Source organism: Leptodactylus fuscus, chromosome 2 (genome assembly GCF_031893055.1).
Source record: "Leptodactylus fuscus isolate aLepFus1 chromosome 2, aLepFus1.hap2, whole genome shotgun sequence".
Lineage (NCBI taxonomy): Eukaryota > Metazoa > Chordata > Amphibia > Anura > Leptodactylidae > Leptodactylus > Leptodactylus fuscus.
The window spans coordinates 277,120,506-277,192,594 of NC_134266.1; the positions used below are offsets into that span (position 1 = coordinate 277,120,506).

The 72,089-nt window shown below is 47.5% G+C and overlaps 2 protein-coding genes across 5 annotated transcripts in view; both read right to left on the reverse strand.

Moving 5' to 3' along the window:
* Positions 1-21,287: 21,287 nt before the first annotated feature.
* ATG16L2 (autophagy related 16 like 2) lies at positions 21,288-48,643 on the reverse strand. The gene is made up of 18 exons (XM_075266325.1): positions 48,484-48,643; positions 41,564-41,660; positions 40,961-41,051; positions 38,649-38,722; positions 37,509-37,751; positions 36,922-36,987; positions 35,805-35,903; positions 33,432-33,494; positions 33,010-33,112; positions 32,408-32,513; positions 31,973-32,043; positions 31,169-31,237; positions 30,789-30,909; positions 28,388-28,493; positions 28,037-28,186; positions 27,910-27,957; positions 22,518-22,619; positions 21,288-21,644 (listed from the first exon to the last, which is right to left on the reverse strand). Exons 1-18 carry the CDS (start codon positions 48,608-48,610, stop codon positions 21,551-21,553), a joined length of 1,830 nt encoding a protein of 609 aa, XP_075122426.1. The 5' UTR covers positions 48,611-48,643; the 3' UTR covers positions 21,288-21,550.
* Positions 48,644-67,819: 19,176 nt separating this feature from the next.
* PDE2A (phosphodiesterase 2A) overlaps positions 67,820-72,089 on the reverse strand; it is a 429,321-nt gene continuing 425,051 nt past the window's right edge. For all 4 annotated transcript variants that reach the window (XM_075266333.1, XM_075266335.1, XM_075266334.1 and 1 more), the window contains 2 exons: positions 71,147-71,253; positions 67,820-70,404 (listed from right to left, as the gene is read on the reverse strand). In XM_075266333.1, coding sequence (XP_075122434.1) covers positions 70,173-70,404; positions 71,147-71,253 — 339 coding nt within the window. In that variant the 3' untranslated portion in view covers positions 67,820-70,172. The remainder of the gene's footprint in view (positions 70,405-71,146; positions 71,254-72,089) is intronic.

Below are 72,089 nucleotides of genomic sequence, written 5' to 3' on the forward strand. Positions count from 1 at the left end.
ATAGTAACCAGCTCAGATACAGCAGGCTCAGATATAGTAACCAGCTCAGATACAGCAGGCTCAGATATAGTAACCAGCTCAGATACAGCAGGCTCAGATATAGTAACCAGCTCAGATACAACAGGCTCAGATATAGTAACCAGCTCAGATACAGCAGGCTCAGATATAGTAACCAGCTCAGATACAGCAGACTCTGATATAGTAACCAGCTCAGATACAGCAGGCTCAGATATAGTAACCAGCTCAGATACAGCAGGCTCAGATATAGTAACCAGCTCAGATACAGCAGGCTCAGATATAGTAACCAGCTCAGATACAGCAGGCTCAGATATAGTAACCAGCTCAGATACAGCAGGCTCTAATATAGTAACCAGCTCAGATACAGCAGGCTCTGATATAGTAACCAGCTCAGATACAGCAGGCTCAGATATAGTAACCAGCTCAGATACAGCAGGCTCAGATATAGTAACCAGCTCAGATACATTACACTCAGATATAGTAACCAGCTCAGATACAGCAGGCTCTGATATAGTAACCAGCTCAGATACAGCAGGCTCAGATATAGTAACCAGCTCAGATACAGCAGGCTCAGATATAGTAACCAGCTCAGATAGAGCAGGCTCAGATATAGTAACCAGCTCAGATACAGCAGGCTCAGATATAGTAACCAGCTCAGATACAGCAGGCTCAGATATAGTAACCAGCTCAGATACAGCAGGCTCTGATATAGTAACCAGCTCAGATACAGCAGGCTCAGATATAGTAACCAGCTCAGATACAGCAGGCTCAGATATAGTAACCAGCTCAGATACAGCAGGCTCAGATATAGTAACCAGCTCAGATACAGCAGGCTCAGATATAGTAACCAGCTCAGATACAGCAGACTCTGATATAGTAACCAGCTCAGATACAGCAGGCTCAGATATAGTAACCAGCTCAGATACAGCAGGCTCAGATATAGTAACCAGCTCAGATACAGCAGGCTCAGATATAGTAACCAGCTCAGATACAGCAGGCTCAGATATAGTAACCAGCTCAGATACAGCAGGCTCTAATATAGTAACCAGCTCAGATACAGCAGGCTCTGATATAGTAACCAGCTCAGATACAGCAGGCTCAGATATAGTAACCAGCTCAGATACAGCAGGCTCAGATATAGTAACCAGCTCAGATACATTACACTCAGATATAGTAACCAGCTCAGATACAGCAGGCTCTGATATAGTAACCAGCTCAGATACAGCAGGCTCAGATATAGTAACCAGCTCAGATACAGCAGGCTCAGATATAGTAACCAGCTCAGATAGAGCAGGCTCAGATATAGTAACCAGCTCAGATACAGCAGGCTCAGATATAGTAACCAGCTCAGATACAGCAGGCTCAGATATAGTAACCAGCTCAGATACAGCAGGCTCTGATATAGTAACCAGCTCAGATACAGCAGGCTCAGATATAGTAACCAGCTCAGATACAGCAGGCTCAGATATAGTAACCAGCTCAGATACAGCAGGCTCAGATATAGTAACCAGCTCAGATACAGCAGACTCTGATATAGTAACCAGCTCAGATACAGCAGGCTCAGATATAGTAACCAGCTCAGATACAGCAGGCTCTAATATAGTAACCAGCTCAGATACAGCAGGCTCAGATATAGTAACCAGCTCAGATACAGCAGGCTCAGATATAGTAACCAGCTCAGATACAGCAGGCTCTGATATAGTAACCAGCTCAGATACAGCAGGCTCAGATATAGTAACCAGCTCAGATACAGCAGGCTCAGATATAGTAACCAGCTCAGATTCAGCAGGCTCAGATATAGTAACCAGCTCAGATACAGCAGACTCTGATATAGTAACCAGCTCAGATACAGCAGGCTCAGATATAGTAACCAGCTCAGATACAGCAGGCTCTGATATAGTAACCAGCTCAGATACATTACACTCAGATATAGTAACCAGCTCAGATACAGCAGGCTCAGATATAGTAACCAGCTCAGATACAGCAGGCTCAGATATAGTAACCAGCTCAGATACAGCAGGCTCTGATATAGTAACCAGCTCAGATACAGCAGGCTCAGATATAGTAACCAGCTCAGATACAGCAGGCTCAGATATAGTAACCAGCTCAGATACAGCAGGCTCAGATATAGTAACCAGCTCAGATACAGCAGGCTCTGATATAGTAACCAGCTCAGATACAGCAGGCTCAGATATAGTAACCAGCTCAGATACAGCAGGCTCAGATATAGTAACCAGCTCAGATACAGCAGGCTCTGATATAGTAACCAGCTCAGATACAGCAGGCTCAGATATAGTAACCAGCTCAGATACAGCAGACTCTGATATAGTAACCAGCTCAGATACAGCAGGCTCAGATATAGTAACCAGCTCAGATACAGCAGGCTCAGATATAGTAACCAGCTCAGATACAGCAGGCTCAGATATAGTAACCAGCTCAGATACATTACACTCAGATATAGTAACCAGCTCAGATACAGCAGGCTCTGATATAGTAACCAGCTCAGATACAGCAGGCTCAGATATAGTAACCAGCTCAGATACAGCAGGCTCAGATATAGTAACCAGCTCAGATACAGCAGGCTCAGATATAGTAACCAGCTCAGATACATTACACTCAGATATAGTAACCAGCTCAGATACAGCAGGCTCTGATATAGTAACCAGCTCAGATACAGCAGGCTCAGATATAGTAACCAGCTCAGATACAGCAGGCTCTGATATAGTAACCAGCTCAGATACAGCAGACTCTGATATAGTAACCAGCTCAGATACAGCAGGCTCAGATATAGTAACCAGCTCAGATACAGCAGGCTCAGATATAGTAACCAGCTCAGATACATTACACTCAGATATAGTAACCAGCTCAGATACAGCAGGCTCTGATATAGTAACCAGCTCAGATACAGCAGACTCTGATATAGTAACCAGCTCAGATACAGCAGGCTCAGATATAGTAACCAGCTCAGATACAGCAGACTCTGATATAGTAACCAGCTCAGATACAGCAGGCTCAGATATAGTAACCAGCTCAGATACAGCAGGCTCTGATATAGTAACCAGCTCAGATACAGCAGGCTCTGATATAGTAACCAGCTCAGATACAGCAGGCTCTGATATAGTAACCAGCTCAGATACAGCAGGCTCAGATATAGTAACCAGCTCAGATACAGCAGGCTCAGATATAGTAACCAGCTCAGATACAGCAGGCTCTGATATAGTAACCAGCTCAGATACAGCAGGCTCAGATATAGTAACCAGCTCAGATACAGCAGACTCTGATATAGTAACCAGCTCAGATACAGCAGGCTCAGATATAGTAACCAGCTCAGATACAGCAGGCTCTGATATAGTAACCAGCTCAGATACAGCAGGCTCTGATATAGTAACCAGCTCAGATACAGCAGGCTCTGATATAGTAACCAGCTCAGATACAACAGGCTCAGATATAGTAACCAGCTCAGATACAGCAGGCTCAGATATAGTAACCAGCTCAGATACAGCAGGCTCAGATATAGTAACCAGCTCAGATACAGCAGGCTCTGATATAGTAACCAGCTCAAATACAGCAGACTCTGATATAGTAACCAGCTCAGATACAGCAGGCTCAGATATAGTAACCAGCTCAGATACAGCAGGCTCAGATATAGTAACCAGCTCAGATACAGCAGGCTCAGATATAGTAACCAGCTCAGATACAGCAGACTCTGATATAGTAACCAGCTCAGATACAGCAGGCTCAGATATAGTAACCAGCTCAGATACAGCAGGCTCAGATATAGTAACCAGCTCAGATACAGCAGGCTCAGATATAGTAACCAGCTCAGATACAGCAGGCTCAGATATAGTAACCAGCTCAGATACAGCAGGCTCAGATATAGTAACCAGCTCATATACAGCAGGCTCAGATATAGTAACCAGCTCAGATACAGCAGACTCTGATATAGTAACCAGCTCAGATACAGCAGGCTCAGATATAGTAACCAGCTCAGATACAGCAGGCTCAGATATAGTAACCAGCTCAGATACAGCAGGCTCTGATATAGTAACCAGTTCAGATACAGCAGGCTCAGATATAGTAACCAGTTCAGATACAGCAGACTCTGATATAGTAACAGCTCAGATACAGCAGACTCTGATATAGTAACCAGCTCAGATACAGCAGGCTCAGATATAGTAACCAGCTCAGATACATTACACTCAGATATAGTAACCAGCTCAGATACAGCAGGCTCAGATATAGTAACCAGCTCAGATACAGCAGGCTCAGATATAGTAACCAGCTCAGATACAGCAGGCTCAGATATAGTAACCAGCTCAGATACATTACACTCAGATATAGTAACCAGCTCAGATACAGCAGACTCTGATATAGTAACCAGCTCAGATACAGCAGGCTCAGATATAGTAACCAGCTCAGATACAGCAGGCTCAGATATAGTAACCAGCTCAGATACAGCAGACTCTGATATAGTAACCAGCTCAGATACAGCAGGCTCAGATATAGTAACCAGCTCAGATACAGCAGACTCTGATATAGTAACCAGCTCAGATACAGCAGGCTCAGATATAGTAACCAGCTCAGATACAGCAGGTTCTGATATAGTAACCAGCTCAGATACAGCAGGCTCAGATATAGTAACCAGCTCAGATACAGCAGGCTCAGATATAGTAACCAGCTCAGATACAGCAGACTCTGATATAGTAACCAGCTCAGATACAGCAGGCTCAGATATAGTAACCAGCTCAGATACAGCAGGCTCAGATATAGTAACCAGCTCAGATACAGCAGGCTCTGATATAGTAACCAGCTCAGATACAGCAGGCTCAGATATAGTAACCAGCTCAGATACAGCAGGCTCAGATATAGTAACCAGCTCAGATACAGCAGGCTCAGATATAGTAACCAGCTCAGATACAGCAGGCTCAGATATAGTAACCAGCTCAGATACAGCAGACTCTGATATAGTAACCAGCTCAGATACAGCAGGCTCAGATATAGTAACCAGCTCAGATACAGCAGGCTCAGATATAGTAACCAGCTCAGATACAGCAGGCTGATATAGTAACCAGCTCAGATACAGCAGGCTCAGATATAGTAACCAGCTCAGATACAGCAGACTCTGATATAGTAACCAGCTCAGATACAGCAGGCTCAGATATAGTAACCAGCTCAGATACATTACACTCAGATATAGTAACCAGCTCAGATACAGCAGGCTCAGATATAGTAACCAGCTCAGATACAGCAGGCTCAGATATAGTAACCAGCTCAGATACAGCAGGCTCTGATATAGTAACCAGCTCAGATACAGCAGACTCTGATATAGTAACCAGCTCAGATACAGCAGGCTCTGATATAGTAACCAGCTCAGATACAGCAGGCTCAGATATAGTAACCAGCTCAGATACAGCAGGCTCAGATATAGTAACCAGCTCAGATACAGCAGGCTCAGATATAGTAACCAGCTCAGATACAGCAGACTCTGATATAGTAATCAGCTCAGATACAGCAGACTCTGATATAGTAACCAGCTCAGATACAGCAGGCTCAGATATAGTAACCAGCTCAGATACATTACACTCAGATATAGTAACCAGCTCAGATACAGCAGGCTCTGATATAGTAACCAGCTCAGATACAGCAGGCTCAGATATAGTAACCAGCTCAGATACAGCAGGCTCAGATATAGTAACCAGCTCAGATACAGCAGACTCTGATATAGTAACCAGCTCAGATACAGCAGGCTCAGATATAGTAACCAGCTCAGATACAGCAGGCTCTGATATAGTAACCAGCTCAGATACAGCAGGCTCAGATATAGTAACCAGCTCAGATACAGCAGGCTCAGATATAGTAACCAGCTCAGATACAGCAGGCTCAGATATAGTAACCAGCTCAGATACAGCAGGCTCAGATATAGTAACCAGCTCAGATACAGCAGACTCTGATATAGTAACCAGCTCAGATACAGCAGGCTCAGATATAGTAACCAGCTCAGATACAGCAGGCTCAGATATAGTAACCAGCTCAGATACATTACACTCAGATATAGTAACCAGCTCAGATACAGCAGGCTGATATAGTAACCAGCTCAGATACAGCAGGCTCAGATATAGTAACCAGCTCAGATACAGCAGACTCTGATATAGTAACCAGCTCAGATACAGCAGGCTCAGATATAGTAACCAGCTCAGATACATTACACTCAGATATAGTAACCAGCTCAGATACAGCAGGCTCAGATATAGTAACCAGCTCAGATACAGCAGGCTCAGATATAGTAACCAGCTCAGATACAGCAGGCTCTGATATAGTAACCAGCTCAGATACAGCAGACTCTGATATAGTAACCAGCTCAGATACAGCAGGCTCTGATATAGTAACCAGCTCAGATACAGCAGGCTCAGATATAGTAACCAGCTCAGATACAGCAGGCTCAGATATAGTAACCAGCTCAGATACAGCAGGCTCAGATATAGTAACCAGCTCAGATACAGCAGACTCTGATATAGTAATCAGCTCAGATACAGCAGACTCTGATATAGTAACCAGCTCAGATACAGCAGGCTCAGATATAGTAACCAGCTCAGATACAGCAGGCTCAGATATAGTAACCAGCTCAGATACATTACACTCAGATATAGTAACCAGCTCAGATACAGCAGGCTCTGATATAGTAACCAGCTCAGATACAGCAGGCTCAGATATAGTAACCAGCTCAGATACAGCAGGCTCAGATATAGTAACCAGCTCAGATACAGCAGACTCTGATATAGTAACCAGCTCAGATACAGCAGGCTCAGATATAGTAACCAGCTCAGATACAGCAGGCTCTGATATAGTAACCAGCTCAGATACATTACACTCAGATATAGTAACCAGCTCAGATACGACAGGTTCAGATATTACTCTGAAGGATTCTTTAGGATGTTTTTGGAGATTTCCATAAACCCTGCACATGGGGTGACCTGTAGCCCCCATAAGACTACTCGGGGTCCCTCTCAGGTGTGCTGCACTTGTTACCTTGCGACAAGGTCATATCACCCTGAGAATCACAGCAATCACTCGGCCAATCCAAGCACAGGAGGATTATTCTCACATTCTGATTGGCCTAGTCGCTGACTATCCTCTTCCAGACAATTCCTTTGCTATTTTGTAGTGAGATTGTTTACTATCCTGAGTCCCCCCCCCTCTCGGCCTCCAGTCAGGGCTGATCTCTGTCCCAAATCCAGAACTCCATCACATTCCCAGAATTCCTGGGCTCAGTAACCCTGGAGGTGCTGGAGGAATTCCTTCTCTGCCATCTGCTCCTTCCTGGTAATAAGATAGGTGTGAGGACAGACATCATCCACTGAGCCGTAATACCTGCTCACACCACAGGGGGAGCTGCTGTTTGTAGTGGCTGTGGATATAGGGGGCAGGTCCCAAACCCCATGGGACCCCCCATGTTCTGAACTGCACTGAATGGCTGTGTTATGCGGGCACTGTATTGCGGTATTATTTGTGCACTGAATGGCTGTATTGTGTGGGCACTGTATGGCGGTATTATTTGTGCACTGAATGGTTGTATTGTGTGGGCACTGTATGGCGGTATTATTTGTGCACTGAATGGTTGTATTGTGTGGGCACTGTATGGCGGTATTATTTGTGCACTGAATGGTTGTATTGTGTGGGCACTGTATGGCGGTATTATTTGTGCACTGAATGGTTGTATTGTGTGGGCACTGTATGGCGGTATTATTTGTGCACTGAATGGCTGTATTTTGCAGGCACTGTATGGCGGTATAATTTAGGTGGTATGGCAGTATTCTGTGGAGAATATTTGATAACGTTATAGGATATTATAATATTACCTGTTTAGTATATGAGTTTTATTTAAGATAAATGTGGCAGCAATTTATTGACACTAAATTGCGGTATTGTGTGGTGAATATATTGCGGTGCTATAGGATACAATAGGGTATTATTATTACACTTTATGGCAGGATTATCTAGTCAATATATGCCAGCATTGTATCAAGACTCAATGGCAATTTTGTGTAGTGAATATACAGCAGTGTTATAGAATACTATAGGGTAGTATTATTTTTACACTACATGGCAGTATTATTGATTCAGTGTATGACGGTATTATATTGACAGTGATTGGCAGTATTGTGCAGTGAATATTTAGTATGCTGTAGGGGGTATATTTATACACCATATAGCCATTTTATGTAGACAATGTGTGGTATTGTGTAGTGAATATATGACACTGTTATACAATACGAAATGTATTATTTGTACACTATACGGTGTGGTACTATGTAGTGAGTGTATTGTGATATTATATTGACACTGAATGGCAGTATTGAGTGGGGAATATACAGCGTTGTTATAGAATACCTAATGGTATTATTTGTACACTATATGGCAGTCATATTTATTCATGTATTTATGTAGTGAAATATAGCAGTATTATAGGATACAACAAGGTATTACTATTTGTATATGATATAGGGCTATTATTTAATCAATGTAGGACAGTATTATATTGACACTGCCATATATTCACTACACAATAGGATACTATATGATATTAGTATTTGTACACTATATGGCAGCATTATTTAATCTATGCATGACGGTATTATATTGACACTATATAATACTGTACTCGTGTACTATAGGATATCATTATTTATACACTACATGGCAGCATTATTTATACTCTAAATGACTGTGTTTCTATGTGTCATAGATAACATGTCCAATAGCAAACAAAGACACGTCACATGTACGCAGCTCACCGTAAACATACCGCACGAGGCGCGGTATAACGATACGTACAGAATGTTCCGGAGGGTTTATCGGCCACTTCTACATGATCTGTCACTCCAGGCCTTTAAAGGACATCGCTGAACAACAACCAATTAATTTGCTGAAAGCTTCCCCGTATTACCGCCATGCGTCTCCTCCTCTTATAGTATTGCTGACAATCTCCCGAGACCCCATTAACCTCAGGCCTTCTGAGACATTTCAGTGACGGCCTATTGGACTTGTCACAACCTCTCCCCACGGAGGACAATGTCTGGAGTAATTTGGGGTCGGGGGAGATGAGGCCTCGCTGACCTTTAACCCTGCCCTAGCAGGGGGCAAATGGGGAACCGCAGTGCAAGCGATACAATGTATCAAGGTCTGTTCACATGATGTTATGTAACAAGTGAGATCAAGAGAAAAGTGTCTCACACTATATCACGTCATATCATATATCTGCGCCAATCCCGGGGTCACCGCACTACAGACATAACCTTACTCAGACCAGATCTTATACTCCATTCACATCCAAAGCTGCATACAATCTTCTCACCCAGCTCTGTTGCCAACAGTCTACTATTCCTACTCCAATCACATCCAGAGCTTCAGGCACAATTTTCCCAATAAAACCAAAATGTTTTCTACATAAATCATATAATTCTGCCATCACGTTGTATACACCAGTCACATCCAGAGCTGCAGACAAAATACTACCTGCTACCACGTAGAATTTTCCTACACTGGATGCGGCACGGCATCTCCCATCATGCACTACAGGCATTAAACTGCCGGGGGCAGAAGACATAGGAAACAGTAGACTTGTAAGTGCAGCTCTGGATGTGACTGCAGCATTAGTCAGGAAGGGAAAGAATTGTGAGTGCTGCTCTGGATGTGACTGGTGTATAACACATAAGGTAACAGTGGAATTATGAGGACAGCTCTGGATGTGACTGGAGAAATAGACACGAAGGAAAAGTGTAATTGTGAGTGCTGCTCTGGATGTGACTGGTGTATAACACATAAAGTAACATTGGAATTATGAGGACAGCTCTGGGTGTGACTGGAGTATAAGACATGGGGTAACAATGGAATTGTGGGTGCAGCTCTGGATGTGACTGGAGTATACCATATAAGGTAACAGTGGACTTGTGAGTGCAGCTTTGGATGTGACTAGAGTATAAGACATGGGGCAACAATGGAATTGTTGGTGCAGCTCCGGATGTGACTGGGATATAAGACATGAGGTAATAGTGGACTTGTGAGTGCAGCTCTGGATGTGACTGGAGTATAAGACATGAGGTAATAGTGGGCTTGTGACTGCAGCTCTGGATGTGACTGGAGTATAAGACATGAGATAATAGTGGGCTTGTGAGTGCAGCTCTGGATGTGACTGGAGTATAAGACATGAGATAATAGTGGGCTTGTGACTGCAGCTCTGGATGTGACTGGAGTATAAGACATGAGATAATAGTGGGCTTGTGACTGCAGCTCTGGATGTGACTGGAGTATAAGACATGAGATAATAGTGGACTTGTGAGTGCAGCTCTGGATGTGACTGGAGTATAAGACATGAGATAATAGTGGGCTTGTGACTGCAGCTCTGGATGTGACTGGAGTATAAGACATGAGGTAATAGTGGGCTTGTGACTGCAGCTCTGGATGTGACTGGAGTATAAGACATGAGGTAATAGTGGACTTGTGACTGCAGCTCTGGATGTGACTGGAGTATAAGACATGAGGTAATAGTGGACTTGTGAGTGCAGCTCTGGATGTGACTGGAGTATAAGACATGAGGTAATAGTGGGCTTGTGACTGCAGCTCTGGATGTGACTGGAGTATAAGACATGAGATAATAGTGGGCTTGTGACTGCAGCTCTGGATGTGACTGGAGTATAAGACATGAGGTAATAGTGGACTTGTGACTGCAGCTCTGGATGTGACTGGAGTATAAGACATGAGGTAATAGTGGACTTGTGAGTGCAGCTCTGGATGTGACTGGAGTATAAGACATGAGGTAATAGTGGGCTTGTGACTGCAGCTCTGGATGTGACTGGAGTATAAGACATGAGATAATAGTGGGCTTGTGACTGCAGCTCTGGATGTGACTGGAGTATAAGACATGAGGTAACAATGGACTTGTGACTGCAGCTCTGGATGTGACTGGAGTATAAGACATGAGATAATAGTGGGCTTGTGACTGCAGCTCTGGATGTGACTGGAGTATAAGACATGAGGTAATAGTGGGCTTGTGACTGCAGCTCTGGATGTGACTGGAGTATAAGACATGAGGTAATAGTGGACTGGTGAGTGCAGCTCTGGATGTGACTGGAGTATAAGACATGAGATAATAGTGGGCTTGTGACTGCAGCTCTGGGTGTGAGTAGAGTACAAGGTGTGCTGTAACCTGTCATGGAGCCGTACACGTTGCGGTTATGTCGTTGATACAAGGTGTGTTGCTTTGTGAGTTTCTTTCCCAGGTTCCAGCGCTTGTTTGTCAGGATCGCAGCGTTTTCTTTGCCGGACGTTGGACGTGCGCGCAGATGTTTACGTTGGCTCGCGGACAGTCTTGCAGACTCCACCTTAGTAATGACAATAACACAGATAATCCTCTCTACACACAACATGCCGGAGAGGGCGGGACCTGAGGGGCCCCTGGGGGCCAAGCACAGCTCCACTGAGGGCTATCAATACCAAGACCCAGGAGAGAATCATACGTCTGACAGCTGAGGGTTTGTTACAATGTATCAGTCTAGATCACCTCTGCATAGGTTATATCCTAATTCACACTGTGCAGATGTCATGTGGCTAATCCGCAGACTGCTTGTGAATGCCCAGACTCAAGTACTGACCCATAGAGAGAGCGCCACCTGCAGGAGGAGTGCAGATGTGAGAGCGCTGGGTGAATGGGCCGATACAATGTATCACTCGGGATTGCCGTTCATTCCTGAGGATTTTCCTTTAAAGCACAACCTTCCGCTATTGATTAAACGGCGCATTTGACGCCCCAGCAGAATCCTTGCGGCCACCAAGTGAGCCTTTGATGTGCTGCCAAGAGCCTGGGAAGCATTTTTCTCCTCCGGAGGGACAGGACTGTGCCAGGCAGGCTGCGAGCGAGCGAGCGCGCTGACATCTGCTCCACACAATGCTCATATAAGGCAAAGACGCCTGTCGGAGGCCAATTAATCCAGGATCATCTCCAAAGGTCACAGATTAGTGGGCAGGAGGTTCCTCCACCACCGCAGCCGGGTCTTCCACCTCACTGGGTCTGCTGGGATCTTCAGGTTCCACTAAGGGTCATGTATGAGGGATGGAGTCACAAACTTCAAATACATTTTTGGAATTTTTTGCCATTTTAGAAAGAGTTCTGATGATGGGTGACTTCAGTCTGAAGAACTTGGAAGATATGAGGACCGGCCTGGCAGGAGATGTGGTCAAGGATTCATGTAGAGCGCGGAATCTCCAGGTTCATCTATGAGGGTTGTGGCCATTGTGGTCAAGTAACTTCACCCAAAATGGTTTGCTTTTCTGTCTCAAGAAAATCGAAGACATGAGGATCTGCTTGATAAGAAACATCTTCTTGTTGGTTCCATCAGATGTCCAAGTGGAAGTTGTTCAATGCTGGGGTTGAGTAACCAAACCATGAACCTTACCTAGTGAGACTGTTCTTAAGGTGCAAGGTGACTTCTGTTTGAAGAACTTAGAAGACACGTAGACACGTGGTAGAAGATGTGATCCTGCTGGTTCCATCACGTCTTGGAGGAGCTTGTTTAGTGCAGGTGAATCGTGGAGCTTCAATGGAAACTTAGGTATGAGGCGTTGAATAACCAAACGCAAGACATGTGACTACCTCCCACCTCCTAGGGTCCAAAGATTGGATCAGAAGAGAAACCTTACACCACAACAGACACCACATTGCAAAGGGTTAAACATTTTTGGAAAATTTTTGAAACCATCTTAGATCGTGGCAATGGCCCTCAGAAGATTTAGATTTGGCGATGGTCCCGTTGAGATCTGGTTATTGACAATGGGCTTCACCGTTTAGTGCGCGGATCAGAGTACAGATCATGTCAGGAAGACGTTGTCACCACTTAGAAGGTCCTGAATGACTAAAAGAGTCCCGGGAGACGTCTTCAGCATTGATCCCTTCTTAACCAGACAGGCTTAAACTCCAATGGTGATGTATGATTTTCTTCCACACACTGCTGAAATAGTTTATCGCTTCTGACCCCCTGCCTGATCCTTAAAGGGGTTGCAAAAGACTTCAAAAACGTGGCCGTTCTTGCGCAATGTAAAGGTGGTGAAATAATCTAAAGACGTGGCATAATAGTTGTCATGGCAATATTAGCTACAATGCGTTACAATGTAACAGACATCAATGTCTACGCAGAGCTCCGATCCTCCACAATGAGCAACTGTGGGGCAAAGGTCATGGAAAATTGAGATTTCTGGATCAAAGGACATGGATCTGGATTAGAAGAAGACCATTGCCCGTGATCAGCGAGGCCTGTCTCTTCAGAATAAGACTTGATCCTTTCACACGTCTCCTCGGCTGATGGGAAACATTCCCGCCGCACCGGATAATTATCTTACAAAACATTGTGTAATATTGAAGTATAAGAAACGAGGAAATCATTCACATCTTCAGCTCCTCCCGAGAAGGAAATTGAGTTGAGACCAAAGAATGAATGAATGAAGACATTTCAAGGTTTCTGAGGCTCCTAGGCTTATCTGTGGCTGAGAAAGCTGGGTGACAACCAAAGTATTGTGGGGAAGTGGCTTGGAACAATTTATGACAACCAGACCAGAGGATTGTTGGAAGTATTTGAAGTCCACATGGATGGAGACATCAAACCAAGAGCCAAAAAGCTTGGCTGCTCAGCGCAGTCTATACCAAACATAAAGAAGACGGTCACACGTGGGAGATTATAGCCAAGAACAAGGCAAGGACTAAGGAGAACGGTCAAAAAAAATCCTGAGCCTAAAGTCAAACACAGGAGATTATAGTCAAGAACCTGCCAAGGTGCAAAGTCAGGGAGGAGATCATAGTCAAGAACCAGCCAAGGTGCAAAGTCAGGGAGGAGATGATAGTCAAGAACCCACCAAGGTGCAAAGTCAGGGAGGAGATGATAATCAAGAACCTGCCAAGGTGCAAAGTCAGGGAGGAGATGATAGTCAAGAACCTGCCAAGGTGCAAAGTCAGGGAGGAGATCATAGTCAAGAACCCACCAAGGTGCAAAGTCAGAGAGGAGATCATAGTCAAGAACCCACCAAGGTGAAAGTCAGGGAGGAGATCATAGTCAAGAACCCACCAAGGTGCAAAGTCAGAGAGGAGATCATAGTCAAGAACCCACCAAGGTGAAAGTCAGGGAGGAGATCATAGTCAAGAACCCACCAAGGTGAAAGTCAGAGAGGAGATCATAGTCAAGAACCCACCAAGGTGAAAGTCAGGGAGGAGATCATAGTCAAGAACCCGCCAAGGTGCAAAGTCAGAGAGGAGATCATAGTCAAGAACCAGAGGAGATTATAGTCAAGAAGCTGCCAAGGTGAAAGTCAGAGAGGAGATGATAGTCAAGAACCAGCCAAGGTGCAAAGTCAGAGAGGAGATCATAGTCAAGAACCCGCCAAGGTGCAAAGTCAGAGAGGAGATTATAGTCAAGAAGCTGCCAAGGTGCAAAGTCAGAGAGGAGATCATAGTCAAGAAGCTGCCAAGGTGCAAAGTCAGGGAAGAGATCATAGTCAAGAACCCGCCAAGGTGCAAAGTCAGGGAGGAGATCATAGTCAACAACGCGCCAAGGTGCAAAGTCAAAGAAGAGATAATTTAGTCAAGAATAGGGTTGAGCGATCGGGATCGGAAAAGATCAGATTCCGATCAGTGATTGAGTATATTTCATGATCGCGATCAGAATTCCGATCCCGATCTTTTCCGGCGGGATCGAGGTCAGAGGTTATCTCAAAATCGTCTCAACCCTATTCATGTATATATCATAAATTGGGTTGAGCGATCGGGATCGGCTGGAAAGTGATCGGAAATCGGATTTTAAAATCGATCCTGAAATCTCAAGATTGGCTCAACCCTGGTCAAGAACCTGCCAAGGTGCAAAGTCAGAGAGGAGATCAAGAACCAGCCAAGGTCTAGCATCTCGAGTGAAAGACTGTGGTCATTAGTTGGTACTCGGGAACATTTTGACATCAAGGGTCTACGGTGGGAGGTTGTGGTCAAGAAAAAGTCAATTGTATCAAAGCGAATAATGAACTGTTAGTCCAGCTTTTTGCTTTGCCCCTTCGATAATCTTGGAGATGTCATTGGGTTGAGGACCCCATAGATGTTCTCACGTAGACGAGAAGAAAGTTGAACTTAACTAAAGATGGTGGACATAGCAATAACTGGATGCGATGTGTAGTCCACGCTGGATATTTCATAAGACTTTTCCGTCTCTCCATTACAGTTGGATGAACTTTATTACAATTTCATCTTTATGGACTCATTTTTAATGTAGTAAACACAGAGACGATTCTTGCGGGTTCTTTCTGTCTTATCGATCCCATAGGAGTGAGCAGTAAGACATCAGACGGTTTCCCAGAAGACTCGGTAATTGGAATGAAGATTTCCTTTTCGACAATCCGTCTCTCATTAGTGGAGCGAGGAGGACTCAGAAATTCTCACTTCGCTCGTCCACAAGAAATGAGACAGAAATTACTTTCCATGTAAATAGCTGGTTGGCTATGAATATTAATGAGGCTCGAACCGCTCTAAGAGGAGGCCAGAGGTGGTGGGAGAGGAAGAAGGAGAAGATAATGGGTCAACGGTCTGATCCGTGTGCTGTATGATGGTAGAATGTGGGCGCTAGTCATATCGGGTGAATAGGGTGCGTGGGGCAAGACAGCCATGCCGTTTCTGGCCATGACAGTGGTCACCGAGATGGCGGTGTGGGCTGGGATATTGACGTGGTGGAAAAACCAATCACCAGACTACCAAATTTCAGGCACTTTTTCGCCACACACTGTTGCGCAACCTCTTGAGAACCCCCAAGTAGAAAACCTGGTTGACGGTCTGACCTGTTGGAACGAATTCCGAGTGCACAATCCCTTTTGCATCGAAAAAACAAATGACCATTGTCTTCACATTGGACTTCACTTGACGAGCCTTTTTGGCGCGGGGCGAGGATGGCGTCTTCCAGTGGCTTGATTGTTTGGTTTCCGGATCGTAAGCAGAGCACCAAGACTCATCTCCCGTAATAATGTTAGAAAAAAATTCTGGGTCGGTTTCGGCATGTTCTTTCATGGCATGGCATGTTTCGATGCGACGCTCTTTCTGTTGATCAGTCAAGAGCCGCAGCACAAACTTTGCAGCGACCCGTGACCTGCCCAAATCCCAAGTCCGTTCGGGAAGTTGACGGACGTCCAGAACGCGGTTGATCATCAATTGACATTTCACCACCAGTGATGGACATGTCTGATCATTATATTCACCAGTGATGGACATGTCCGATCATTATATTCACCAGTAATGGACATGTCCGATCATTATATTCACCACCAGTGATGGACATGTCTGATCATTATATTCACCAGTGATGGACATGTCCGATCATTATATTCACCAGTAATGGACATGTCTGATCATTATATTCACCACCAGTGATGGACATGTCTGATCATTATATTCACCAGTAATGGACATGTCCGATCCGGCTGCTGCTGTTGGACGGTGACTGATCCCGAACTGCAAAAAACAGAAATCTGTGATTATTAAGTATTAGATTTGCCTGGAATAACCTCCATTTTCCAGAAGGCATTTAACAATGTGCGCAGGGCTGGTGAGGGGGCGGATATCAGAGAGAGAAGACATATCAGCTCCAGATTTATAATTTATGAGATAAAGCGCATTTCTACCGCCATTAATCTGCAACATTGTATAACAGAACGTGAAGAGATTCCTTATGTAAGATGGAAAAACAGAAAAAAGATCAAGAAATCTGGGGCTAAGGATGTATGACACATAAGATAGATAGATAGATAGGAGGTAGATAGATAGATAGATAGATAGATAGATAGATAGATAGATAGATAGATAGATAGATAGGAGATAGATAGGAGATAGATAGATAGATAGAAGATAGATAGATAGATAGATAGATAGATAGATAGATAGATAGATAGATAGATAGGAGATACATAGATAGGAGATAGATAGATAGATAGATAGATAGATAGATAGGAGATAGATAGATAGATAGGAGATAGATAGATAGATAGATAGATAGATAGATAGATAGATAGGAGATAGATAGATAGGAGATAGATAGATAGATAGATAGATAGATAGATAGATAGATAGATAGATAGGAGATAGATAGATAAATAGATAGGAGATAGATAGGAGATACATAGATAGGAGATAGATAGATAGATAGATAGATAGATAGATAGATAGATAGATGATAGATAGATAGATAGATAGATAGATAGATAGATAGGAGATAGATAGATAGATAGATAGATAGATAGATAGATAGATAGATAGGAGATAGATAGATAGATAGATAGATAGGAGATAGATAGATAGATAGGAGATAGATAGATAGATAGATAGATAGATAGATAGATAGATAGATAGATAGATAGATAGGAGATAGATAGTAGATAGATAGATAGGAGATAGATAGATAGATAGATAGATAGATAGATAGATAGATAGGAGATAGATAGATAGATAGATAGATAGATAGGAGATAGATAGATAGATAGATAGATAGATAGATAGATAGGAGATAGATAGTAGATAGATAGATAGATAGATAGGAGATAGATAGATAGATAGATAGATAGATAGATAGATAGATAGATAGATAGATAGATAGATAGGAGATAGATAGTAGATAGATAGATAGGAGATAGATAGATAGATAGATAGATAGATAGATAGATAGATAGATAGGAGATAGATAGATAGATAGATAGATAGATAGATAGATAGATAGATAGATAGGAGATAGATAGATAGATAGATAGATAGATAGATAAATAGATAGGAGATAGATAGTAGATAGATAGATAGGAGATAGATAGATAGATAGATAGATAGATAGATAGATAGATAGATAGATAGATAGATAGATAGATAGATAGATAGATAGGAGATAGATAGGAGATAGATAGATAGATAGATAGATAGATAGGAGATAGATAGATAGATAGATAGATAGATAGATAGATAGATAGATAGATACAGTCCTATGAAAAAGTTTGTGCCCCCCTATTAATCTTAATCATTTTTAGTTCTAAATATTTTGGTGTTTGCAGCAGCCATTTCAGTTTGATATATCTAATAACTGATGGACATAGTAATATTTCAGGATTGAAATGAGGTTTATTGTACTAACAGAAAATGTGCAATATGCATTAAACCAAAATTTGACCGGTGCAAAAGTATGGGCACCTCAACAGAAAAGTGACATTAATATTTAGTAGATCCTCCTTTTGCAAAGATAACAGCCTCTAGTCGCTTCCTGTAGCTTTTAATCAGTTCCTGGATCCTGGATAAAGGTATTTTGGACAAACAATTCAAGTTCAGTTAAGTTTGATGGTCGCCGAGCATGGACAGCCCGCTTCCAATCATCCCACAGATGTTCAATGATATTCAGGTCTGGGGACTGGGATGGCCATTCCAGAACATTGTAATTGTTCCTCTGCATGAATGCCTGAGGATTTGGAGCGGTGTTTTGGATCATTGTCTTGCTGAAATATCCATCCTCGGCGTAACTTCAACTTCGTCACTGATTCTTGAACATTATTCTCAAGAATCTGCTGATACTGAGTGGAATCCATGCGACCCTCAACTTTAACAAGATTCCCGGTGCCGGCATTGGCCACACAGCCCCAAAGCATGATGGAACCTCCACCAAATTTTACAGTGGGTAGCATGTGTTTTTCTTGGAATGCTGTTTCTTTTTGGACGCCATGCATAACGCCTTTTTTTTATAACCAAACAACTCAATTTTTGTTTCCAAAATGAAGCTGCCTTGTCCAAATGTGCTTTTTCATACCTCAGGCAACTCTATTTGTGGCGTACGTGCAGAAACGGCTTCTTTCTCATCACTCTCCCATACAGCTTCTATTTGTGCAAAGTGCGCTGTATAGTTACCGATGCACAGTGACACCATCTGCAGCAAGATGATGCTGCAGCTCTTTGGAGGTGGTCTGTGGATTGTCCTTGACTGTTCTCACCATTCTTCTTCTCTGCCTTTCTGATATTTTTCTTGGCCTGCCACTTCTGGGCTTAACAAGAACTGTCCCTGTGGTCTTCCATTTCCTTACTATGTTCCTCACAGTGGAAACTGACAGGTTAAATCTCTGAGACAACTTTTTGTATCCTTCCCCTGAACACCTATGTTGAACAATCTTTGTTTTCAGATCATTTGAGAGTTGTTTTGAGTAGCCCATGATGCCACTCTTCAGAGGAGATTCAAATAGGAGATCAACTTGCAATTGGCCACCTTAAATACCTTTTCTTATGATTGGATACATCTGGCTATGAAGTTCAAAGCTCACTGAGGTTACAAAACCAATTTTGTGCTTCAGTAAGTCAGTAAAAAGTAGTTAGGGGAATTCAAATCAATAAAATGATAAGGGTGCCCATACTTTTGCACCGGTCAAATTTTGGTTTAATGCATATTGCGCATTTTCTGTTAGTACAATAAACCTCATTTCAATCCTGAAATATTACTGTGTCCATCAGTTATTAGATATATCAAACTGAAATGGCTGTTGCAAACACCAAAATATTTAGAACTAAAAATGATTAAGATTAATAGGGGGGCACAAACTTTTTCATAGGACTGTAGATAGATAGATAGAAGATAGATGGATGGATAGATAGATAGATAGATAGATAGATAGATAGATAGATAGATAGATAGGAGATAGATAGATAGGAGATAGATAGATAGATAGATAGGAGATAGATAGATAGATAGGTAGATAGACAGATAGGAGATAGATAGATAGATAGATAGATAGATAGATAGATAGATAGATAGATAGATAGATAGATAGATAGGAGATAGATAGGAGATAGACAGATAGATAGATAGATAGATAGATAGATAGATAGATAGATAGATAGATAGATCCGGGTTGCGGCTTCTTCTCAGCTCCTCAGGCCGCCTTTTCTAACATTAGTTCGGTGCCATACAGCCGCTCAGCCATTACACTGTGTAGCCTGCACATTAGGGGCCCCTGGAGGGTTGAGGGCCCGTCTCTTGCTCCTCCAGCTAATTGCCTCTGCCTGTAATGGTCCTGAGCCCGGGGCAATAAATCTCCTGCACTTATCTCCTCCTGCTATGGAGTGTCATGTAGCGGGCCTGGTATATTGTGTGATGGCCATCAGGAGACCCCGGCCGGCCCCTGCCCCATGCCCAGCACTCAGCCCCGGCCGCCTGACACTGGAAACTATAGATTAATGGAACAATCTGATGTCAGAGCCTGAGCGGGGAGTGGAGAACACAGACCCACCAGCCCCCCTCCCCCGCACACACTGATGCAGAAAGCTGGGGGGCAATTTGTAGGACCCCCACCAATCCTGAGCATGAAGGGGCCACATCTCTGCTGCCCCGTGTCCTGCAGTCTGCCTGGATGGTGGATGCAGCTCTGGATGTGACTAGAGTAGATGATACAATGTAATTGAATATGATAAGCGGCGCCTAAAGGGTGCAGAGCAGGGACAGTCTCATGGGCCGGCTGAGATAAGCGGCCAACAGGGCACAAGTGTAACCCTTTCCATCCCATGCACTGGAAACACAGGCCAAAGACCCTGGACGACTGTCACTGCACAGCTCAGCATGGCGGCCACCCAGCTTTCCGGGAAGTCAGAATCCAGGTGTCCCCCATTCTATTCTTGGGAGTCCGGGCCATTGGTATAAGGCAAGAGCCCCCCCTACAGGTGTACAAAGGATAAGGAGCCCCAATGATGTCTGTTGTTTACTGCGGAGTTAAATGGAATATAAAATAAAAGCTGCTCCATCTGCGGCGGTGGCGCTCCGGGCGTGATAAGCGGCTTTCCTCTTATATAACACAACACATTACTATGATGAGGAAGGGGCCGCGCGGAGGATAACCGGGATCTGGAGGGACACAAACCCATCTGCGGAATGAAGCTTGTGTTATAATTATTGTGTCCTATACTCCAGTCACAGCCAGAGCTGCAGCCACAGTCCGAGGCAGCGCCATCAGCAGGACGTCTACATCTCCCACAATGCACTACAACTCACTACACACCCCGATACAGCCAAGAATGGACAGGAAAACGGAAGAACTGGGAATGCAGCTTTGGATGTGACTAGAGGAATCTCTGCAGCTTGTACGGAACAATCAATCAATCAGCCGACATTCAATGATACAAAGAAGAACTTTATAGAAATATTAAAGTGCAGATAACGCGCTCCCCTTCCCCGCACGGCGGAGACCGGACCGGGTGGAGGAAGGGCTAGCGCTGTATATACAGGGGCAACAGAGTCAAGATGGCGGGTGTCATAGCTCCACCCACTGGACACTTCTATGGACATAACGGAAGGCTGCAGTCCCATGGAACCATTCAGCTCTGCTACATATGGCGGCCGGACGTGGCGAATCCCCCTTTACAGTAACTGTGGATCCGTTTGGGCCGGGTCGAGGTTTAAAGGGTCACGTCCCGCGTTACGACTCCGCCCACTACACGTCCGCCATGATTCCCTTGTCAGTATTCGCTCCACACTACGGCCTTCTTCGCTCGGTCCACACTGACCACGTAATCTCCGGACATTGACCAGGCCACGGCGTTCACGGAGGCACTGCAGGGGGGGAAAAACAGAGAACCTGTGATAGTAGCCGATGCTGAAATCCTCTGTGCTGCTGGGGGACAATGCGTCTGACATTCACAGTCACCATGTACGGTCTCATTATACACAGAGTATGAGCACAAAGGGTTAAGACCCTGAAGATCTCCAGGGTATAATATCAGCCATTTCATATATTTGCAGCTGACTGCCCCCGGGGCTCCTATATTATGGTCACTTGGGCTTTTCTATGCTATTGTACAGTCACTCCTGGCAGAAGTAGATACCAGTAGTAGTAATGATGGATAGGGGAGGGGCAGACTAGTGTAGATGGCCATGGCCTAAGAGACAAAGGCAAAATGTGCTGCAGCCATAATGTGGTTATCAGGTAGGATACATGTATACAGCCATAGAACAGACGGCCCAGGAAGATCCCGCTATCTGTATGGAGTGAGCTCCCTCTAGTGGTGGATTTAGGAATCTATACACAGGGGCTCCCCCTAGTGGAGGGTGCAGGTAGACATATATATATATATATATATATATATATATATATATATATATATATACACACACACACATAGATGGACACATAGATTCCAGTAATCCTATGCATCAATTTTCCATTAGTTTCCCTGCAGCGCACTCTGGTGGTGACAAGAGGTTCTGCAGCAGACTAACCCCCCCCAGTCCTCATCTATTGTCCTTATGATCTGCTGTTCTCTGTTATCAGCCACTTCAGGGCTATATAACATATAGAAGCCCCCACATTTCCCAGAATGCACTGCCCTATAAGCCCTGCAGTATATACTGGGAGATTCTGAATGCAGCTCTTGATGTGATTGGAGGATAAAACACGGTAAAGGGATCATGGCTGCCGCTGCTCACCTGTGCTCTCCGGCCAGGCTGCGCTCTAGAAGCCCCGTCCGCGTGTTCCAGATGAAGATCGTCCCGTCAGATGAGCCGGCCATACTGTAACTGGTATCTGGGCTGTGGCCACAAAGGGGTTAAAAGTCAGTGCACTCCAATGTAGACTCTAGAGCAGTGATGGCGAACCTTTTAGAGACCGAGTGCCCAAACTGCAACCCAAAACCCACAAAATTTTCGCGGAGTGCCAACACGACAATATAGACTTAATACTATGCGGATCCACAATTGCGGACAGTTACTGACCAAAAATTACAGTCATGTGGGGCTTTACAGAGCTTTCAATAATACAAACAACGTTGTACTGAAATGTAAAGGTCTCGGCATTTGGGACTTTGAACAATTAATTTTCACTATTTACATCGCACAGGATCTGTTTTATAGTTACCGTGTAATATTCTTACATCCTGGACTAATATCACGTCTGCTATAAAACAGATACTGTGTGATATAAATAGTGAGGGGACCCCAGACAGTATTATATGCTCTGCAGTGGGCCCACCACACAATATTATATTCTCCACAGTACCACAGTAGCCCCCCAGTGTTATATGCTCCGCAGTAGGTGTCCCCCCCCCCCCAGGATTATATGCTCCACAGTGGCATCCACACACAGTATTGTGTGCTTATAAATAGCCCCCCCACCAGTATTATATGCTCTTTAGTACACCCCCCAGTATTATAAGCCCCCCCAGTATTATAAGCCCCCCCAGTATTATACACTCCCCCCAGTATTATAAGCCCCCTCAGTATTATACACTCCCCCCAGTATTATACACCCCACCCAGTATTATACACTCCCCCCAGTATTATACACTCCCCCCAGTATTATATGCTCTTTAGTACACCCCCCAGTATTATAAGCCACCCCAGTATTATAAGCCCCCCCAGTATTATACACTCCCCCCAGTATTATAAGCCCCCCCAGTATTATACACTCCCCCCAGTATTATAAGCCCCCTCAGTATTATACACTCCCCCCAGTATTATACACTCCCCCCAGTATTATAAGCCCCCCCAGTATTATACACTCCCCCCAGTATTATAAGCCCCCCCAGTATTATAAGCCACCCCAGTATTATAAGCCCCCCCAGTATTATACACTCCCCCCAGTATTATAAGCCCCCCCAGTATTATACACTCCCCCCAGTATTATAAGCCCCCTCAGTATTATACACTCCCCCCAGTATTATACACTCCCCCCAGTATTATACACCCCACCCAGTATTATAAGCCCCCCCAGTATTATACACTCCACCCAGTATTATAAGCCCCCCCAGTATTATACACTCCCCCCAGTATTATAAGCCCCCTCAGTATTATACACTCCCCCCAGTATTATAAGCCCCCCCAGTATTATACACTCCCCCCAGTATTATACACTCCCCCCAGTATTATAAGCCCCCCCAGTATTATACACTCCCCCCAGTATTATACACTCCCCCCAGTATTATACACTCCCCCCAGTATTATACACCCCACCCAGTATTATACACTCCCCCCAGTATTATAAGCCCCCCCAGTATTATACACTCCCCCCAGTATTATACACTCCCCCCAGTATTATACACCCCACCCAGTATTATAAGCCCCCCCAGTATTATACACTCCCCCCAGTATTATAAGCCCCCTCAGTATTATACACCCCACCCAGTATTATACACTCCCCCCAGTATTATACACTCCCCCCAGTATTATAAGCCCCCCCAGTATTATACACTCCCCCCAGTATTATACACTCTCCTCAGTATTATACACTCCCCCCAGTATTATACACCCCACCCAGTATTATACACTCCCCCCAGTATTATACACTCCCCCCAGTATTATACACCCCCCCAGTATTATACACTCCCCCCAGTATTATACACTCCCCCCAGTATTATACACTCCTCCCAGTATTATACACCCCCCCAGTATTATACACTACCCCCAGTATTATAAGCCCCCCCAGTATTATACACTCCCCCCAGTATTATAAGCCCCCCCAGTATTATACACTCCCCCCAGTATTATAAGCCCCCCCAGTATTATACACTCCCCCCAGTATTATAAGCCCCCTCAGTATTATACACTCCCCCCAGTATTATAAGCCCCCCCAGTATTATACACTCCACCCAGTATTATAAGCCCCCCCAGTATTATACACTCCCCCCAGTATTATACACTCCCCCCAGGATTATAAGCCCCCCCAGTATTATACACTCCCCCCAGTATTATACACTCCCCCCAGTATTATAAGCCCCCTCAGTATTATACACTCCCCCCAGTATTATAAGCCCCCCCAGTATTATACACTCCCCCCAGTATTATACACTCCCCCCAGTATTATAAGCCCCCTCAGTATTATACGCCCCCCCAGTATTATACACTCCCCCCAGTATTATACACTCCCCCCAGTATTATACACCCCACCCAGTATTATAAGCCCCCTCAGTATTATACACTCCCCCCAGTATTATACACTCCCCCCAGTATTATAAGCCCCCCAGTATTATACACTCCCCCCAGTATTATACACTCCCCCCAGTATTATACGCCCCCCCAGTATTATACACTCCCCCCAGTATTATACACTCCTCCCAGTATTATAAGCCCCCTCAGTATTATACACTCCCCCCAGTATTATAAGCCCCCCCAGTATTATACACTCCCCCCAGTATTATAAGCCCCCCCAGTATTATACACTCCCCCCAGTATTATAAGCCCCCTCAGTATTATACACTCCCCCCAGTATTATACACTCCCCCCCAGTATTATACACCCCACCCAGTATTATACACTCCCCCTCAGTATTATACACCCCACCCAGTATTATAAGCCCCCCCAGTATTATACACTCCCCCCAGTATTATACACTCCCCCCCAGTATTATACACCCCACCCAGTATTATAAGCCCCCCCAGTATTATACACTCCCCCCAGTATTATAAGCCCCCCCCAGTATTATACACTCCCCCCAGTATTATAAGCCCCCCCAGTATTATACACTCCCCCCAGTATTATACACTCCCCCCAGTATTATACACTCCCCCCAGTATTATACACTACCCCCAGTATTATACACCCCACCCAGTATTATACACTACCCCCAGTATTATAAGCCCCCCCAGTATTATACACTCCCCCCAGTATTATAAGCCCCCTCAGTATTATACACTCCCCCCAGTATTATACACTCCCCCCAGTATTATACACTCCCCCCAGTATTATACACTCCCCCCAGTATTATACACTCCCCCCAGTATTATACACCCCACCCAGTATTATACACTCCCCCCAGTATTATACACTCCCCCCAGTATTATAAGCCCCCTCAGTATTATACACTCCCCCCAGTATTATAAGCCCCCCCAGTATTATACACTCCCCCCAGTATTATAAGCCCCCTCAGTATTATACACTCCCCCCAGTATTATACACTCCCCCCAGTATTATACACTACCCCCAGTATTATACACCCCACCCAGTATTATACACTCCCCCCAGTATTATACACTCCCCCCAGTATTATACACCCCACCCAGTATTATACACTCCCCCCAGTATTATACACTCCCCCCAGTATTATACACCCCACCCAGTATTATAAGCCCCCCCCAGTATTATACACCCCACCCAGTATTATAAGCCCCCCCAGTATTATACACTCCCCCCAGTATTATAAGCCCCCTCAGTATTATACACTCCCCTCAGTATTATACACTCCCCCCAGTATTATAAGCCCCCCCAGTATTATACACTCCCCCCAGTATTATACACTCCCCCCAGTATTATACACTCCCCCCAGTATTATACACTCCCCCCAGTATTATACACCCCACCCAGTATTATACACTCCCCCCAGTATTATACACTCCCCCCAGTATTATACACTCCCCCCAGTATTATACACCCCACCCAGTATTATAAGCCCCCTCAGTATTATACACTCCCCCCAGTATTATACACTCCCCCCAGTATTATACACTCCCCCCAGTATTATACACTCCCCCCAGTATTATACACTCCCCCAGTATTATACACTCCCCCCAGTATTATAAGCCCCCCCAGTATTATACACTCCCCCCAGTATTATACACTCCCCCCAGTATTATACACTCCCCCCAGTATTATACACCCCACCCAGTATTATAAGCCCCCCCAGTATTATACACCCCACCCAGTATTATAAGCCCCCCCAGTATTATACACTCCCCCTCAGTATTATACACTCCCCCCCAGTATTATACACCCCACCCAGTATTATAAGCCCCCCCCCAGTATTATACACCCCACCCAGTATTATAAGCCCCCCCAGTATTATACACTCCCCCCAGTATTATAAGCCCCCTCAGTATTATACACTCCCCTCAGTATTATACACTCCCCCCAGTATTATACACTCCCCCCAGTATTATACACTCCCCCCAGTATTATACACTCCCCCCAGTATTATACACTCCCCCCAGTATTATACACCCCACCCAGTATTATACACTCCCCCCAGTATTATACACTCCCCCCAGTATTATACACTCCCCCCAGTATTATACACCCCACCCAGTATTATAAGCCCCCTCAGTATTATACACTCCCCCCAGTATTATACACTCCCCCCAGTATTATACACTCCCCCCAGTATTATAAGCCCCCCCAGTATTATACACTCCCCCCAGTATTATACACTCCCCCCAGTATTATACACCCCACCCAGTATTATAAGCCCCCCCAGTATTATACACCCCACCCAGTATTATAAGCCCCCCCAGTATTATACACTCCCCCCAGTATTATACACCCCACCCAGTATTATAAGCCCCCCAGTATTATACACTCCCCCCCAGTATCATACACCCCACCAAGTATTATAAGCGCTCCCCCCAACATCATATACACAGTGAGCCACTCTCATACTCACCCCTGAAGAGCCGCCGGCATCCACCTTCTTGTCACTGGCGGCGCTGATGACGTCATCGCGCCCGCGTCGGGGCAGAGGTCAAACTCTGCAGCCAGTGTAGGCCGCGGTCGCGCGATCCGCGGCCTACCCTGATAGCTTTCAGTTGTATGTGCATTTGCACATACAACTGAAGGCAGTGATCGCTCATCAACGGGGAATCCTGTACCGAATTCCCTGTTGGTGAGCGATCCGGGCGACCGCACGCGTGCCATAGGTTCGCCATCACTGCTCTAGAGCAATCCTTCCGAGCCCCCCCCCCCCCCCCCCTGATTGGCTGTTTAGGTACCTGGGAAAGCTGGGTGGTCACCCATGAGAGCTCATGATGTACTTAATGCTCAACACCCACCTGCAGTCATGTGACCCCCCCCCCCCCATACTCCTCTCTAGCGCCCCCTTGTGCTGCGCAGAGCTCACCTCAGTATCGCCTTGGTCCAGTTGCAGCCACATTTGAAGCCGTCGGCCCTGTGTAAAGACGGGGACACCCCATTAGGACGGGTCTTATAGGTGGTGACATCACACATGGGGGGTCCGCAGACGATACCTGAACACCATTCGCACGCTCCCCATCCGCAGGTCCAGCAGACTGAGAGCGTCGTCCCGGGAGCAGCTGAGAAGTTGCGTCTGTTCCTGCTCCATGTACAGCGAGGTCACCTTCTCCTCCAGCGTCACCTCCCGGACACAAAGACGACACCTGCAAAACCGGACGGGACAAAGAAACCTGAAAACTGCCGAATATTCCTGGAATCCGCCATCACTGGGGCCCGTCAGTAGTGGAGTATCAGACATAGCACAAACTCCAGTCACATCCAAAGCTGCATTCACAGTCCAGTTTGCAGGCTAGCAGCTCTGGAGGTGACTAGTGCGATGTACTCGGCGACGTGACCGCCATTACCTGCTGTCCCAGAAGCGGATCTTCTTGTCGTGGTGCCCGCTGATCATGTAGGAGTCGGAGCAGACGACGTCGCTGCAGTACGAGGGCACCGAGATACACCGTATACCTGCAGGAGGCGACCACAGGCGTCAGGGGGGAGCCAGCGAGCAAAATATGGAGGAGGAGTCTGTATAGACTGTGAGTAGCCCTATATAGAAGTCACTATCAGCTTCATATATAGGATTCTGGGAACCATGACCACACCGATGATACAATGTCTCATGATTGAAACCAGCGATACAATGTAACAAGACAAGAGACACGGCGGCGCCTGCGGCCGGGGCTTACCTGCGTCCGGAATGAGGGGCAGCTACAAAGTAAAGAGCAAAGTCATCATCAGCACCACAGTACAGACCCCGGGGGCCATAATACACACCCCGGGGGCCACAGTACATACCCCGGGGGCCACAGTACACACACCAGGGGCCACAATACACACCCCGGGGGCCACAGTACATACCCCGGGGGCCACAGTACACACACCAGGGGCCACAATACACACCCCGGGGGCCATAATACACACCCCAGGGGCCACAATACACACCCCAGGGGCCACAATACACACCAGGGGCCACAATACACACACCAGGGGCCACAATACACACACCGGGGGCCACAATACACACACCGGGGGCCACAATACACACCCCGGGGGCCACAATACACAACCCGGGGGCCACAATACACACCGCGGGGGCCACAATACCTACCGCGGGGGCCACAATACACAACCCGGGGGCCACAATACACAACCCGGGGGCCACAATACACACCCCAGGGGCCACAATACACACCCCGGGGGCCACAATACACACCCCGGGGGCCACAATACACACCCCGGGGGCCACAGTACACATCCCGGGGGCCACAATACACACCCGGGGACCACAATACACACCCCGGGGGCACAGTACACACCTCAGGGGCCACAGTACACATCCCGGGGGCCACAGTACACATCCCGGGGGCCACAATACACACCCCGGGGGCCACAATACACATCCCAGGGGCCACAATACACACCCCGGGGGCCACAATACACACCCCGGGGGCCACAATACACACCACAGGGGGCCACAATACACACCAGGGGCCACAATACACACCAGGGGCCACAATACACACACCAGGGGCCACAATACACACACCAGGGGCCACAATACACACACCAGGGGCCACAATACACACACCGGGGGCCACAATACACACACCGGGGGCCACAATACACACCCCGGGGGCCACAATACACAACCCGGGGGCCACAATACACAACCCGGGGGCCACAATACACAACCCGGGGGCCACAATACACACCGCGGGGGCCACAATACACAACCCGGGGGCCACAATACACACCCCGGGGGCCACAATACACACCCCAGGGGCCACAATACACACCCCAGGGGCCACAATACACACCCCAGGGGCCACAATACACACCCCGGGGGCCACAATACACACCCGGGGACCACAATACACACCCCGGGGGCACAGTACACACCTCAGGGGCCACAGTACACATCCCGGGGGCCACAATACACACCCCGGGGGCCACAATACACATCCCAGGGGCCACAATACACACCCCGGGGGCCACAATACACACACCAGGGGCCACAATACACACCACAGGGGGCCACAATACACACCACAGGGGGCCACAATACACACCACAGGGGGCCACAATACACACTCCGGGGGGGTACAATACACACTCCGGGGGGGTACAATACACACTCCGGGGGGGTACAATACACACACCAGGGGCCACAATACACACCACAGGGGGCCACAATACACATCCCAGGGGCCACAATACACACGCCGGGGGGCCACAATACACACGCCGGGGGCCACAGTACACATCCCGGGGGCCACAATACACACACCAGGGGCAATACACACCCCGAAGACCACAATACACACCGCGGGGGCCACAATACACTCCCAAGCTTTCCCAGGAACACAGGCACAGAACCTGTCTAGTTAACAGCCAAATGTGAACAGGGGAATGGGATATGGCCCTGAACACAGGGAAGATACATGGATATACAGGTCATGTGATCAGCACCAGGGGCCGCAGGTATACTTATATACAGGTCATGTGATCAGCACCAGGGGGCTGCAGGTATACATATATACAGGTCATGTGATCAGCACCAGGGGGCTGCAGGTATACATATATACAGGTCATGTGATCAGCACCAGGGGGCTGCAGGTATACATATATACAGGTCATGTGATCAGCACCAGGTTCTCAGGGTATATCAGTGTGAGCTGTACCCCAGGTGATGGCCATATGTTATGTTATCCCCCTCGGCCCCACCCCGGCGGTCTCAGTAGGGGAATGTCCGTCACCTACAGGCAGCTTTCGGCAGATCCCACTCCCTGATGGTCCTGTCCATGCTGCAGGTGACCGCTCGGTAGGTAGACATCTTGAACCTGGCGGCCGTGACCTTCCCTGTGTGTCCGGTCATCTTATCCTGGAGGGGAAGAGAAGGATTCACTGGTCAATAACATCGACATGGCCCAAACCCCGACCCCGTATAAGCCGATCATCGCAGGTCAGCCCCTACTAGATCCCTCCTTCAGTCACTTCCATCTAATTCTTCTCACAGCTGAGGGTTTGTTACAGTTGTATCCAGACTGATCCTTGTCCTGCACTGATACAATGTAACAACCTGCGCAGACCCCGGGTCAGGACAGATTAGACCTCCGCACCGCGAGCGACTAGACACGTACGCTGGATTTACTGTCCAGTTTCCACAGATGAGCCGATCCATCGAACGAGGCGGCCAGGACCTGCACCCCCTGAAAATACACAGGGACTGTCAGACAAGGTGACCCCCAAAACCTCATCACATAGACTGTGCCCAGGACAGGAGAAGATACACAGAGTGCTCTGCTGCCCCCTACAGGATATAACATAATACACAGAGTGCTCTGCTGCCCCCTACAGGATATAACATAATACACAGAGTGCTCTGCTGCCCCCTACAGGATATAACATAATACACAGAGTGCTCTGCTGCCCCCTACAGGATATAACATAATACACAGAGTGCTCTGCTGCCCCCTACAGGATATAACATAATACACAGAGTGCTCTACTGCCCCATACAGGATATAACATAATACACAGAGTGCTCTACTGCCCCCTACAGGATATAACATAATACACAGAGTGCTCTACTGCCCCATACAGGATATAACATAATACACAGAGTGCTCTACTGCCCCCTACAGGATATAACATAATACACAGAGTGCTCTACTGCCCCCTACAGGATATAACATAATACACAGAGTGCTCTACTGCCCCCTACAGGATATAACATAATACACAGAGTGCTCTACTGCCCCCTACAGGACAACAGAGGAACAGCACATTACTATAAGTATGTGCACCCCTCCGTATGTTCTTGTTGTCAATCATGTTATTCCAATTACTTTCATTATTTAGGAGGGGTTCACATACTTTTGGCGCTGAGTCCACATAGGCTGATAACAGAAGAACAGTTTACATAGTCTATAAGCTCTACGTACCGAGGGGTCAAATTCGATACTAGTGATTCCTCCATTGCACCCCTGTAACACCTGTTGGCAATGAAGCTGCCCTACAGAGGAGGGAAAAATATAAATATGGAAAAAAAACACAAAAAAGTTGCAATAAATAGAAAATGTGATATTTGTTCTGATACAGACTCGAGGGGCATCTCCAATAACTCCTGATGGCCCGGGGTCAGCCCAGAGTCACAGGGTAAGTCAGGTGTCATTGCTGTATTATACTGAGCCTGTCCCTCCTATTACACCTCCTGGCAGAGCCCTGACTTCGCCCAGTGTTTAGCAGCCTGTAGCAATGACCAGTCTCACCTCAGCATTACCCAAGAGCTTCACCGTCCGCTCTGCCCCTCCTATTACACCTCCTGGCAGAGCCCTGACTACAGTAGGAGATGCTTCCTCTTGTACAATGATCCTCACCTCCAACAATGTCCCAGATCTTGACCACCCGGTCCGCCCCTCCGGTGGCCACCATCTTGGATTTAGGACTAAACTTGACGGCGTGAATTTCAGAGTCGTGAATCTCCTGAAACAAAACAATATAAAGAGACCTCATAGAACAAGATCTCCTCTACAAAGGCATTCACCCTGTATACAGCTCGTCCTGCTCACAGCTGGGGGTCTGTTACAATTGGATTTAGTCCAAAGCTCAACACATCAGAAGCGGCTGCACAGATCTATCTGCTGGTGTGTTACAATGTATCAGATCACAGAGCTACAAATGTATCCAATACAAATATCCATAATATATACAAGGAGATGGACCATGTGATCACAGGCGCTGCAGCCAATCAGATGGTGGACCCGCCTCCCTGATGTCCAAAGGTCCTTAGACTAAACACGGACAGGGGTCATCTTCACCAGGAATCCCCTATATAGAGGGAAGGACCCTTCAGCCAGTGGCAAGAAATGGTTAATAATGGTGATCTTTCAGATCAACTCAACCACTACAGGATCGGATGAACATACAGTGACGTATAGCATCTATACATGGCAGGGTGGGGTGGGGGGGGGGGTCTTACCTTACTATACAGGGCTCTCTTGGGTGGGCAGCAGATGACACACACGGAGGAGGCATGGTACCACTCATCATCCACACTGCACATGTCCTGTGGCTTCCGAAAACTAAGAACAGAGAGACAAAGATAAGACACCGGAGCCCCGATCTCCTCCATATATAGAGGGGTCATTGTCCACCCCCAGGACCTCCTCAGCGCACCCCAATAGGGCAACCAAGCAATGGAGGGTCAAAGCCAGAAGTAATACAAGGAGCCCCACACACACACACACACACACACACCGAACCATCAACCTGTGAGACACTGATAGAGCAGTAGATTCTACAAGAAAGGGCAAGTGTAAAGAAAACAAGTACCATGTATAGTGTATACCGCTAGCCTGTATACATATACACACTGTACAGTAATACACAGACTGCACTCACTCAAATAAACTTCTTAAGGCACCCATGAATCTTGAAGGACCTAAAGCAATCATAGACTGAGACCTGAAACACAAAGCAGAGGGGTATACATTATATATAGGTATACCGAGCAAGTACTCATCTATAGGGGGCAGTATTATAGTAGTTATATTCTTATACATAGGAGCAGTATTATAGTAGTTATATTCTTATACATAGCAGCAGTATTATAGTAGTTATATTCTTGTACATAGGAGCAGTATTATAGTAGTTATATTCTTGTACATAGGAGCAGTATTATAGTAGTTATATTCTTGTACATAGGAGCAGTACTATAGTAGTTATATTCTTGTACATAGGAGCAGTATTATAGTAGTTATATTCTTGTACATAGGAGCAGTATTATAGTAGTTATATTCTTGTACATAGGAGCAGTATTATAGTAGATATATTCTTGTACATAGGAGTAGTATTATAGTAGTTATATTCTTGTACATAGGAGCAGTATTATAGTAGTTATATTCTTGTACATAGGAGTAGTATTATAGTAGTTATATTCTTGTACATAGGAGCAGTATTATAGTAGTTATATTCTTGTACATAGGAGCAGTATTATAGTAGTTATATTCTTGTACATAGGAGCAGTATTATAGTAGTTATATTCTTGTACATAGGAGCAGTATTATAGTAGTTATATTCTTGTACATAGGAGTAGTATTATAGTAGTTATATTCTTGTACATAGGAGCAGTATTATAGTAGTTATATTCTTGTACATAGGAGCAGTATTATAGTAGTTATATTCTTGTACATAGGAGTAGTATTATAGTAGTTATATTCTTGTACATAGGAGTAGTATTATAGTAGTTATATTCTTGTACATAGGAGTAGTATTATAGTAGTTATATTCTTGTACATAGGAGCAGTATTATAGTAGTTATATTCTTGTACATAGGAGGTAGTATTATAGTAGTTATATTCTTATACATAGGAGCAGTATTATAGTAGTTATATTCTTGTACATAGGAGCAGTATTATAGTAGTTATATTCTTGTACATAGGAGGTAGTATTATAGTAGTTATATTCTTGTACATAGGAGTAGTATTATAGTAGTTATATTCTTGTACATAGGAGTAGTATTATAGTAGTTATATTCTTGTGCATAGGAGTAGTATTATAGTAGTTATATTCTTGTACATAGGAGGTAGTATTATAGTAGTTATATTCTTGTATATAGGAGTAGTATTATAGTAGTTATATTCTTGTACATAGGAGTAGTATTATAGTAGTCATATTCTTGTACATAGGAGTAGTATTATAGTAGTTATATTCTTGTACATAGGAGTAGTATTATAGTAGTTATATTCTTGTACATAGGAGTAGTATTATAGTAGTTATATTCTTGTACATAGGAGCAGTATTATAGTAGTTATATTCTTGTACATAGGAGCAGTATTATAGTAGTTATATTCTTGTACATAGGAGCAGTATTATAGTAGTTATATTCTTGTACATAGGGGGCAGTATTATAGTAGTTATATTCTTGTACATAGGAGTAGTATTATAGTAGTTATATTCTTGTACATAGGAGTAGTATTATAGTAGTTATATTCTTGTACATAGGAGTAGTATTATAGTAGTTATATTCTTGTATATAGGAGCAGTGTTATAGTAGTTATATTCTTGTACATAGGAGTAGTATTATAGTAGTTATATTCTTGTACATAGGAGCAGTATTATAGTAGTTATATTCTTGTACATAGGAGTAGTATTATAGTAGTTATATTCTTGTACATAGGTGTAGTATTATAGTAGTTATATTCTTGTACATAGGAGGTAGTATTATAGTAGTTATATTCTTGTACATAGGAGTAGTATTATAGTAGTTATATTCTTGTACATAGGAGTAGTATTATAGTAGTTATATTCTTGTACATAGGTGTAGTATTATAGTAGTTATATTCTTGTACATAGGCGGCAGTATTATAGTAGCTATATTCTTGTACATAGGAGTAGTATTATAGTAGTTATATTCTTGTACATAGGAGTAGTATTATAGTAGTTATATTCTTGTACATAGGAGTAGTATTATAGTAGTTATATTCTTGTACATAGGAGCAGTATTATAGTAGTTATATTCTTGTACATAGGAGTAGTATTATAGTAGTTATATTCTTGTACATAGGAGCAGTATTATAGTAGTTATATTCTTGTACATAGGAGTAGTATTATACTAGTTATATTCTTGTACATAGGAGCAGTATTATAGTAGTTATATTCTTGTACATAGGAGTAGTATTATACTAGTTATATTCTTGTACATAGGTGCAGTATTATAGTAGTTATATTCTTGTACATAGAAGGTTGCGGTATACTAGTCATACTCTTTCTCACCTGGTCTTCCTGGGGCAGGGTTCCTCCATTTCGGGGCTCCCGGACATCTCCATGCTGCTGCAGTCACTTAGGTCAGTGGAGTTTCTATGACGGACATCTCTATAACCAGAGACAATGTGCTAATAATCTCCTGTGATATAAATCTGATCTTTATTCCTAATTCCATCCCCCGCACCCTCTTGTGTGACATCGGTGAGTAAATATACAGGATTATTGTCTCCACCAGTTATAATTCCCGTCATGTGATCAGTGAAGAGTCGGCCATCATTGACAAGTGGGGCAGATGTTGGTCTATGATTTTCGGGTTGTCCATATTCTCTATACTTTATATTGATCTTCCAGATATTCTGCCTTAGGGGGCGCTCCAGTGACTATAAGGTCGGAGCTCTGTATGACAATCACTGCCTATCCCATTTGCCATCCATCTGTAGCCTCCAGTTTGTAGATGATCGGCCCACAGTGACCATACAGCAGAGGTTCTCAGACTGACCCTCCCTCGGGGTGAACTACGACTGCAAAACCACAAGGGGGCGATCCTGCAAAGTACCATCATTGTGGTATTATAGCCCGACCCCAGAAACCCTCTTCCTCCTGACTTGTGGAGCAGTGGATAAGGGGGGAGGGGGGTGCACGGACAGCAGTGGTAGCCCCTCCCCCGCACTATATACAGTATACATGAGTTATGGGTTAGGTCTGTAAACCTCTGCTGGACACACAGGTGCAAAACTGCCAAACCAGGCCCTTACAGTGTGACCGATACAGACGGGAGGGTGGGAGGCCAAATCACTGACAGGTAGATCTGCGAGGAGTCGCCTGAGTCTATTCTAGAATAAAAAGCATCAAAAAAACTTCAGAATATCCAACCTGATCCAGAGTTAAAAGCGTTATACTCCAGTCCCATCCAAAGCTGCATTCACATTCCAACTGCATTACTTCTCTAAACGCAACAAGAGCTGCAATCTCTCTGCTGCATTGTGCCGAAGATGAGTCACCCTGAGCCAACACCAGGGTTATGGATGCAGCTCTGGATGTGACTACAGTGAAATATTAGATGGATCTGAAGATTCATTCTGGATAACTTCCTCCTGGACACGGATTCCATTTTGTCGCCACTCACCCTTCGGCGCTGACCGTCTTGCGCAAGGCTTTTTTGACCAGGAGCGTCCACATCTCCTCCTTCCTCCTGTACAAAAAAACAGAAAAAGAGTGGGAACTCTGCCCAGCGTGGCGGGGGGCCCCCATAGAGGAGTCGGCCATGAGCGGTCCTCGGACTGGAGCTCCCACAGCTTAGGTTAAGGACCTGAACTTATGTCCAGTATAAAGGTCCTCTAACCCTCTATGAGAATACCCCTTTAACCCTTTAATGGGGGTTATCCAGGGACCTGAAATTAAACTTACCTGACCCGGGCATTTGTGGGTTGCGACTCCAGGTTATGTGATGAGAACCAGTCTCTGCCCCCTGGGTTGTTGCACCCCGTTCCTACGCTATGGGGGTGACAGTATAGTGAAGCTGGATCCCATAGCACAAGTGACTAAATACAAGGAGCAGATGGAGCCGGACCAGGTAAGTAATGTCCAGTCCCTGGAAGACCCCAGGAGGTGTCACATACATGATATACAAGTATACAATGAGGTTAGCTATGCCCATACACCCCCAGACTCAGGACCTCCGTCACATGACCACACCCAGGACCCCGCTACTACCTCTCATTGATGTTGTTCTGTTGCTCGGCCTCCATGGCTTTCTTCTTTGTCAGACCCTCGATGAGCTCGCGCTGCTCCTCCTCCGCCTCATGAAGCTGCCCCTCCAGTAGGAGGCGCTGGCTCAGCAGCTGGTCATAGTCCTCCTTCAGGTCAGCATTGGAGCAGACCATTTGGACCACCTCATTCTCCAGACATTGGCACTGATGTCTATGATCCTCCACCAGGCCAGAGAGGTAGGAGATGCTGCAGAAGACCAAAGGAAGGAGACTTAAGAATGGCCGGTCCTTGAGTCACCCGCTCCATGCTGCCCCTGACTGGATGGGTGATGGATGGATGGACGGACGGGTGATGGATGGATAGATGGATTATTGATGGATGGACGGGTGATGGATGGATTGGTGATGGCTGGATGGATTAGTGATGGATTGATTGACGGACGGGTGATGGATGGATGGATGGACGGGTGATGGCTGGATGGACGGGTGATGGCTGGATGGATTAGTGATGGCTGGATGGACGGGTGATGGATTGATTGACGGACGGGTGATGGCTGGATGGACGGTGGATGGATTAGTGATGGAAGGGGCCAGCTCAGGCTCATAGACAAGGCAATGAGTTGGGGGCAATGGGATCATTCCTATAAACAGATGCAGAATGAAACCAGATTGCTAATATAGGGTCGAGACCTTAGGGGAACCCGCTCTGACACACGGCTGCCTCCGCCTGCAGGACCTTACAGTATATGGTGTGTGGGGGCCCAATAAAAGACAACATAGTCTTTGGGGACTACGTGAGAGGGTCTTTACACCATGTGGGCGGGGTGGGGGATCAGTAAAAAGTTCATTATGGGGCCTGGTCTATACTTGTTACTGACTCCAGTCACATCTAGAGCTGCATGCAGGGCATTGCTTGCACAGTTGCTTATTCACACGGAGTAGTTTGACGAGATCTGTCACCAGTGTAAATGAGTCGTAGAATCTAATGCAGCTTTAGATGTGAATCGAGAACTGAACACAATGTAAGCAAAACCTAAACCAACTATTATGTGCGCCGGGTGTGTCCCAGACAAAGCAGCTCCATAGCAGGATCACTCTGCAAACAGCGCCTTGTATCTCAGTGTCCCGGACAACGGAGCCGCACCTGGACTTCTGCGTCTTCAGCTCCTCGTCTCGCTCCTGTACCCTCTTACTCAGCTCGCAGACTTGGTAGGCCAACTGCAAATATAAGGTCACCGAGATTAACACACAGGGGCCGGATCAACGGACCGCAAAACCGCGAGATCACCCCGATAAATCAGAGCGCCCTGATCACTGACACCATCCCAATCATCAGAGCGCCCTGATCACTGACACCATCCCAATCATCAGAGCACCCTGATCACTGACACCATCCCGGGCATCAGAGCGCCCTGATCACTGACACCATCCCGGGTATCTGACCGCAAGAGCGCCCTGACCACTGACACCATCCCGGGCATCAGAGCGCCCTGATCACTGACACCATCCCAATCATCAGAGCGCCCTGACCACTGACACCATCCCGGGCATCTGACCGCAAGAGCGCCCTGACCACTGACACCATCCCGGGCATCAGAGCGCCCTGATCACTGACACCATCCCGGGCATCAGAGCGCCCTGATCACTGACACCATCCCGGTCATCAGAGCGCCCTGATCACTGACACCATCCCAATCATCAGAGCGCCCTGATCACTGACACCATCCCGGGCATCAGAGCGCCCTGATCACTGACACCATCCCAATCATCAGAGCGCCCTGATCACTGACACCATCCCGGGCATCAGAGCGCCCTGATCACTGACACCATCCCGGGCATCAGAGCGCCCTGATCACTGACACCATCCCGGGCATCAGAGCGCCCTGATCACTGACACCATCCCAATCATCAGAGCGCCTTGATCACTGACAGCATCCCGGGCATCTGACTGCAAGAGCGCCCTGACCACTGACACCATCCCGGGCATCAGAGCGCCCTGATCACTGACACCATCCCAATCATCAGAGCGCCCTGACCACTGACACCATCCCGGGCATCTGACCGCAAGAGCGCCCTGATCACTGACACCATCCCGGGCATCAGAGCGTCCTGATCACTGACACCATCCCGGGCATCAGAGCGCCCTGATCACTGACACCATCCCGGTCATCAGAGCGCCCTGATCACTGACACCATCCCGGGCATCAGAGCGCCCTGATCACTGACACCATCCCGGGCATCAGAGCGCCCTGATCACTGACACCATCCCGGGCATCAGAGCGCCCTGATCACTGACACCATCCCAATCATCAGAGCGCCCTGATCACTGACACCATCCCGGGCATCAGAGCGCCCTGATCACTGACACCATCCCGGGCATCAGAGCGCCCTGATCACTGACACCATCCCAATCATCAGAGCGCCCTGATCACTGACACCATCCCGATCATCAGAGCGCCCTGATCACTGACACCATCCCGATCATCAGAGCGCCCTGATCACTGACACCATCCCAATCATCAGAGCGCCCTGATCACTGACACCATCCCGGGCATCAGAGCACCCTGATCACTGACACCATCCCGGGCATCAGAGCGCCCTGATCACTGACACCATGCCGGGCATCAGAGCGCCCTGATCACTGACACCATCCCGATCATCAGAGCGCCCTGATCACTGACACCATCCCGATCATCAGAGCGCCCTGATCACTGACACCATCCCGATCATCAGAGCACCCTGATCACTGACACCATCCCGATCATCAGAGCGCCCTGATCACTGACACCATCCCGATCATCAGAGCGCCCTGATCACTGACACCATCCCAATCATCCGAGCGCCCTGATCACTGACACCATCCCGGGCATCAGAGCGCCCTGATCACTGACACCATCCCAATCATCAGAGCGCCCTGATCACTGACACCATCCCAATCATCAGAGCGCCCTGACCACTGACACCATCCCGGGCATCAGAGCGCCCTGATCACTGACAGCATCCCGGGCATCAGAGCGCCCTGATCACTGACACCATCCCGGGCATCTGACCGCAAGAGCGCCCTGATCACTGACACCATCCCGGGCATCCGAGCGCCCTGATCACTGACACCATCCCGGGCATCAGAGCGCCCTGATCACTGACACCATCCAGATTGTAAGACACCGAGACCGCCCTGATCCCTTACACCATCCTAATCATCACACCCCGAGACCGCCCTGATCTCTCACATCGTCCCGATCACCGGACCACGAGGTCACCCTGATAAGTAACGGCCATCTTGATGATTTGGGCAGCTCAGACATTCATGGGCCGGACAAAATCGGCCCAAACTGTCTGCAAACTCTCCAGGGGATTAGGATTGGGATTACCGGGTCACAATGTGGGAATAGAAATATTCAGGTGACCCCGGATCACAAGCGCATGGCACTGCAGCAGGCGTAGCACAGCAGTTACCTCTCCATTGTTGCATCTGAGGTCGGAGATCTCCTCCTGAAGTGTGTCCGCGTCTTTATACCCAGCGATGTGAAGCCCCTCCGGGGAGATCCTGAGGCGAGGAAAGATGGACAAATTTAGGTGTGGTCACCAGGGGTGACTGGATTAGATACACAGCAGACAGTATCACATAAGATTAGATACGCAGCCCATACTCCCTTCAAACAAATATACACACACGTAAACTGGCAGAGGCTTAGGCGGCATTCACACTGCTGTTGTGGATGTTATTATGACCAATTAAAGGATCAGAACAATGGACATTAAAGTTTCCAGATCTGTTTTCATGAAGTACAATCGAGGTGAGAGGAGATTCTCGCCTCAGGCGGCAGATTATGGAATCCCGGAAGGAGTGGTAACATGACCTGCACGACGTGACCTTACACACAGGCTCCACCCCCTTGTCGCAGACACCGAGCGGCCAGGTGTAAGTGATAAATGCCCCTAGAGAGCAAGGTTAGGGGGGTGATGGAGGACAGACATTGACTTAAAGGGGTTGTCCCAGGATTTACACGGGGGCTACTTCTCAGCCACTCACCCACCTCGGGCCCCGTCTCTACCTACCTAGCAGCATGGTGGCTCCCTGGTGACTGTGCCCGGTCCGTCTGTATTTTTTCAGTCAGGTCCTTCAGGAAGACAGATTTTTCTAGAAGTTTATTGTCTGGAAAAAAAAAAAATAATAAGAAAGTCAAAACTCCGAGCAGAATGTCGGATATCCTGGAGAGGACGGATACATCTAGAGAGGTCGGATATACTGGAGAGGACGGATACTACGGAAGAGGTCGGACACTCCGGGAGAGGTCGGATACATCTAGAGAGGTCGGACACTTCTGGAGAGGTCGGATACTTCTAGAGAGGCCGGATACTTCTGGAGAGGTCGGACACTTCTGGAGAAGTCGGACACTTCTGGAGAGGTCGGATACTCCGGGAGAGATCAGACACTTCTGGAGAGGTCGGATACATCTAAAGAGGTCGGATACTTCTAGAGAGATCGGGTACATCTAGAAAGGTCGGATACTTCCAGAGAGGTCAGATACTTCCAGAGAGGTCGGATACTCTGGGAGAGGTCGGATACTCTGGGAGAGGTCGGATACTCTGGGAGAGGTCGGATACTCTGGGAGAGGTCGGATACTCTGGGAGAGGTCGGATACTCTGGGAGAGGTCGGATACTCTGGGAGAGGTCGGATACTCTGGGAGAGGTCGGATACTCTGGGAGAGGTCGGATACTCTGGGAGAGGTCGGATACTCTGGGAGAGGTCGGATACTCTGGGAGAGGTCGGATACTCTGGGAGAGGTCGGATACTCTGGGAGAGGTCGGATACTCTGGGAGAGGTCGGATACTCTGGGAGAGGTCGGATACTCTGGGAGAGGTCGGATACTCTGGGAGAGGTCGGATACTCTGGGAGAGGTCGGATACTCTGGGAGAGGTCGGATACTCTGGGAGAGGTCGGATACTCTGGGAGAGGTCGGATACTCTGGGAGAGGTCGGATACTCTGGGAGAGGTCGGATACTCTGGGAGAGGTCGGATACTCTGGGAGAGGTCGGATACTCTGGGAGAGGTCGGATACTCTGGGAGAGGTCGGATACTCTGGGAGAGGTCGGATACTCTGGGAGAGGTCGGATACTCTGGGAGAGGTCGGATACTCTGGGAGAGGTCGGATACTCTGGGAGAGGTCGGATACTCTGGGAGAGGTCGGATACTCTGGGAGAGGTCGGATACTCTGGGAGAGGTCGGATACTCTGGGAGAGGTCGGATACTCTGGGAGAGGTCGGATACTCTGGGAGAGGTCGGATACTTCTAGAGAGGTCGGATACTTCTAGAGAGGTCGGATACTTCTAGAGAGGTCGGATACTTCTAGAGAGGTCGGATACTTCTAGAGAGGTCGGATACTTCTAGAGAGGTCGGATACTTCTAGAGAGGTCGGATACTTCTAGAGAGGAGGTCGGATACTTCTAGAGAGGAGGTCGGATACTTCTAGAGAGGTCGGATACTTCTAGAGAGGTCGGATACTTCTAGAGAGGTCGGATACTTCTAGAGAGGTCGGATACTTCTAGAGAGGTCGGATACTTCTAGAGAGGTCGGATACTTCTAGAGAGGTCGGATACTTCTAGAGAGGTCGGATACTTCTAGAGAGGTTGGATACTTCTAGAGAGGTCGGATACTTCTAGAGAGGTCGGATACTCCGGGAGAGGTCGGATACTCCGGGAGAGGTCGGATACTCCGGGAGAGGTCGGATACTCCGGGAGAGGCCGGATACTTTCGGAGAGGTCGGATACTTCTAGAGAGGAGGTCGGATACATATAGAGAGGTCGGATACTTCTAGAGAGGAGGTCGGATACATATAGAGAGGTCGGATACTCCAGAGAGGTCGGATACTTCTTGCGCCGGGAGGGAGGAGAGCAACATAGACAATATACAGAGATTAGCCCCAAACCACTGATGGTCCAGAAGATCTAGAACAGTCTCAGCACCAGGGTATTGGGGGATCCTCTAGGGGGCGCACTCTGACTGCCCTTCTGCATCTTACAGCCTGCTAGGCAGACTCTCCTTTCTCATGAATAGAATGACAGAGCTGCAGTATAGACTGACACATATACACTCACATGGAGGGGGAGGATATAACATTACATAACAGATGTTTATGCCAGGCAGAGTCCTTGGAAAGCTGGGTGATGGCTTCTATGAGCTGTGTACTGGATTCCATAGATAGAGGGCGACACAATATACTCTATAGGGGCCAATGTACAGGCAAAGCCCCCTCCCCCATACCATTAATATGTTATACAGAAACCAAAATCAACCTTTACCCCTGAGTGAACCGGACGCTGCCACATCCTACCCCCCCCCCCCAATCCCTCCCCCGCCCCTTCACTGTCCGGCTCCCAATATTACAGCCTGTGAGTAGAAGTTCAAGGCCAGAACCAAAGCTCAGCACATGGAGCAAATCTACAGGACAGGCAGCGGCCATACTGCTCATCACCCAGCTTTCCCAGGTGCAGATATCATAGACCGAGATATGAGGAGACTGAACAGAAACCTACTGGAGATAAAGACCCCGCATGAAGCTGCAGTCACCCCACCCCCACCCCGCTGGCCTTAAAGGGACCTTACCCATGAAGATAGGCCAAAAATGTCCCAAAACCGTCTCTCCCTCCATTACTTGGGATACAACCTCCCCAATACATACAGTCATGGCCAAAAGTTTTGAGAATGCCACAAATCTTCTATTGTCACATGATCTGCTCCCTCTGGTTTCTGTGTGTTTGTCAGATGTTTTTATCACATACAGAAATAGAATTGCAATCATATTCTGAGTAATAAAAGCTTATAGTGACAGATAGAAGGAGTTACTGCAGAGTTGCAATATTTGCAGTGTTGCCCCTTCTTCTTCTTCAGGACCTCTGCAATTCTCCCTGGCATGTTCTCAATCAACTCCTGGACCAAATCCTGACTGATAGCCGTCCATTCTTGCACAATCAATGCTTGCATTTTGTCAGAATTTGTAGGTTTTTGTTTGTCCACCCGTCTCTTGATGATTGACCACAAGTTCTCAATGGGATTAAGATCTGGGGAGTTTCCAGGCCATGGACCCAAAATCTCTCTGTTTTGTTCCCTGAGCCATTTAGTTCTCCCCTTTGCTTTATGGCAAGGTGCTCCATCATGCTGGAAAAGGCATTGTTGGTGGCCAAACTGCTCTTGGACGGTTGGGAGAAGTTGATCTTGGAGGACATTCTGGTACCATTCTTTATTCATGGCTGTGTTTTTAGGCAAGACTGTGAGAGAGCCGATTCCCTTGGCTGAGAAGCCACCCCACACATGAATGGTTTCAGGATGCTTTACAGTTGGCATGAGACAAGACTGGTGGTAGCGCTCACCTCATCTTCTCCCAATAAGCTGTTTTCCAGATGTCCCAAACAATCGAAAAGGGGATTCATCAGAGACAATGACTTTACCCCAGTCCTCAGCAGTCACTCCCTGTACCTTTTGCAGAATATCAGTCTGTCCCTGATGTTTTTTCTGGAGAGAAGTGGCTTCTTTGCTGCCCTCCTTGAGACCAGGCCTTGCTCCAAGAGTCTCCGCCTCACAGTGCGTGCAGATGCCCTCACACTTGCCTGCTGCCATTCCTGAGCAAGCTCTGCACTGCTGGTAGCCCGATCCCGCAGCTGAAACACTTTTAAGAGACGGTCCTGGCGCTTGCTGGTCTTTCTTGGGCGTCCTGGAGCCTTTTTGCCAACAATGGAACCTCTCTCCTTGAAGTTCTTGATGATACAATAGATTGTTGACTGAGGTGCAATCTTTCTAGCTGCGATACTCTTCCCTGTTAGGCCATTTTTGTGCAGTGCAATGATGACTGCACGTGTTTCTTTAGAGATAACCATGGTTAACAGAAGAGAAACAATGATGCCAAGCACCAGCCTCCTTTTACAGTGTCCAGTGGTGTCATTCTTACTTAATCATGACAGATTGATCTCCAGCCCTGTCCTCATCAACACCCACACCTGTGTTACTGGAGCAATCACTGAAACGATGTTAGCTGGTCCTTTTAAGGCAGGGCTGCAATGATGTTGAAATGTGTTTTGGGGGATAAAGTTCATTTTCTAGGCAAATATTGACTTTGCAAGTAATTGCTGTTAAGCTGATCACTCTTTATAACATTCTGGAGTATCTGCAAATTGTCATTAGGAAAACGGAAGCAGTAGACTTTGTAACAATTACTATTTGTAGCATTCTGAAAACTTTTGGCCATGACTGTATATATGGAGCCCTATAGGTGCTGCAGTGCCCCCCTCTGGGGAAAAAGTATCCAAACATATGAGAAGGACGATCCTCTAGCGCCACCTGCTGTAAGGCTGTAGTCCAATGAGTCAATGCCTGATCCAGTATCACACAGGATAGGATTAGATACAGCTCAGTATACAGTATCACACAGGATAGGATTAGATACACAGCTCAGTATACAGTATCACACAGGATAGGATTAGATACACAGCTCAGTATACAGTATCACACAGGATAGGATTAGATACACAGCTCAGTATACAGTATCACACAGGATAGGATTAGATACACAGCTCAGTATACAGTATCACACAGGATAGGATTAGATACACAGCTCAGTATACAGTATCACACAGGATAGGATTAGATACACATCTCAGTATACAGTATCACACAGGATAGGATTAGATACACAGCTCAGTATACAGTATCACACAGGATAGGATTAGATACAGCAGATACTGTCACACACACACTGTACATACTGGTGCAGACATTGCAATGACCCCCAGGCTGGGCAGTAACCCTTCTGGTGCCAAGTAAATCTCCTCCTTTTGCCAAGGGCTCTGTGTCAGTCTTCACTGAAGTTCTAGCATTCTATTCATTAGGATATGGCAGATGGACACAGAGACTATGAAGGATAAGATGCGGCATCTGCGGCTGTGATTTATGGGGGTCCTGGGTATGGGGGTTTATACACCTCAGGACTGTCGCACAAGTTGTCCCTCTAACAGCAGAATGTGAAATTCCCCGACAAACATTCAGGGTCACACCCACCGGCAAAAAATCCCTAAATTCCTCTTGAGAGGGCGATGCCGCGCAGGTATGAGAGCCGCCCCATATACTGCGCAGTGTGAATGGACACTAAAGCCACAGCACTCGGCCAAAGCCTGCTGGACCCCAATTAGGATTTAACCCCTGGAGTGCAGTGACTGATAACAGGGAGCAATAGCTTGTACTGATGTGGGCAGATTAATGGAGGTAAAGCAGGCTAGACGTGTCGCGTCCCTTTAAGAGCGATACACCCCACGCCCACCACAGCTTCCTCATCCTGGCACATGGCGGGGGTGACTCAGACTGGAGGCTTCATGGAGACAAAAACTGACCCTGAGCCCAGAGGGGGCCACATTAACCCATACAGTGCTGGACTGGATCTCTCAGACTGGTCTATACTGATACAAAGTAACATCTGCTCATTGTATGGGATAGAAGCGGCTGTGGAACTACAATACCCAGCATGCCCCCTATGGCAGAATGGAGCGCTGTGCATGCTGGGATCTGCAGTCCTACACAAGTCGTCCATCCAGTCTGCTCTCATTCTTCAGACCAAATTGGAGAATGTTCAGACATATTAGTTTGTCTGCACATGGCAGGGTTTTCTTCCTTATTATTACTCCGCCTCCTTGTCTTGTCTCCTCCCCTTTATTTACATATAGAAAACAAAAAAGTGTGGGAATGTCAGAAACCAGGAAAAGCTAAATATCAAGTGACTGCAGGCGCCCACTAGAGGTAGAGGGGGAGATGGGGAGCAGCGGCAACTGCAAAAACGGGGAGAGGCAAAAGTGGGGGCGGGGATGAAGGAGAGGGGGCCCGGCAAAAGAGGGGCCGGGGGAGAGGGGTCTACCAACTGAGGGGCCGGGGGAGAGGGGTCTACCAACTGAGGGTCCGGGGGAGAGGGGGCCCGGCAACAGAGGGTCCGGGGGAGAGGGGGGCCCGGCAACAGAGGGTCCGGGGGAGAGGGGGCCCGGCAACAGAGGGGCCGGGGGAGAGGGGGCCCGGCAACAGAGGGGCTGGGGGAGAGGGGGCCCGGCAACTGAGGGGCCGGGGGAGAGGGGGCCCGGCAACTGAGGGGCCGGGGGAGAGGGGGCCCGGCAACTGAGGGGCCGGGGGAGAGGGGTCTACCAACTGAGGGGCCGGGGGAGAGGGGGCCCGGCGACAGAGGGGCCGGGTACTCCTCACAGATTAGAGAGTCAGGAAAAGATAGAAAACAGAGAAAATATCTTTAATATTAAAAATTTAAATATATATATTTACATATATATATATATATATATTTTAAAGCAGCAAAGACCTGAAAATAAGCATAAGGGTAAGTTCACACTAAGTAAACGCTAACTTATTTCGTAGAGTAAAATTACACTTGTAAATTTTGCTATCCCATTGACTTCAATTATATTTTTTTACGCCTGTAAAATGTCATTGAAGTCAATGGGAGTCTTATTTTTACATGTGTATTTTGCAAAAATACATGCGCGTTTACTCAGTATGAATGCACCCTTACAGTGCGGAGTGTGAATAAGACCTTACTGCCACCAGCCAGTACCATCGGCTATACAGGGGTCCGCTGGGTTTTTGCCCACAATCAGAGAAGAGTAACAGGACATTTCTCTCCGCATATTGTACGGCTACTTGGTAAGGCTGAGTTCACACCAGCGCTCGGATTCCACTTGATAACGCAGAGAAGTCCTGATCAGTTTTCGGGGGTCCCCACTATAGTCTGTGGGTGACTGCTCAGTAACAGGACTGGCTTTTCATTTTTTGGATCCAGAGGAGGAAACCAGAACCTGCAATATCACAAACAGAACACCTGGCCATAGATAACACAGGGAAGTAGTACTGAGCATAGACAGGTAGTACTGAGCAGCCTCCCCACACCTGCACCCCCGGCTCCTGCCCTGACACCCGCTAGGGGGCGCTACTCACAGGACTGGATGAACTCCTGGAAGTTCCCGTGCTGGGCGCGGTCCCGGTGCCGCAGCTGGCGGATGATGTGCAGTTTCCATGCGGTTTTCCCTCCTGTGTCCCGGGCTCTGCGATCCGCACCCTGCATAGCGCACCGCACAGCACAACACGGGGGCGGGGCTACACGTCACCGGGTATAGAGCTCCGCCCCGCGCGTCATGTGACCCGAGAAGAGCTACAAAGTATCAGAGGAGGCGGGACTTCCTGTGTAATGTAACGTTGTATCACATAGGAGAGGAGCCCGGGATATACAGTGTATACAGAGCTGAGGACCCGGGGGTGTATACAGTGTATGGATATATATAATAGTGTATACAGAGCTGAGGACCCGAGGGTGTATACAGTGTATGGATATATATAATAGTGTATACAGAGCTGAGGACCCGGGGGTGTATACAGTGTATGGATATATATATATATATATATTAGTGTATACAGAGCTGAGGACCTGGGGGTGTATACAGTGTATGGATATATATAATAGTGTATACAGAGCTGAGGAACCGGGGGTGACAGATTATAAATATACAGCAGCAATACAGGGAAGGTCTGAGCACTGAGGAGATGTAATATACACTGACTATAGTGGGGACAGAGGGGAGACAGGAGTCCTACTGAAGAAACATCCAGGACTAATATGGCTGATAACAGATAGTAATAGATTGTATTCTCCTGTCCTACAGTCGGCCTCTCCTCTCCTGACATGGCTGATAACAGATAGTAATAGATTGTATTCCTCTGTCCTACAGTCGGCCTCTCCTCTCCTGACATGGCTGATAACAGATAGTAATAGATTGTATTCCCCTGTCCTACAGTCGGCCTCTCCCCTCCTGACATGGCTGATAACAGATAGTAATAGATTGTATTCCCCTGTCCTACAGTCGGCCTCTCCTCTCCTGACATGGCTGATAACAGATAGTAATAGATTGTATTCCCCTGTCCTACAGTCGGCCTCTCCTCTCCTGACATGGCTGATAACAGATAGTAATAGATTGTATTCCCCTGTCCTACAGTCGGCCTCTCCTCTCCTGACATGGCTGATAACAGATAGTAATAGATTGTATTCTCCTGTCCTACAGTCGGCCTCTCCTCTCCTGAAACGGCTGATAACAGATAATAATAGATTGTATTCCCCTGTCCTACAGTCGGCCTCTCCTGACATGGCTGATAACAGATAGTAATAGATTGTATTCCCCTGTCCTACAGTCGGCCTCTCCTCTCCTGACATGGCTGATAACAGATAGTAATAGATTGTATTCTCCTGTCCTACAGTCGGCCTCTCCTCTCCTGACATGGCTGATAACAGATAGTAATAGATTGTATTCCCCTGTCCTACAGTCGGCCTCTCCTCTCCTGACATGGCTGATAACAGATAGTAATAGATTGTATTCCCCTGTCCTACAGTCGGCCTCTCCTCTCCTGACATGGCTGATAACAGATAGTAATAGATTGTATTCCCCTGTCCTACAGTCGGCCTTTCCTGACATGGCTGATAACAGATAGTAATAGATTGTATTCCCCTGTCCTACAGTCGGCCTCTCCTGACATGGCTGATAACAGATAGTAATAGATTGTATTCCCCTGTCCTACAGTCGGCCCCTCCAGACATGGCTGATAACAGATAGTAATAGATTGTATTCTCCTGTCCTACAGTCGGCCTCTCCTCTCCTGACATGACTGATAACAGATAGTAATAGATTGTATTCCCCTGTCCTACAGTCAGCCTCTCCCCTCCTGACATGGCTGATAACAGATAGTAATAGATTGTATTCCCCTGTCCTACAGTCGGCCTCTCCTCTCCTGACATGGCTGATAACAGATAGTAATAGATTGTATTCCCCTGTCCTACAGTCGGCCTCTCCCCTCCTGACATGGCTGATAACAGATAGTAATAGATTGTATTCCCCTGTCCTACAGTCGGCATCGCCTCTCCTGACATGGCTGATAACAGATAGTAATAGATTGTATTCCCCTGTCCTACAGTCGGCATCGCCTCTCCTGACATGGCTGATAACAGATAGTAATAGATTGTATTCCCCTGTCCTACAGTCGGCCTCTCCTCTCCTGACATGGCTGATAACAGATAGTAATAGATTGTATTCTCCTGTCCTACAGTTGGCCTCTCCTCTCCTGACATGGCTGATAACAGATAGTAATAGATTGTATTCCCCTGTCCTACAGTCGGCCTCTCCTGACATGGCTGATAACAGATAGTAATAGATTGTATTCCCCTGTCCTACAGTCGGCCCCTCCAGACATGGCTGATAACAGATAGTAATAGATTGTATTCTCCTGTCCTACAGTCGGCCTCTCCTCTCCTGACATGGCTGATAACAGATAGTAATAGATTGTATTCCCCTGTCCTACAGTCGGCCTCTCCCCTCCTGACATGGCTGATAACAGATAGTAATAGATTATATTCCCCTGTCCTACAGTCGGCTTCTCCTCTCCTGACATGGCTGATAACAGATAGTAATAGATTGTATTCCCCTGTCCTACAGTCGGCCTCTCCTGACATGGCTGATAACAGATAGTAATAGATTGTATTCTCCTGTCCTACAGTCGGCCTCTCCTCTCCTGACATGGCTGATAACAGATAGTAATAGATTGTATTCTCTTGTCCTACAGTCGGCCTCTCCTCTCCTGACATGGCTGATAACAGATAGTAATAGATTGTATTCTCCTGTCCTACAGTCGGCCTCTCCTCTCCTGACATGGCTGATAACAGATAGTAATAGATTGTATTCTCCTGTCCTACAGTCGGCCTCTCCTCTCCTGACATGGCTGATAACAGATAGTAATAGATTGTATTCCCCTGTCCTACTGGCACATGAAGTGTTAATATTACATCTGTAACCTTTATGGCGCCTCAGGCTACAAAACAAGTCTGATGGGATGACAAGCCCCAAAATACCAGAATTGGGAGCTCGGGGCAGTTCAGGTGATGCCTTTTATGGGACAATCCCTTTAACCATTGCCATACCATACACAGGCTGATGTCATTCAAACCTGCCAACATTAGGAGGTCCACCATGTGATATATTCGGGGTCCTCCAGGATCTGTCCCAGTGGTAGATGTTGGGGGAGATAAGGATTGGGATGTTAGATTTCAAAATGCCTAATCCTTTTGTATTTGGGGAGATGAGACAGCCGAGCATGCATGTACATGGCAAAATGAAGGGTAAATTGTATAATATACATGGGGCATTCTGTGCTGGTGGTTCTGCCGGTTCAGAGCTCAGTGGGTGTTCCTATTCCCCATAATGCAATGCTCCTCTTAAAACCAAACTTTCCCATCAATTAAACAATTGTTACAAATCTGTCCCCTCTTACTGTAAGGGAAGCTACATGTGACGGCTCAGTTTACCTATAGATGGGCAAATTGGTGCTCTACGATGACGTTGTGGTCCTGCTTTAGGGTGACCCTCCCCCATGAACCCTTCATGTGTCAATAGGGCATGTAGAGAAAGGGTTAAACTTATCCTAAAAATTTTGACTGCTCTCCTGGGATCAGAAAGGATTGACGTGTGATGTAAAATTTCCACAACTGGTGTTCAGCAATGTAACTATGTGACAATGGAAGTAGCTACAATACAGAACCATGTGATACAATGTAACAACAATACTATATAATACACTGTAAGGCCCAGTTCACATCAGCATTCCGGTGTAGTTAAAAGAGACAATGTAGCTACAATATAGAATACTGCGCATATATAGGAGACTATAATATAATACTCTGTGTATCTGGGTCACTTCTGTCTTTTCCCCGTCTACAGGTATTTTGTGGCCAGAGCTTCCTGGTGCATGCCGCACACGCTCAGTGACTACGACCACTTCCTCCCTATTCACACTCACAGCGAGGACGTCAGAACTACAGGTGAGAAATATTCACACAAAACCCTAGACCAGTTCCTACAACCATAACATGTCTGAACAAGGTCCAGCCAATGTATCACCATGAATCTCACATGTTCTCCATATGGGCACTACAAGTACCAGCAACACTAAGACAACTAGGGCCGGATTGTCACATTAATCTCTGCTATTCTCTCTGTGTGTATGTAGTCAGGGGTGGATTATATGAAATGTATGGCTGCGGGGGGCCAGGACTGCAAGTAACTACCCATTATCCCCTCATTATAATCCAATCTCCAATGAACTGTATGGGCATCTGCCTAGGGCGCTCATTACTGTGCAGGGGCCGCTATGGGACATAATACTGTGTGCAGGGGCCACTATGGGGGATAATACTGTGTGCAGGGGCCACTATGGGGTATAATACTGTGTGCAGGGGCCACTATGGGACATAATACTGTGTGCAGGGGCCACTATGGGACATAATACTGTGTGCAGGGGCCACTATGGGACATAATACTGTGTGCAGGGGCCACTATGGGGGATAATACTGTGTGCAGGGGCCACTATGGGACATAATACTGTGTGCAGGGGTCACTATGGGACATAATACTGTGTGCAGGGGTCACTATGGGACATAATACTGTGTGCAGGGGCCACTATGGGGACATAATACTGTGTGCAGGGGCCACTATGGGACATAATACTGTGTGCAGGGGCCACTATGGGACATAATACTGTGTGCAGGGGCCACTATGGGACATAATACTGTGTGCAGGGGCCACTATGGGACATAATACTGTGTGCAGGGGCCACTATGGGACATAATACTGTGTGCAGGGGCCACTATGGGGGATAATACTGTGTGCAGGGGCCACTATTGGGGATAATACTGTGTGCAGGGGCCACTATGGGACATAATACTGTGTGCAGGGGCCACTATGGGGGATAATACTGTGTGCAGGGGCCACTATGGGCTATAATACTGTGTGCAGGGGCCACTATGGGACATAATACTGTGTGCAGGGGCCACTATGGGACATAATACTGTGTGCAGGGGCCACTATGGGACATAATACTGTGTGCAGGGGCCACTATGGGACATAATACTGTGTGCAGGGGCCACTATGGGGGATAATACTGTGTGCAGGGGCCATTATGGGACATAATACTGTGTGCAGGGGCCACTATGGGACATAATACTGTGTGCAGGGGCCACTATGGGACATAATACTGTGTGCAGGGGCCACTATGGGACATAATACTGTGTGCAGGGGCCACTATGGGACATAATACTGTGTGCAGGGGCCACTATGGGACATAATACTGTGTGCAGGGGCCACTATGGGGGATAATACTGTGTGCAGGGGCCACTATGGGACATAATACTGTGTGCAGGGGCCACTATGGGGCATAATACTGTGTGCAGGGGTGGCTGGGGCATAATACTGTGTGCAGGGGCCATTATGTACATATAATTTACTGTGTGCAGGGGCCACTATGGGACATAATACTGTGTGCAGGGGCCACTATGGGGGATAATAGTGTGTGCAGGGGCCACTATGGGACATAATACTGTGTGCAGGGGCCACTATGGTACATAATACTGTGTGCAGGGGCCACTATGGGACATAATACTGTGTGCAGGGGCCACTATGGGGCATAATACTGTGTGCAGGGGCCATTATGGGACATAATACTGTGTGCAGGGGCCACTATGGGACATAATACTGTGTGCAGGGGGCCACTATGGGACATAATACTGTGTGCAGGGGCCACTATGGGACATAATACTGTGTGCAGGGGCCACTATGGAGCATAATACTGTGTGCAGGGGCCACTATGGTACATAATACTGTGTGCAGGGGCCACTATGGGACATAATACTGTGTGCAGGGGCCACTATGGGCATAATACTGTGTGCAGGGGCCATTATGGGACATAATACTGTGTGCAGGGGCCACTATGGGGATAATACTGTGTGCAGGGGCCACTATGGGGGATAATACTGTGTGCAGGGGCCACTATGGGACATAATACTGTGTGCAGGGGCCACTATGGGACATAATACTGTGTGCAGGGGCCACTATGGGACATAATACTGTGTGCAGGGGCCACTATGGGACATAATACTGTGTGCAGGGGCCACTATGGGACATAATACTGTGTGCAGGGGCCACTATGGAGCATAATACTGTGTGCAGGGGCCACTATGGTACATAATACTGTGTGCAGGGGCCACTATGGGGCATAATACTGTGTACAGGGGCCACTATGGGACATAATACTGTGTGCAGGGGCCACTATGGGACATAATACTGTGTGCAGGGGCCACTATGGGACATAATACTGTGTGCAGGGGCCACTATGGGACATAATACTGTGTGCAGGGGCCACTATGGGACATAATACTGTGTGCAGGGGCCACTATGGGACATAATACTGTGTGCAGGGGCCACTATGGGACATAATACTGTGTGCAGGGGCCACTATGGGACATAATACTGTGTGCAGGGGCCACTATGGGGGATAATACTGTGTGCAGGGGCCACTATGGGACATAATACTGTGTGCAGGGGCCACTATGGGACATAATACTGTGTGCAGGGGCCACTATGGGACATAATACTGTGTGCAGGGGTCACTATGGGGGATAATACTGTGTGCAGGGGCCACTATGGGACATAATACTGTGTGCAGGGGCCACTATGGGACATAATACTGTGTGCAGGGGCCACTATGGGGGATAATAGTGTGTGCAGGGGCCACTATGGGACATAATACTGTGTGCAGGGGCCACTATGGGGGATAATACTGTGTGCAGGAGTCACTATGGGACATAATACTGTGTGCAGGGGCCACTATGGGGGGGATAATACTGTGTGCAGGGGCCACTATGGGGGATAATACTGTGTGTAGGGGCCACTATGGGACATAATACTGTGTGCAGGGGCCACTATGGGACATAATACTGTGTGCAGGGGCCACTATGGGGGATAATACTGTGTGCAGGGGTCACTATGGGGCATAATACTGTGTGCAGGGGCCACTATGGGGGAAAATACTGTGTGCAGGGGCCACTATGGAGCATAATACTGTGTGCAGGGACCACTATGGGACATAATATTGTGTGCAGGGGCCACTATGGGACATAATACTGTGTGCAGGGGCCACTATGGGACATAATACTGTGTGTAGGGGCCACTATGGGGGAAAATACTGTGTGCAGGGGCCACTATGGGACATAATACTGTGTGCAGGGGCCACTATGGGGGAAAATACCGTGTGCAGGGGCCACTATGGGGCATAATACTGTGTCCAGGGGCCACTATGGGGGATAATACTGTGTGCAGGGGCCACTATGGGGGATAATACTGTGTGCAGGGGCCACTATGGGACATAATACTGTGTGCAGGGGCCACTATGGGGGATAATACTGTGTGCAGGGGCCACTATGGGGCATAATACTGTGTGCAGGGGCCACTATGGGACATAATACTGTGTGCAGGGGCCACTATGGGCTATAATACTGTGTGCAGGGGTCACTATGGGACATAATATTGTGTGCAACGGTCACTATGGGACATAATACTGTGTGCAGGGGCCACTATGGAGCATAATACTGTGTGCAGGGGCCACTATGGGACATAATACTGTGTGCAGGGGCCACTATGGGACATAATACTGTGTGCAGGGGCCACTATGGGACATAATACTGTGTGCAGGGGCCACTATGGGACATAATACTGTGTGCAGGGGCCACTATGGAGCATAATACTGTGTGCAGGGGCCACTATGGGACATAATACTGTGTGCAGGGGCCACTATGGGACATAATACTGTGTGCAGGGGCCACTATGGAGCATAATACTGTGTGCAGGGGTCACTATGGGACATAATACTGTGTGCAGGGGCCACTATGGGACATAATACTGTGTGCAGGGGCCACTATGGGACATAATACTGTGTGCAGGGGCCACTATGGGGGATAATACTGTGTGCAGGGGCCACTATGGGATATAATACTGTGTGCAGGGCCACTATGGGGGATAATACTGTGTGCAGGGGCCACTATGGGACATAATACTGTGTGCAGGGGCCACTATGGGGCATAATACTGTGTGCAGGGGCCACTATGGGGCATAATACTGTGTGCAGGGGCCACTATGGGACATAATACTGTGTGCAGGGGCCATTATGCGACATAATACTGTGTGCAGGGGCCACTATGGGACATAATACTGTGTGCAGGGGCCACTATGGGACATAATACTGTGTGCAGGGGCCAGTATGGGGGATAATACTGTGTGCAGGGGCCACTATGGGGGATAATACTGTGTGCAGGGGTCACTATGGGGGATAATACTGTGTGCAGGGGCCACTATGGGGGATATTACTGTGTGCAGGGGTCACTATGGGGGATAATACTGTGTGCAGGGGCCACTATGGGGGATAATACTGTGTGTAGGGGCCACTATGGGGGATAATACTGTGTGCAGGGGCCACTATGGGGCATAATACTGTATGCAGGGGCCACTATGGGACATAATACTGTGTGCAGGGGCCACTATGGGGGATAATACTGTGTGCAGGGGCCACTATGGGACATAATACTGTGTGCAGGGGCCACTATGGGACATAATACTGCGTGCAGGGGCCACTATGGGGGATAATACTGCGTGCAGGGGCCACTATGGGGGATAATACTGCGTGCAGGGGCCACTATGGGGGATAATACTGTGTGCAGGGGCCACTATGGGGGATAATACTGTGTGCAGGGGCCACTATGGGGATAATACTGTGTGCAGGGGCCACTATGGGGGATAATACTGTGTGCAGGGGCCACTATGGGGATAATACTGTGTGCAGGGGCCACTATGGGGAATAGTACTGTGTGCAGGGGCCACTATGGGACATAATACTGTGTGCAGGGGCCACTATGGGACATAATACTGTGTGCAGGGGCCACTATGGGACATAATACTGTGTGCAGGGGCCACTATGGGACATAATACTGTGTGCAGGTGCCACTATGGGACATAATACTGTGTGCAGGGGCCACTATGGGACATAATACTGTGTGCAGGGGCCACTATGGGGGATAATACTGTGTGCAGGGGCCACTATGGGGGATAATACTGTGTGCAGGGGTCACTATGGGGGATAATACTGTGTGCAGGGGCCACTATGGGGGATAATACTGTGTGCAGGGGTCACTATGGGGCATAATACTGTATGCAGGGGCCACTATGGGACATAATACTGTGTGCAGGGGCCACTATGGGGGATAATACTGTGTGCAGGGGCCACTATGGGACATAATACTGCGTGCAGGGGCCACTATGGGGGATAATACTGCGTGCAGGGGCCACTATGGGGGCTAATACTGCGTGCAGGGGCCACTATGGGGTATAATACTGTGTGCAGGGGCCACTATGGGGGATAATACTGTGTGCAGGGGCCACTATGGGGGATAATACTGTGTGCAGGGGCCACTATGGGGGATAATACTGTGTGCAGGGGCCACTATGGGGATAATACTGTGTGCAGGGGCCACTATGGGGAATAATACTGTGTGCAGGGGCCACTATGGGACATAATACTGTGTGCAGGGGCCACTATGGGACATAATACTGTGTGCAGGGGCCACTATGGGACATAATACTGTGTGCAGGGGCCACTATGGGACATAATACTGTGTGCAGGTGCCACTATGGGACATAATACTGTGTGCAGGGGCCACTATGGGACATAATACTGTGTGCAGGGGCCACTATGGGACATAATACTGTGTGCAGGGGCCACTATGGGGGATAATACTGTGTGCAGGGGCCACTATGGGGGATAATACTGTGTGCAGGGGCCACTATGGGACATAATACTGTGTGCAGGGGCCACTATGGGGGATAATACTGTGTGCAGGGGCCACTATGGGGGATAATACTGTGTGCAGGGGCCACTATGGGACATAATACTGTGTGTAGGGGCCACTATGGGGGAAAATACTGTGTGCAGGGGCCACTATGGGACATAATACTGTGTGCAGGGGCCACTATGGGGGATAATACTGTGTGCAGGGGCCACTATGGGACATAATACTGTGTGCAGGGGCCACTATGGGGGATAATACTGTGTGCAGGGGTCACTATGGGACATAATATTGTGTGCAACGGTCACTATGGGACATAATACTGTGTGCAGGGGCCACTATGGAGCATAATACTGTGTGCAGGGGCCACTATGGGACATAATACTGTGTGCAGGGGCCACTATGGGACATAATACTGTGTGCAGGGGCCACTATGGGACATAATACTGTGTGCAGGGGACACTATGGGACATAATACTGTGTGCAGGGGCCACTATGGGGCATAATACTGTGTGCAGGGGCCACTATGGGACATAATACTGTGTGCAGGGGCCACTATGGGACATAATACTGTGTGCAGGGGCCACTATGGGGGATAATACTGTGTGCAGGGGCCACTATGGGACATAATACTGTGTGCAGGGGCCACTATGGGGCATAATACTGTGTGCAGGGGCCACTATGGGGCATAATACTGTGTGCAGGGGCCACTATGGGACATAATACTGTGTGCAGGGGCCATTATGCGACATAATACTGTGTGCAGGGGCCACTATGGGACATAATACTGTGTGCAGGGGCCACTATGGGGCATAATACTGTGTGCAGGGGCCACTATGGGACATAATACTGTGTGCAGGGGCCACTATGGGACATAATACTGTGTGCAGGGCCACTATGGGGGATAATACTGTGTGCAGGGGCCACTATGGGACATAATACTGTGTGCAGGGGCCACTATGGGATATAATACTGTGTGCAGGGGCCAGTATGGGGGATAATACTGTGTGCAGGGGCCACTATGGGGGATAATACTGTGTGCAGGGGTCACTATGGGGGATAATACTGTGTGCAGGGGCCACTATGGGGGATAATACTGTGTGCAGGGGCCACTATGGGACATAATACTGCGTGCAGGGGCCACTATGGGGGATAATACTGCGTGCAGGGGCCACTACGGGGGATAATACTGCGTGCAGGGGCCACTATGGGGGATAATACTGCGTGCAGGGGCCACTATGGGGGATAATACTGCGTGCAGGGGCCACTATGGGGGATAATGCTGTGTGCAGGGGCCACTATGGGGGATAATACTGTGTGCAGGGGCCACTATGGGGATAATACTGTGTGCAGGGGCCACTATGGGGAATAATACTGTGTGCAGGGGCCACTATGGGACATAATACTGTGTGCAGGGGCCACTATGGGACATAATACTGTGTGCAGGGGCCACTATGGGATATAATACTGTGTGCAGGGGCCACTATGGGGCATAATACTGTGTGCAGGGGCCACTATGGGGCATAATACTGTGTGCAGGGGCCACTATGGGACATAATACTGTGTGCAGGGGCCATTATGCGACATAATACTGTGTGCAGGGGCCACTATGGGACATAATACTGTGTGCAGGGGCCACTATGGGACATAATACTGTGTGCAGGGGCCAGTATGGGGGATAATACTGTGTGCAGGGGCCACTATGGGGGATAATACTGTGTGCAGGGGTCACTATGGGGGATAATACTGTGTGCAGGGGCCACTATGGGGGATATTACTGTGTGCAGGGGTCACTATGGGGGATAATACTGTGTGCAGGGGCCACTATGGGGGATAATACTGTGTGCAGGGGCCACTATGGGACATAATACTGTGTGCAGGGGCCACTATGGGGCATAATACTGTATGCAGGGGCCACTATGGGACATAATACTGTGTGCAGGGGCCACTATGGGGGATAATACTGTGTGCAGGGGCCACTATGGGACATAATACTGCGTGCAGGGGCCACTATGGGACATAATACTGCGTGCAGGGGCCACTATGGGGGATAATACTGCGTGCAGGGGCCACTATGGGGGATAATACTGCGTGCAGGGGCCACTATGGGGTATAATACTGTGTGCAGGGGCCACTATGGGGGATAATACTGTGTGCAGGGGCCACTATGGGGGATAATACTGTGTGCAGGGGCCACTATGGGGGATAATACTGTGTGCAGGGGCCACTATGGGGATAATACTGTGTGCAGGGGCCACTATGGGGAATAGTACTGTGTGCAGGGGCCACTATGGGACATAATACTGTGTGCAGGGGCCACTATGGGACATAATACTGTGTGCAGGGGCCACTATGGGACATAATACTGTGTGCAGGGGCCACTATGGGACATAATACTGTGTGCAGGTGCCACTATGGGACATAATACTGTGTGCAGGGGCCACTATGGGACATAATACTGTGTGCAGGGGCCACTATGGGGGATAATACTGTGTGCAGGGGCCACTATGGGGGATAATACTGTGTGCAGGGGTCACTATGGGGGATAATACTGTGTGCAGGGGCCACTATGGGGGATAATACTGTGTGCAGGGGTCACTATGGGGCATAATACTGTATGCAGGGGCCACTATGGGACATAATACTGTGTGCAGGGGCCACTATGGGGGATAATACTGCGTGCAGGGGCCACTATGGGGGATAATACTGCGTGCAGGGGCCACTATGGGGTATAATACTGTGTGCAGGGGCCACTATGGGGGATAATACTGTGTGCAGGGGCCACTATGGGGGATAATACTGTGTGCAGGGGCCACTATGGGGGATAATACTGTGTGCAGGGGCCACTATGGGGATAATACTGTGTGCAGGGGCCACTATGGGGAATAATACTGTGTGCAGGGGCCACTATGGGACATAATACTGTGTGCAGGGGCCACTATGGGACATAATACTGTGTGCAGGGGCCACTATGGGACATAATACTGTGTGCAGGGGCCACTATGGGACATAATACTGTGTGCAGGTGCCACTATGGGACATAATACTGTGTGCAGGGGCCACTATGGGACATAATACTGTGTGCAGGGGCCACTATGGGACATAATACTGTGTGCAGGGGCCACTATGGGGGATAATACTGTGTGCAGGGGCCACTATGGGGGATAATACTGTGTGCAGGGGCCACTATGGGACATAATACTGTGTGCAGGGGCCACTATGGGGGATAATACTGTGTGCAGGGGCCACTATGGGGGATAATACTGTGTGCAGGGGCCACTATGGGACATAATACTGTGTGTACGGGCCACTATGGGGGAAAATACTGTGTGCAGGGGCCACTATGGGACATAATACTGTGTGCAGGGGCCACTATGGGGGATAATACTGTGTGCAGGGGTCACTATGGGACATAATATTGTGTGCAACGGTCACTATGGGACATAATACTGTGTGCAGGGGCCACTATGGAGCATAATACTGTGTGCAGGGGCCACTATGGGACATAATACTGTGTGCAGGGGTCACTATGGGGGATAATGCTGTGTGCAGGGACCACTATGGGACATAATACTGTGTGCAGGGGCCACTATGGGGGATAATACTGTGTGCAGGGGCCAGTATGGGGGATAATACTGTGTGCAGGGGCCACTATGGGGGATAATACTGTGTGCAGGGGTCAGTATGGGGGATAATACTGTGTGCAGGGGCCACTATGGGGGATAATACTGTGTGCAGGGGTCACTATGGGGCATAATACTGTATGCAGGGGCCACTATGGGACATAATACTGTGTGCAGGGGCCACTATGGGGGATAATACTGTGTGCAGGGGCCACTATGGGACATAATACTGTGTGCAGGGGCCACTATGGGACATAATACTGCGTGCAGGGGCCACTATGGGACATAATACTGTGTGCAGAGGCCACTATGGGACATAATACTGTGTGCAGGGGCCACTATGGGACATAATACTGTGTGCTGGGGCCACTATGGGACATAATACTGTGTGCAGGTGCCACTATGGGACATAATACTGTGTGCAGGGGCCACTATGGGGGATAATACTGTGTGCAGGGGCCACTATGGGACATAATACTGTGTGCAGGGGCCACTATGGGGGATAATACTGTGTGCAGGGGCCACTATGGGGGATAATACTGTGTGCAGGGGCCACTATGGGACATAATACTGTGTGCAGGGGCCACTATGGGACATAATACTGTGTGCAGGGGCCACTATGGGGGATAATACTGTGTGCAGGGGCCACTATGGGACATAATACTGTGTGCAGGGGCCACTATGGGACATAATACTGTGTGCAGGGGCCACTATGGGGGGATAATACTGTGTGCAGGGGCCACTATGGGGGATAATACTGTGTGCAGGGGCCACTATGGGGGATAATACTGTGTGCAGGGGCCACTATGGGGCATAATACTGTGTGCAGGGGCCACTATGGGGGATAATACTGTGTGCAGGGGCCACTATGGGGGATAATACTGTGTGCAGGGGCCACTATGGGGGATATTACTGTGTGCAGGGGCCACTATGGGGGATAATACTGTGTGCAGGGGCCACTATGGGGGATAATACTGTGTGCAGGGGCCACTATGGGACATAATACTGTGTGCAGGGGCCACTATGGGGGATAATACTGTGTGCAGGGGCCACTATGGGACATAATACTGTGTGCAGGGGCCACTATGGGGGGATAATACTGTGTGCAGGGGCCACTATGGGGGATAATACTGTGTGCAGGGGCCACTATGGGGGATAATACTGTGTGCAGGGGCCACTATGGGGCATAATACTGTGTGCAGGGGCCACTATGGGACATTATACTGTGTAGGGCGCATGTTACCCTTAATCCCGCCATGTATGGTATATTCTCACCTAGTCCCCCCCTCCCCCATACTCTTTGTTACTCTGACTCCTTATCTTTGTTGCGCTCGCGGTGCTGCCACTGACACAATGTTGATTTTTCTGATTCATTTTACAGCCGTGTCCAGACAATAAAAGGGATTTTATGTTCCTATAAACTTGTGATAAAGTCTCCGCTTCTGCTTTCGAGACATTTCTGTCACAGAGGAGCCGAGATCCAGGGTTAGTGTTATACACAGGTGATATGTAGAGCGGCGACCGCCATACCGTCTGGATACACAGCAGTGATCGCTTTATGGCAGCTGAGGGTGGGGTAAATAGAAGTGAGGGAGCCCACTACCCCCAGACCAGGGTGTGGCAGTTTATTGGTCTATATAATCTCCGTCAGGTCAGTCACATAGTCAGAAGACGTTAGTGTTATAAATGGCGGAACGAGGGGGAGGGGCTTAGCACAGGTTGTACATAAGGGAATATGGCTGATTGGTTTGTTACAATGTATTAGTGTAGATAAGCACATCAGTAGCACAAATCCAGGCTGACAGCTGTTGCCTGCACTAGTACATTGCACCAAACATTCAGCTGTGACAGCAGGACTAAGCCAGGATGACTAAGAGATCCCTATAATGAGGCAGGGGCACTATTGGGGGGCATTATATGTGCTGGCACTACGTGTTTGTTCTTAAAGACTGGCGATCTGGCCTAAGACATTGTATTGCCTTGTTGTTTAGGTCAGAGAGGTGGGGCCTGACTACTCAGGGGTGGGGCCAAGGTATTCATGGGTGGAGCAATAGAATGACATACATGTCGGGACCCCAGGAAATAACAGCAGCGGAGACTTCAGTGTATGAAATTTATTAGGAAACAAGAAAAATAAAAACAAGCTTTGCCCTGTTCCCCTTCATTAGACGACATCGGAGGTGACGCTATAAGCCGAGATTCACACATTAGCGGAGAGGCTCCTACGACCGACCACACTGCTTTACATCATCTACAGTTATATACACACAGTGAACACACAGCAACGGCGACACCAGGCGCGCTCTGTCCTCCGGCTCCCATCCAAGCCCCGCCCCTGCTTAATATACAGTGTTATCCGGGGTCATGACCACTCCCCATACTGAACAGTGATATTATGAAGTAGTCGGGTCTGGAGAGGAGAATGTGCCACTGAAAATAGAGTCATCTCCAACTGCAGAAACGAGAACACTCACTCCCCCTACTGGTAATTTGTTAAAACTTGGCTTAAAAAAAAAAATAAAAAGGGCATGCTGTGACTTGTAGTTCTACAATCACCTTCCAGTCATATATTCAAAGTTATTGAACTGTGTCTTTAAGACTAAATACTATAATATAATAAAATTGCCTGCATTATACTCCAGAGCTGCGCTCACTATTCTGCTGGTACAGTCACTGTGTACATACATTACATTACTTATCCTGTATTATACTCCAGAGCTGCGCTCACTATTCTGCTGGTACAGTCACTGTGTACATACATTACATTACTTATCCTGTATTATACTCCAGAGCTGCGCTCACTATTCTGCTGGTACAGTCACTGTGTACATACATTACATTACTTACCCTGTATTATACTCCAGAGCTGCGCTCACTATTCTGCTGGTACAGTCACTCTGTACATACATTACATTACTTATCCTGTATTATACTCCAGAGCTGCGCTCACTATTCTGCTGGTACAGTCACTGTGTACATACATTACATTACTTATCCTGTATTATACTCCAGAGCTGCGCTCACTATTCTGCTGGTACAGTCACTGTGTACATACATTACATTACTTATCCTGTATTATACTCCAGAGCTGCGCTCACTATTCTGCTGGTACAGTCACTGTGTACATACATTACATTACTTACCCTGTATTATACTCCAGAGCTGCGCTCACTATTCTGCTGGTACAGTCACTCTGTACATACATTACATTACTTATCCTGTATTATACTCCAGAGCTGCGCTCACTATTCTGCTGGTACAGTCACTGTGTACATACATTACATTACTTATCCTGTATTATACTCCAGAGCTGCGCTCACTATTCTGCTGGTGCAGTCACTGTGTACATACATTACATTACTTACCCTGTATTATACTCCAGAGCTGCGCTCACTATTCTGCTGGTAAAGTCACTGTGTACATACATTACATTACTTATCCTGTATTATACCCCAGAGCTGCGCTCACTATTCTGCTGGTACAGTCACTGTGTACATACATTACATTACTTATCCTGTATTATACTCCAGAGCTGCACTCACTATTCTGCTGGTACAGTCACTGTGTACATACATTACATTACTTATCCTGTATTATACTCCAGAGCTGCGCTCGCTGTTCTGCTGGTGCAGTCACTGTGTACATACATTACATTACTTATCCTGTATTATACTCCAGAGCTGCGCTCACTATTCTGCTGGTCACTGTGTACATACATTACATTACTTATCCTGTATTATACTCCAGAGCTGCGCTCACTATTCTGCTGGTACAGTCACTGTGTACATACATTACATTACTTATCCTGTATTATACTCCAGAGCTGCGCTCACTATTCTGCTGGTGCAGTCACTGTGTACATACATTACATTACTTATCCTGTATTATACTCCAGAGCTGCGCTCACTATTCTGCTGGTACAGTCACTGTGTACATACATTATATTACTTATCCTGTATTATACTCCAGAGCTGCGCTCACTATTCTGCTGGTACAGTCACTGTGTACATACATTACATTACTTATCCTGTATTATACTCCAGAGCTGCGCTCACTATTCTGCTGGTACAGTCACTGTGTACATACATTACATTACTTATCCTGTATTATACTCCAGAGCTGCGCTCACTATTCTGCTGGTACAGTCACTGTGTACATACATTACATTACTTATCCTGTATTATACTCCGGAGCTGTGCTCACTATTCTGCTGGTTATTATTTGGTTATCTTCCTTCACTAATACTATAGGATTTCAAGCATCACCTTAACAAATTGGAAGTGCTGGGCGATTTCAGCTCTGAAGCTGTAGAATAGTGAATACCAATATGGAGTACAATACAGGCTGTATCTCAATCCTCAAGAGCTGATTTCAGAAATTGGGAGGAGGAGGGGAGAAGCTTAACTGATATTAATGATGCCCTTAAATATCCCTTTAATTTTAGACATTTAATTCCCAGATTGAGTCTCACAAGTAACATCGCTACATTGTATCCACCACATTAATAGCCCTTAGAAAAACAGAATTACAACAACCGTCTACTCGTTACCTGATCCAACTGGGCTCCAGATTTAGGACACCTGAGCCCTCATTATAGGGGGCTTCTATAGTAGTAATGTACGTGGGATTCTGGAGCAGGAGAATGGCCGATCAGCGCTTTGGCCCCTCATTATAGAGGTTATAGGGGCCCCCCAAACTTGTCAATAGTGCAGGTGAAAAAACTTTGTAATATACGTTATTAAAGAAAAGTTTCTGTTACTGGAGTTATCTCCTTCCTCCTATCTCTTCTCACTCTCTGCAGTCACTGATCCTGTCTATACACAGATCAGTTTACAATGAATTCTATGGAAATTGTGTTTGGGAGAGAAACACAGGGTAGAGAGACACATATGGCCAGCTACAGCATCTAGTGAGTCTTTTCTCTCACTACTCACCTGGTAATCCAGCTCTGCTGTGAGAGAAAGTGGTCACTGTATAGTGCCGAGGGGTCTCTTATCTCTCTACCTTCAGGAGTTCTTCTATGCCCCCTCACCTCTCCATAGACTTCTATTGCTGAATCCATACACAGATGGATCAGAAATACAGACAGATATGAGACCATCTACAGCATCTAGTGAGTCTTTTCTCTCACTACAGACCTGGACAATAATTCACAGGATAATACAACTCTGTCGTGAAAGTGGTCTCTTATCATTCAACTGCCTCTCTGCCTCCCAAGCTCTTCTCCTCCCCACCTCCCGTCTCCATGGACATCTACACTCACCGGCCACTTTATTAGGTACACCATGCTAGTAACGGGTTGGACCCCCTTTTGCCTTCAGAACTGCCTCCATTCTTCGTGGCATAGATACAACAAGGTGCTGGAAGCATTCCTCAGAGATTTTGGTCCATATTGACATGATGGCATCACACAGTTGCAGTCGCAGATTTGTCGGCTGCACATCCATGATGCGAATCTCCCGTTCCACCACATCCCAAAGATGCTCCTCTATTGGATTGAGATCTGGTGACTGTGGAGGCCATTGGAGTACAGTGAACTCATTGTCATGTTCAAGAAACCAGTCTGAGATGATTCCAGCTTTATGACATGGCATTGCATTATCCTGCTGAAAGTAGCCATCAGATGTTGGGTACATTGTGGTCATAAAGGGATGGACATGGTCAGCAACAATACTCAGGTAGGCTTTGGCGTTGCAACGATGCTCAATTGGTACCAAGGGGCCCAAAGAGTGCCAAGAAAATATTCCCCACACCATGACACCACCACCACCAGCCTGAACCGTTACCGATACAAGGCAGGATGGATCCATGCTTTCATGTTGTTGACGCCAAATTCTGACCCTACCATCCGAATGTCGCAGCAGAAATCGAGACTCATCAGACCAGGCAACGTTTTTCCAATCTTCAATTGTCCAATTTCGATGAGCTTGTGCAAATTGTAGCCTCAGTTTCCTGTTCTTAGCTGAAAGGAGTGGCACCCGGTGTGGTCTTCTGCTGCTGTAGCCCATCTGTAGCCTCAAAGTTGGACGTACTGTGCGGCGTTCAGAGATGCTCTTCTGGCTACCTTGGCTGTAACGGGTGGCTATTTGAGTCACTGTTGCCTTTCTATCAGCTCGAACCAGTCTGGCCATTCTCCTCTGACCTCTGGCATCAACAACGCATTTCCGCCCACAGAACTGCCGCTCACTGGATGTTTTTTCTTTTTCGGACCTTTCTCTGTAAACCCTAGAGATGGTTGTGCGTGAAAATCCCAGTAGATCAGCAGTTTCTGAAATACTCAGACCAGCCCTTCTGGCACCAACAACCATGCCACGTTCAAAGGCACTCAAATCACCTTTCTTCCCCATACTGATGCTCGGTTTGAACTGCAGGAGATTGTCTTACCATGTCTACATGCCTAAATGCACTGAGTTGCCGCCATGTGATTGGCTGATTAGAAATTAAGTGTTAACGAGCAGTTGGACAGGTGTACCTAATAAAGTGGCCAGTGAGTGTATATACATAGATTATATATATATACATATATACCATATGTCTCCCATAGAGACATAGGGGAGTCCTTCTACAGTATCTAGAGAGTGATTTATCTCACAGCAGACCTGGATATTAATTCATCTGATAATTCATCTCTGTATACAATCTACTCTATTTACAATTGCTACTTTTAATTCCCTTATCTGTCCTCTAGGGGGCAGCGTTTGCTATCAGCATATAAAGGTGTCAGTATACAATCAGTAAGTGCATCAGTCCGTTTTTAGTCCGAAACTGAATTCAAATGGACGGATGGCATACTGATGTGTGAACCAAGCCTTAAAGTGAATACTCAGGATAGTGAGCGCAGGAATGCTATATACCACTATATTCCACTATATACCACTGATTCTCGCCATCTTGTCCGCTGACATCCAGAGATATACAGGAAGCCATGCAGACGCTCTGAGGTCATCTTCTATGATATTATATTGTATACAGTGACCGCTTCTTGCTTTCCCGCCCTCTCCTAAATGTATAGGAGTCTCCAGAAGCTGAGAAGGGTCTGTGCGTCGCTCGCTGGTTTGGATGTGACCTTACCCTCCTGCACAAAGCTAGAACTGAAGTGGTGGCACCAGGAGGGGGATCTGTTGGAAAGGGTTAATTTTCCCTTCCCCTTCAGTTCTAGCTTTGTAGTGTAAGATACAGGGGGGTATAAGACATGGGGCGGGGGTACAGGTACATCATTAGGGGTACAGACACTTTTGTCCGATTTGTAACGACTTGACCCTACCTGAGACTCATATAGTCAATGGCAATTTTTGTGCCGGTCTCGACACTTTTCTAAATGTGGGTAGGGTCAGGGGTCAGGTCAGGGCCATGATCTGGGGGTCCTCTCTTTATTAGTAGTGTTTGGCCCTCGCCTTCTTCTTCTTCTCATCCTTAGAACCTGCCATATAACCAATCCTATCCTGTATGACTCCATCTTCTAGAACTACAATACCCAGCATGCACAGCGAGGACGATCCACCTGAAATGTGGCGGCAAAAATCTAATACAAGCTCTTGATTGGCTGAACTTAGATACAGAGCACCTCCCCCCCACCTGGGCCCCTGCTATGGGCCCCTGCGGTTATCAGTGGATGGGTCCGGTGCTGTCAGCATTTCCTAACATTGCATTACATCCAGAGCTGCATTCACAATTCTGCTGCCCTATATCTGTACACAACACGTCCTACTGCATTGCATTGTCAGACATGCGGTGTTTGACTCTGCTCAGGGGTCTGACCACACGTCTGACCGCAGTACCAGGCGGTATAATACAAGACCTCAGCTCTGGTATAGAGAGAATAGTAAATGCAGCTTTGGCTGTGACTAGAGACATGACAACTCTAAACCAGTAGGAGATAAGTAAATATTCACAAAGTCACTCAATATTATCTGTGGAGGAAAATGTCACAAGGATTTGCGGACAGCGGTGACGTGGGGAGCGGACAGCGGTGACGTGGGGAGCGGCCGGACCCCGAATAACGAATTTCCGTATAAAAAAATTCCCATCATTCATCTGTGGCAGAAATATCTTGGCCGTCCACATCTTCCACCTCTCGGGCTTCGTGCACATGAGTTTGAGGCGCAGAGTCGCAGAGTCGATCGCTTCTCAGAGCTGCGGCAGGGACAGCTCCACAGCGCCATCCGGTGTAACATACATTGCACTGCACACTGACGGCAAAACAACCTGGAGGATTTGAGCACAATCGATGGTCCTCACACTGGAGATATAGATATATATATATGTGTATATATATATACGGGGTCCACTCTGTGCGAGGGTCACTCCGCCGCCATCGAGCCATTCACACCCTTCGTGTCCGTACAACCATTGAGTTTATAATCGTCGTCCAGACTCTCCTGAATATCGTATTCTTCATCCAGGAAGTCCAGCGAGTTGTTACTGGGGAGACCCCTGATGGTGAATTTGTGGGAGACCCGAGTCCACTTCACCCGGTTAGAGGCCACAATCTCGTAGAGCTCGGCGGAGCGCGGGAACAGGTCTTTCAGCAGCCTGGAAACATAGAACAAGACAGATGAGACTACTGATACAGGAGGACCTGGTCCTTATCTGCTACTGGTGACCACCTGATACAGGAGGACCTGGTCCTTGTCTGCCCCTGGTGACCACCTCATATAGGAGAACCTGGTCCTTGTCTGCCCCTGGTGACCACCTGATACAGGAGGACCTGGTCCTTGTCTGCTGCTGGTGACCACCTGATACAGGAGGACCTGGTCCTTGTCTGCCACTGGTGACCACCTGATAAAGGAGGACCTGGTCCTTGTCTGCCCCTGGTGACCACCTGATACAGGAGGACCTGGTCCTTGTCTGCTGCTGGTGACCACCTGATACAGGAGGACCTGGTCCTTGTCTGCCCCTGGTGACCACCTGATACAGGAGGACCTGGTCCTTGTCTGCTGCTGGTGACCACCTGATGCTTGAAGAACCTGGACCTTGTCTACCACTTGTTCCTTTCCAGGATCCTGCATTTAATTCCTCCTGTTAAGTAACATTATGGAGCTCGAGGACAGAAGATCCCTGCATAGATTTTGCCTTGGATCTCCTTGTACTGTCCCTATGTAGGCCCAGGGTAGTGGTGGTGTTATCAGCAAATATTATCTGAGGCACAGAAGGTGCAGACAACAGTGAAATGTTACATGAATGACAGGAGGGACAAATCAGGGAAGAGGAAGTGCTGAGATAACAGAGAGAGATGGAGTTGATGATGTCATCATGATGTCACTGTGACACTCACTTGTAGATGGGCATGGCAATGTGCTCCATGAAGCTGATCTGCAGTTCGGGGATGTACGCTTTCTCTCGGTCCATCATCTCGCTCGGCCGGTTCCCCATGGCTTTCTCCTGCAGAGACAGTAAAATAAAGAGGCTGTAGATCTAGTGGAGAGGGTGTCTGTCCATAGATTGGGTGGAGAGGGTGTCTGTCCATAGATTGGGTGGAGAGGGTGTCTGTCCATACATTGGGTGGAGAGGGTGTCTGTCCATAGATTGGGTGGAGAGGGTTTCTGTCCATACATTGGGTGGAGAGGGTGTCTGTCCATACATTGGGTGGAGAGGGTGTCTGTCCATACATTGGGTGGAGAGGGTGTCTGTCCATACATTGGGGGGAGAGGGTGTCTGTCCATACATTGGGTGGAGAGGGTGTCTGTCCATACATTGGGTGGAGAGGGTGTCTGTCCATACATTGGGTGGAGAGGGTGTCTGTCCATACATTGGGTGGAGAGGGTGTCTGTCCATACATTGGGGGGAGAAGGTGTCTGTCCATACATTGGGTGGAGAGGGTGTCTGTCCATACATTGGGTGGAGAGGGTGTCTGTCCATACATTGGGGGGAGAAGGTGTCTGTCCATACATTGGGTGGAGAGGGTGTCTGTCCATACATTGGGTGGAGAGGGTGTCTGTCTATACATTAACTTATATTGTTATATAGACTAGCCAATAAAAACACATTATTATCTCCTCATTATTATCAGGGCACCCACTGCCATCAGGGACACTGGGAAGAGCTGGGTACTGTCCAGTATTCAACCACTTGACCTGATAGTTTGTTGTGGCGGCCACTGATCGGTATTATTAGACTGAGAAGTGGTTAGTGCTGTCGCCTTGCACAGGGTGGGAAGGCTCATGTGTTTTTGCCACTTCCTAGCCTTCAACCACACCATTATCAGCTATAACTTAAGG

Excerpts from the sequence above, each read along its gene's own strand:
- ATG16L2 (XM_075266325.1), bottom strand. The coding sequence starts at position 48,610 with ATGCAGGGTGCGGATCGCAGAGCCCGGGACACAGGAGGGAAAACCGCA. Across the intron at positions 36,988-37,508 it reads CAGAACAACATCAATGAGAG|GAGGAAGGAGGAGATGTGGA; the intron begins GTAGTAGCGGGG and ends TTTTTTGTACAG. Across the intron at positions 35,904-36,921 it reads AAGACGGTCAGCGCCGAAGG|AGATGTCCGTCATAGAAACT; the intron begins GTGAGTGGCGAC and ends CTCTGGTTATAG.